This window comes from Homarus americanus, unplaced genomic scaffold (assembly GCF_018991925.1).
Source record: "Homarus americanus isolate GMGI-L3 unplaced genomic scaffold, GMGI_Hamer_2.0 scaffold20930, whole genome shotgun sequence".
Taxonomy (NCBI): Eukaryota; Metazoa; Arthropoda; class Malacostraca; order Decapoda; family Nephropidae; genus Homarus; species Homarus americanus.
This window is the reverse complement of record NW_024748502.1, coordinates 9,922,116-9,994,204: the sequence shown is the minus strand read 5'-3', so window position 1 is coordinate 9,994,204 and position 72,089 is coordinate 9,922,116. Positions and strand designations below refer to the sequence as shown.

Here is a 72,089-nt window from a genome sequence, read left to right as displayed (position 1 = left end):
GGCTGGGATATAGGGCATGTAGCTGAGAGGTTAGACAGGGTTTTGGCAGGGGAGGGTACCAATCCAGTAGTGTGTCTTAGTGTGGGAGGAAACGACATAGGAAATGATAAGAGTGAGGAACTTTTCAAGTGATAAATGGAAGTGAAGAAATAAGCAAAGCATTGAACAGCTACTTCTTATCAGTTTTCACAGAAGAAATTTGCGATGAAATTCCAGAGGTGGAACTGATATTAAGGAAAGGAAGAAGAGACATTAAAGAATATCACTATCAGAAAAGAGGATGTTCTTAAGAAGATAATTAAACTAAAGAAAACAAAATCCCCAGGGCCGGATGAAATTTTTCCTCGAGTCTTAAAAGAGTGTAGGGAACAGATTAGCGGACCCCTCGTAAATTTATTTACAAAATCATTAGACACTGGAGTTGTGCCAGAGTTGTGGAAACAGGCGAATGTAGTACCCATATTTAAAAAGGGAGACAGAGCATCAGCGTCAAATTACCGGCCGATCAGTTTGACGTCAGTAGTGGGGAAATTTCTTGAATCAATTATAGCAGATAGCATTCGATCGCATCTAGAGTAAAAAGTAAATTAATCTACGACTTCAAATATGTTTGCTAAAGGGAAAATCTTGCCCAACAAATCTGCTAACGCTTTTTAGAGTTCGAGGTAGTAGATAATGCATGAAAAATTATTGATGCTATTTATTTAGACTTCAGCAGCATTTATTAGAGTACCGCATCAGAGGCTTGAGATAAATTAAGGCTCATGGTATCGAGGGAAGTTTAAATTGACAAAATCATGGTTCACCGATAGAACGCAGAGGGTCAGCGTAGATGGTGTTAAATCTGAGTGGGGCCGTGTAACCAGTGGGGTTCCCCAGGGGTCAGTACTAGGCCCACTCTTGTTCATAATCTACATAAACGATCTAGATATTGGGATCAGCAGTGACATAAGCAAGTTTGCGGATGACACCAAAATAGGGCGGCAAATTGATTCAGGGCAGGATGCAAATGCATTACAGGAGGATCTAAATAAACTGCAGGGGTGGTCTGAAATGGCAAATGAAATTCAACAATTGTGCAAGGCAGCGTGATTAACATTGGAAGAAACAACACGATAATGTATGCTGTTTCAACATCAACCCAGAGAAGCTCACCCAGAAAGAGACCCAGCACTTTGTAAGCCCGACCCAAGGTCGAAACAGTGCATTAATGTTCAGTTGGCAAACAGAGTATTAATTTTAGGTAACAAGAGTGCAGGCCCGATGCAACTATATATATCTTGTTAGCTGCCGCACCCTTGATTATGCGGTTCAGTTCTGGTGCCCCTTTTATAGAATGGATATAAATTCACTAGAGTCGGTGCAGCGAAGAATGACAAAAATGATTCCGGGACTTAGAAACCTTCCATATCAGGATAGGTTAAAAAAACTTAACTTGCATTCCCTAGAAAGACGAAGAGTGCGGGGAGATATGATAGAAGTATTTAAGTGGGTGAAAGGAATCAATAAAGGGGAAATAGATAAAGTTCATATAATATCCGAGCAGGATAGGACTCGGAGCAACGGATTCAAATTGGATAAGTTTAGGTTTAGGAGGGAGATAGGAAGAAACTGGTTCACAAATAGGGTGGTGGACGAGTGGAACAAGCTTAGCAACTTTGTAGTAAGTGCGGGAGCTCTGGAAAGTTTCAAAAGGAGGCTAGATAGATTCATGGATGATAGAAAGTGGTAGTAACTCTCGACAGGAGCTGCCATGCACAGGCCAACCGGCCTATTGCAGACTCCTTATTTTCTTATGTTCTTATGAAAAGAAATCCATCTTCTATGTACATTCGCTTGAGCATGACTAGTAATAATTAAGCCTTTTTTTTCATTTGAGTGATTTTATTATGAATATGCTTCATTAACTTGATACCTCATTGAGTTTTATACTGAATTTATCCATCATTTTAGTTCTCATGATTTTGTGTGATTCATATTTGACGGTTTTATTGTGTTTGTTTTCATCAATTTCTAGCTTATTACTTTACCCCCTACGCCCCTGTTGACGTTCCAGAACGCCCATCTAGGGCACCCTGGTTGACGTTTCAGAACGAGCGCCTTTTCGCAATATTGTTTGAATGCCCGGCGTGGGTTATCAGGTTCCAGTGTGACAATTTGCGAGTCACGCCACACACTCAGCCACAGAGAAGCTTCCTGAATGTAAATACATACTTTTGTTTGTTTCATTTCCATTGTTTCTCCATTTTATTATGTCATATCAAAGTAATATTGCTAAAAGTAGTGTAGTTGTATTGTAGTGTAGTATAACTGGAAAATAATGCTATGATTATATTATAAATGTATTTATTTGTGGAATTATTATTCCAATGCTTATTTATATGCAGTACTTGCTCTACCAAACACAAAGACAGCCAGACAGCCTAGCACTTTTTATGAAAAATAACGTAAATAAAAAATTCTAAATGAACTTTTTATAAGAAATAAATATTATGATCAGTAAATATATGCATTACTGGCCATCCCGTACACAAAGGCAAACAAAAAATGTCCGCTAAGTGCATAGTGACCACGAGTGCTAGCCGAACAAAACAACACTGTCAGTGTTGCGGTAGCATTGTGGTGGGAATAGTGTGAAATATATGTAGTACACTTGTACACATTGTTGTCATTGGTCGATAATTCGGTTGGATTTATTCCGGGCCATAATGTGAGCTTTGAATTGTTCTGCTGTTGCAACGACTGATACAGTCGCTCCACACAGCGCAGGTGGCTAGTTTCTGACCTCACTAGGGGAAGGGTCACGGCAGGGTTAACTCCCGAGGGATAATTATCAGATATGGCCAGTTCTATGTGTGGTCTGGGGTCTGCGAGTTTGTTGGCCAAGCTGGAATGGACCATGGAAGAATTGGAGAGGGCCAAGAAAGAAATAGAGAGGGCCAAGGAAGAAATAGAGAGGGCCACGTTGCAGAACCTGAAATTAAAAGAAGAGTTGGAGAGGATGAAGGGGGAGGAGGGACAGGGAAAGCCAGTGTCTGACGAAAATTCAAGGGAGTGGAAGGTTGTAAGGGGAAGGAAGACCAAACTGGTGATGAAGAAACACACCAACGATACGTCAACAACAACATCAGCAGCTAAGTGTACCAACTCGTTCAGTCCCTTGATAGACGAATTGGACGTTAGTACAGTCAGGGACAAGGCTGACAAGGAAGGTATAAAAACTATAATTGTTGGTGACTCGCAGGTACGGTACTTGGACAGGGCTTTTTGTGGTAAAAACAAAAATAGGATGAGGGTGTGTTTGCCAGGAGCTGGGGTGGGGGATATAGTTGACAGGATGGACAATATCTTGTCTGGTAATGGGAACAAACCCATTATCTGCCTCAGTGCAGGAGGCAATGATATTGGCCGGTGTAGGAGCGAGGAGCTTCTTGATAAGCTCAAGGCAGCTATAGATCGTATTAGGACTAAGGGAGGGATCCCTATCATATGCCGTGTCCTGCCTAGAAGGAGAATTGGCAGTGAATGGTTGTCAAGGGCAGTTGGTGTCAACGACCGTCTTGACAGATATTGCAAGTCAATATCAGTCCCATTCATTGACAACTGGGACAACTTCTACGGCAGAAGGGACCTTTATGCTAGGGATGGGGTGCACCTGTCTAGGGATGGAGTAGCAACCCTGGCTGGGTCTCTAGAGGGGGCAGTTCAAAAGATATCGAAGTCTTTAAACTGCTAGGAGAACATATGAGCACGGGGGTGGAGGAGAATGCAGTGGGAGCGGGTAAACAAAGTGAAAGATTACAGGGAAATAGTGTTAGGAATGATGACAAAACTAAATTTGACAGGGAGTTTAAATCTAAACGCGGTAAGGGGAGGACTCGGAACACGTTTAACTTAAATGTATACTATGCGAACAGTAGAAGTATGAGAAACAAAATTAGGGCCTTGGTATGTACCGAAAAAATCGATATAATAGCATTCACTGAAACATGGATCAAACTAGACTCACGTGAGTTACCGGTCGAATACCAAATTGCAGGTTACAAATTGTTCCATACCGATAGGCAGACCAGGAAAGGAGGCGGAGTAGCAATCTATGTTTGGGATAATCTGAAGTGTGAAATAAATAAGGAAGTAAACACTGAGCGGAATACAGAAACAATTTGGATAGAATTAATCGACGGTACGGAAAAATTAATCACAGGAGTAATATATAGACCTCCCAATCTTGATAAGAGTCAATGAGCGACTTATCTAGGATGAAATGCGCAGGGCTTCCATGCACAACAAAGTCTGTATAGTAGGCGACTTTAACCTTGGCCAAATAGATTGGACTGACCTTACGGGTAACTCAGAATCAGAGGATTTTCTCGAGACGATCCAGGACTGTTTCCTAAGTCAACATATAACCGAACCCACCCGGGGTAATAATATACTCGTTTTAGTTCTGTCAAACAGAGAAAACCTCATTAGCAATGTCGAGGTAGGGAACGAACATGCAAACAGCGATCACAAAGAAATTAGATTCCAGTTAGATTTTCAGGGCAGATGTAAGGAAAATTCCACTAAAGTACTAGATTTCAGAAGGGCAAACGTTGACAGTTTAAAGAGGCAGCTGAGAGAGGAGGTGTCGCGCTTGGCCGTGAACCTGACAGATGACACTGACCTGATAACGAGATCTGAGATTGCCGAGTTCCACGACAATTTAAATAATGAATTACTTAATGCACAAAGGCAGAACATACCATACAAAAAACTCAGATCAGACAACAATGACCCTTAATGGATAAATAATTATTTAAAGAACATCATTGACCAAAGGAAGGCTATAGGTAGAAGGATTAATCGTGGCGAAATTCACCTCCGGGATTATTATAAGGTATTGGCGAGTAGGGTTAAAACCGAGATAAGGAAAGCCAAGAGGAATAATGAGGTAAGGATAGCAAGGGAGGCAAAGACAAACCCAAAAAAATTCTACCAAATGTATCAAACTAAAACACGAGAAAAGATTGGACCAATACGGTCAGATACCGGCGAGCTCACTGATAACGACAGAGAAATGAGCAATAATTGGAATAAATATTTTTCAACAGTTTTCACCACCGAAAATTTAAACATGATACCCGAGGCACCGACTCTATTCAGAGATAGTGAAGAAAACAAATTAAGCGAGATAGTTGTGACTAGTAACGATGTTAGTAAGCAAATAGACAAACTAAAGCCTAATAAGTCACCTGGTCCCGATGAGATATTTGCCAGAGTATTAAAGGAATGTAAGGAAGAGCTTAGTATGCCCTTAGCAAAGTTGTTTAACATGTCCTTAAAAACAGGTGTAGTACCAGAATCCTGGAGGATAGCGAATGTAATACCGAACTTCGAGAAGGGGGATAGATCACTATCCTCTAACTACCTCCCAATCAGTCTAACATCAATAGTACGCAAATTACTGGAAGCAATCATTTCAAAATCTATTCGAAATCACCTGGAGAAGCACGGATTGATCAATGATTCCCAGCATGGTTTCACAAGCGGACGTTCATGTCTAACTAATCTATTAACATTCTTTTCATTAGTTTTCGAATCGGTGGACGAGGGGCACAATTATGATGTGGTATATCTCGACTTTAGCAAAGCCTTCGAAAGAGTCCCCCACGAAAGACTAATTAGAAAGGCAGTAGCACATGGCATCAAAGGTAATATCCTTAAATGGATTAGGGCGTGGTTACAGGACACGAAACAGGGAGTGAGCATTAATGACACTAAGTCCCATTGGAGCAACGTCACAAGTGGAGTTCCCCAAGGCTCAGTACTTGTACCATTATTATTTATTATATACATAAACGACATAGATATCGACAGCAACATAAGCAAATTTGCTGATGACGCTGATATAGGACGTGTTATTAAATCTGACGAGGACTCCACAAAACTACAGGAAGATCTAAACAAATTTTTCGAATGGTCTGAAAAATGGCAGATGAAATTCAACGTGGACAAATGTAAGGTACTATGTATAGCAGATGTAAACAGGGAAACCAGATACCAGATGAACAACGATGCCATAGAGAAATCCGACTGAGAGAGAGATTTAGGAGTAATGATAAGTAGGAACCTTAAGCCAAGTAAACAATGTGTTTTTGGTCGTAACAAGGCTAATAAAGTACTTGGGTTCATACAAAGGAGTGTTAGTTACAAGAATAGCGAGGTCATCGTAAAACTGTATCTTGCTCTTGTAAGACCACACCTGGATTACACAGTTCAGTTCTGGTCACCGTATTACAGAATGGATATAGAATCCTTGGAAAGAATTCAGAGGAGAATGACAAGACTAATCCCGGGCATTAGGAACCTTGAGTATAGAGACAGGTTAAAGCATCTAAATTTGCACTCCCTCGAGAGATGTAGAGCAAGGGGCGACCTGATAGAGGTGTTTAAGTGGAAGGCAGGGCTAAACAAAGGGGACATTACAAAGGTACTCAAACTATCCAACCAGGAACAAACTCGTAACAATGGTTTTAAATTAGACAAATTTAGAGTTAGGGGTGAAATAGGTGAACACTGGTTTGGAAACAGTAGTGGATGAATGGAACAAGTTACCAAATATCATCATTAACTCGAATACGCTGAATAGCTTCAAACATAGGTTGGATGCTTATATGAGCAATAGGGGTTGGGTGTAAACGGGACTGCCCAGTATGGGCCAATAGGCCCGTTGCAGTTTCCTCCATTCTTATGTTCTTATCTCCCTCGCCGCTGCAGCCCCATGTAAGTTTCTTGAGGGTCAATATATAGTTTTCCTTGTTTTATCATTTAAAAGGGTTAAAAAAAATTGGGGGGGGGGGGAGTTTATTTTTCTCGATTTATCCTCCGTGGGGTATACGACCAACAGCACCCAAGCCTGGGGCGTTGGCGTAAAAGACTAGGAGCAGTTAAATATTTTTTTGACATTTACTAGAATTTATTTTCTTTGCACATGTGATATCTAGCGAATTACAGTTTGATGTGCAAATATTGAGAAACATGATTTCTATTGTGACTGATATGCTAATTAATTTTAGATATTCCCAACTAGGATTAGGAATTAAAATTTACGAAAAATTGTTTCAACATCTCACAAATTTTCATATAAGCAACAAGGGGGAACATTGTAACAATGTCATGAGTGTTTCCCTCCTGAGTATTTGAACCAATTGCAGTGACCTGTGAAGGTGAAAAAGGCAATCTGGTTTTGGGGAGAGTTAAGTGTTGGTGTGTGTGGGTGTCATCTCCTCTTTTGGCGGGATATAATGCGAGTACCTTTTAGTATTATCCATTTCACGAAATGTATTGTGATTCATGTGACCCCTGGTGAGCTAGCTAGGAAGAAAGGTTCATTTTGAGTAACGTCGGTATTAATGATGAACCATTATGATTAGTTCTCAATTCCCTTGTGTTGGTATTATGCATTGATGCAGTGACCTATTAAAAATAACAGTCCTATTCCCCAGCTATCAACCTTCCTCTACCTATCCACCTCCTCAGTCTCCCCTTGGTGTGAGGACCAACTGTAGGCCTCCACTGACCACAGCCTCCCCTCGCCCCCCCCCCACATTCCTTGACACCCCTCAGGCAGCCTCAAACATAAACAAGTCTTCCTCTCTTCCTCTCTCACTTCCCTTTCGCCCTCAGTCTCCCTCCACTCCATCTCCTCCATCTCACTAGTATACGAGTAAAACAAACAGATAAAGAACAAAGAAATACGTATTAAAAGTAAAAGTAAGAAATAAATATAAATAAATAATGAAAGGAATAATAAAACTCTTATTATTGTTATAAGTGCAACCCTGTCTCTACACCTCAACCCTGTCACTATAATATATTTTGTTCTACTTACTCTATATGCTCTTGTATCCATCCATCTGTTACTGGGGGCCCCCGTTTTTTTAGGTAATGTAATAGTTAAGAAGGGAAATGTTAAGTGTTACGCCGTCTCTTAATTTACTTAATTATCCAGGTTCTAGGCGTAACCAAACAAAAAAAAGTAAAGTAAATTAAAATGGAATAAAAATAAGTAAAGTAAACCTTTAAGAATTTAATTAATTAAATATTAACACAACAAAGAGCCTCGTAGGCTGTCACAACAAATTGATTCACCATCGAAACTTTTAAGACAAATGATACTAAACATCGAAACGTCAAAAGAATAAAAATAAAGCATTGAATTACGTTAACACTGCATAAACATAAAAACTAACACTGAAATTTACTATCGTGAAACACTGAATTACTTAAATGTAACTAAGCAAATACCGATGGACATAAATAGGTACTCACATAGATATACCACATTGGTGGCGACAGGAACAACACAAATAAATTAAGTATAAGTAACAGGTGACGAGTGTCACTCAAAGGATGTGAACTGTATGACAAGAGGACTGAACTGCCTCTGTCTACAGGTGGAGTACTATATATATGGTCGGTTCGCGCCAAGCGACCAGCCGGTGAACATGGGTCGTTTAACGATGCAGATGGTCGTTAGAGCAACACAGAATGCTTGTTACAATACTAAATGAAGAAATAAGATGGGCTTGAACAAATAATAACAGTTAAAACCTTAACAGCACAGGGTAAGGCGACAAGATAATATAATAGTAAATATAACACAACATTACAGGAATAATATGGAACCAGGTTATATAACAAAAAAAATAGAAAAATACTACACGGTCGTAACACTTCCCCCCATAAAATAATATTTTGCTTGCACAAATTTTGATACGACATCAGTGTTCATTCTGTGGGTCTAGATAACAGATCACTAGCATCACAGGCTAGCTTAAAGGCTTAGAAAAATTAGGGGTTCTCAAAATAGGATATGAGCATTGAGCATAATACATTTTCCAAGTTTTGAAAAGAATCCTGACACCTTGAAGCCCAACAAAAATATATTACCCTTCACCAAATCAGTAAGGGGTAGTGCCAACTCGGCAAAATTACAAATATATCTCCGGTAATAGCCAACACAACCCAAAAATCTACGGACTTGTCGTTTGTTACATGGAACAGGCATCTGAGAAATAGTGTCACACCTTGCTGTGGGAGGAGCAAGTTTCTAACCCAATTACATGTCCCAGATACAAAAGTTGAGCACAAACAAATTCTGACTTAGCAAAGTTTATAAAAAGTCATACATTTTCTAACTCAGTGAAGAGAGCATCTAGCTGACATAAATGGTCCGACCAAGTGTCAGAAAAAATTACGACATCATTTAAATATACTACACAACCAGGACAATGGGCCGTGACGTGTGACATTAGCCTTTAAAAGGTAGCAGGGGCATTGCAAAGCCCGAAAGGCATAACATTAAATTTATAGGTTTTACCTAATCAGATTCAGATTTGCCCCCGAGGGGGGTAGTTTACTGGGCACCCCCTTACATCCTGTGCAAGGTGAAGCGCAGAAGCGTTTACAGCGCCCAACAGGGAAGTATGAAAAGTTCATACTTGCCTTTATGACTCGTACATTAAGGGCGTAAAAGCCTGAAGGGTCATAGGTTTTGTCAAGTTACATAAAGTGAGAGAATGATGAGAGTGTGGGGGGAAAGTTCCCGGTACATTTTATCTGTTTATGGCAAAGAGTGGCAGGTCCCTAATAATGTCAAATGCCAGGCCTGTGACTAGGAGGAGGGATATCTGGTCTGGGAGGGAAGAGGTGTTGGTAACGGCTGGGGACCTATAGGAGGAGGTCATAGGGCAAGTGAGGATGTAGTGAGAGAGGGTGTGAGAGTCGGGTTGGCCACAAAGTTTACAAACAGTGCGGTGAGGCTCAGGGTTGCCAATGTACTCCCATAGGCACCTGTACCCTCGGCGCAGTCTCATGTATATAAGCTGTTGAGATCGAGTCAGGGACTAATATTCTTTGTAGTGGCGGTTGTCGTCGCCGGTTACAGCGTCATAGTGGCATAGTGTGACGCTGCCCCGTTGTTTCAGGTGTGTCCAATTTTCGTTGAATGCCTCTCGTTGTGTGGCGTGTATGCGAGATTTGAGATGATTCAGGGAGAGGGCGAGAGTGGCTTCAATATCTTCTTCTTGTGTAGCTTCTTTGGCAAGCCGATCAACAATGTCACAGGCAGTTATTCCTATATGTGACGGGATCCAAAGAAACTTGACACGGATGTCATCAGTTTGTTCTAGCCCGGCAACGGCGGCTAGGGTGTGTTGGGCGGCAGGGGAGGAGGGGGAGGGTAATTTGAGCCTCGCTAGCGCAGAAGTGCTGTCACTGATTATAAGGAGGTTCCGGCGTTCAGTGCGAGCATAGGTCGCCCCCTCATGAATGCCCGCGAGGATGGCTATGCTTTCAGCATCAGTGGAGGAGGCCCAGTCGTGGACCCTGATTTTCCTGCAGGCCTGGCGCTCAGGAATCCACACAGCTGCCCCAGCGCTGCCCAGCGTGGTAACAGACCCATCACAGTAGACGAGGATAGGAGGGTGGGAGGTCTTTAGAGAGGAAGCGACATCATTAATCTGCTCAAGGCAGTTAAGTTTGAGCATATACCTCAGTTGGGTGGATTTACGACCAGGGAAGGTGTGGACGACAACATCAACACACGGGGAGGTCCACGGCGGTAGAGGCGGATGAGTGTACTCGGGAGGGAGAGAGGTCGAGGGGGTGTAGAGGTGATAACGCAGGATGTCAGCAGCAGTGTGGACGGGCCAGTGTTGAGAGGGAGGAGGGGAAAGTAATGGGGACAGGCCGGCGCAGGAGGGTGTTAAGATGTGAGTTCAGTGAGCGCGACAGGGGAGTCGGTTGCTCACTGCGAAGAAGTTTAACACCAAGGATGGCATTGAGAGCAGTAATTCGATCGCAGACGGGAAGCAGGATTAGTTCGCGCTGCATGACTTCTATTCTGGTGGTCATAGGGCAGCCGAGGATGAGTCTCATCGCTCTGTTTTGGATTTTCTCTATGCTTTGTTTCTCGCGCTGGGAGGCAACTACAAGGACAGGAGAGGCATAATCTATGACAGCTCTGACGATGGCAATGTACATGAGACGTAGGACCCTGACAGAGGCTCCTTTGAGGCCGTGAGTGAGGGACTGGAGGGGCCTCGTTCGTTGGCGGCACTGGGAGATGACGTGGGCGGCGACAGCGGAGGTCGTGGCTCTGGTAGTGGCTCGCACAGGTAGACCAAGGTACCTGTAGGTGCGTACTTGATCGATGTCTTGTCCTTGCAGAATCAGTGGTGTCTGACGCCGGAAGCGTGAGATGAACTTGGTTTTAGTGTGTGAGATGACTAGCCCGAGTGTTTGACAGGTCCGGGCGAACGTGGAGAGTATAGGTTGTTCATGTTGCACTGTAGTAATTTGGAGGAGAATATCATCAGCGTAGCTTATGATGTGACCGTCTAGGGCGCGCTCAGCAAAGATGACGTTGAGACGGCAGATGGAGTTCATGAGAACATTGAAGAGTGTAGGGCTGAGTACACCTCCCTGAGGCGTGCCAAGATCAAGGTCCCTGATCTTAGAGTAGTGGCCCTGAAAACGGACACGGGCCTGTCGATGGGAGAGGTAGTCAGCAATCCACGTGAGGAGTTTGCCCTTCACATCCATGTGAGTGAGTCCCTCAAGGATCACTTCACTGTTGGCTTTATCAAAAGCACCCTTGAAGTCGACGAAGAGGGAGGTTTTGGCGGAGGTGTTTGCCATGTAGTGAGCGATGCAGTGAGCAGTACTCTTTCCGGGGCGAAAGCCATAGAGGTCAGGGTGCAGGTGGGCTTCAATTTTCCAGTGGAGGAGGTGGCGTATCATGCGCTCCATCATCTTTGAGAAGCAGGAGATGAGGGATATTGGACGATATTCATCTTGTCTGCCTGGTTTAGGGACTGGGATGATGGTGGCAGTCTTCCATAAGTGAGGCAGCTGACCAGTATCAAAAGAGAGGTTAAATAGACAGAGGAGGGGGTTACCAGGGGTGGCAATAAGGGCATTTCACACATCATATGTGACGCCGTCATCGCCTGGGGCGGTGGACCGACCACGCTTAACAGCATTTAGTAGTTCACACTGTGTGAAAGGCACGTCAGTGTCTGCAAATAGGTCTTCGTACTCAAAGATGCGCTGTCGGCGTTGTGGTTGCAGTGCGAGGGTGAGGTCTCGTACAGCGGGTGGTAGCGCATCAATGGAGGCGGCCTCCTGCCACGTCTGGGAGAGCGCCTCAGCTCGGGCAGCTGGTCTGGGGTGGAGCGCGGGTCTAGCGTTGGTGCCCCGGGCACGGTTAATGGTGCGCCATATATCACCTATAGATGTAGACTGGTCAATAGAAGAAGCAAAATCAAACCACTGCTTCTCTCGTGCGAGAGTGATGGCAGATTGGAGCTCTTTATTTGTGCGCATCAGGAAGCATAGAGAGTCAGGGGAGCTGGGAGATTTCTTCCACTGGTCGACTGCTATTCGGTGCCATACTCGGATAGACTTAACATGAGGGTCACGGTTAACGTTCCACTGACTTCTGGGCTGGCGGTTAGGGCGGCGGTGTTTTGGGACAGGGCGGAGGAGGTCAGTGCATTGTTTGGACAGATCAAGGTAGAGTTGGTCTGCGGTGGTGACAGTGTAACCCTGAAACCATTCAGCAATGGATGTGATGAAGGCAGTATGTTGGCAGGGGGTAGCCTGAGCCTAGGGCCCTTGGGTGGAACGGGTTTTCTCACATACTGGAGGGTAGTGTGGATAGGGAAATGGTCACTGTGGGGAGAGTGGAGGATGCGGGTGGAGTGTGGGCGGTGAGGGTCAGAGTAGAGAGCTATGTAGTCAAGTTTCCCTCCCCCGATGTGGGTGGATGATGGAGGGCAGAGAAGACGTACAGGGTCATCAGTGGTTTGTAGGTAGGAGAGCCAGGAGTTACCCCGGGAGTTTGAGTGGGGCCCCTGGGAGCCGAGACTAGGGTGACGGGCATTGAGGTCCCCCACAAGGAGGGTGGGGGTGGAGGTGATATGGTGTGGTAGGACAGATACAGTAGGGGTGGAGGGAGGCACATAGACATTGACAATATTGAGGGACATACCTTTTAGTGTGATTGTGATGGCATGTTCGTCGGTGGTGTCGTCATCAAGGGGGACGTCGAGAGGTTGGTAGGGGACATCCTTCTTGACGTAGATCCGAAGTCCACGTGCATGGCCTCGTGGTAGTCCGTCGATGCAAAGAACAGGAGTGGATGGGCTCTCAACACATGTGTAGCCACTGAGCACATAGGTACCAGCAGCACACCGCGTTTCTTGGAGGCACAGCACGTCGACGTCTTCAGTGTAGACGTAGGTTTTGAGGGCACCAAACTTGCTTTGCAAGCCGTTTATGTTCCAGGTGAGTACCTGCAGTCCTGTAGCGTTGCTATCCATAGTGGTGTATTAGACTGATTACCCCTGACGTGGACGGATGGGCCTTAGGTGCCGGCATGTCGGTGGAGTATGGGTAGCCGGGGTGGAGTCCTCAGGTCCAATAGGTAGCCCTGGTGGAGACAGCACAGACACAGGAGCAGGCGAGGCTTGAGGTGGGTAGACAGGTTGAGGCACCACGTGACGTAAAGATGAGGCAGGGCTTGGCTCGGGGGCCCCAGTACACACAACCTGTGAGCAGGGGGGGCTCACAGGGGGACTACCAGCTTGTGTCAAACCAAAAGAGGGGAGTGACTGGGTGGCAGCAAAGGGCAGGAGTTGGCGGTGTAGGTCGGAGATGGCAGTACAGAGTGTAACCAAGAGTTTCTCAACATGACTGGTAAATTCTTGGAAGAGGGACATGAGCTGCGTCATGTCACTGGAGAGGGTGTGGGGGGCACTGGTGGCAGCATATATATATATATATATATATATATATATATATATATATATATATATATATATATATATATATATATATATATATATATATATATATATATATATATATATATATATATATATATATATATATATATATATATATTTTTTTTTTTTCGGATTATTACAAGTCACTGACCCACATCGGGGCCTGGGGGAGAAAATGTAATAATTATTCACAGTAAATATAATTTATAATAAAAAGTAAAATAAAATAATAATGATAACAATAATAATAATAACACTGTAATAATAATAATAATAATTAAGAACTATAAAAAAATCAATAGTGAGAAACATTATTTGTCAAGTAAGAGAAACAATTGTGACCTGAAAATGTGTGTAAATGAGGCAGAAAGACAGATCAGCAACCTGGGACTTGGTCACAATATTAGTGATGCCACATAGCAGCAGGGTCTACCATTAGACAACACATTATGCTTCCAATATCTTCCCAGGCGGTAGTAGAGTTACTTATTGGGTGTGTTATTCATCTGAGTATCCTTGAATGTCTTTTCAGTTGTATGGATGTATGGAGTAAACAAGTGTATGAGGGTTGCCGCTTTACTTCTTGGCAATTGTAACAAAGTAACTTAAAGAGGCTATTAGTCCTGGCTATTAGTCCTGGTGCTATTACTAAGAATCCCGTTAATAAATAAGAGCTACAATTCTCAGGTAACCTGTATTGATGGTGCTCAATTATGCTATATGAAAGATTATGTTTTTTTTTGTTTTTTAAGCAAACCAATTAATGGTGGATTTTGAAAGGTGCACCTAGTTGAAGAGTATAATGACTGGAGTCATGGAGATGATCCTTGTAGTTGTGTGTTACTAAAATTAGTCATAAGTCTAACTTCATTTTAATATAACATTTTTATCGGATGTTGGGGGTATCATTATCCCTGCAGTTTCACCATTGTTCCCTCATATCTTGGTACCAGTATTACAGTAAAAACCCTGTGTCCTAGCCCTCAAGCCATGCTACCACAGGTCAGAGGTTAAAGGTATCTATGAGAAGTAAAGTAACAAAGAAATAGCTAAAATATGGAATTAATAAAGTTAGAAATTGAAAGAATGAAGGTTTGAAGAGAAAACCAATTAAGAAATAAAGTAAGGAAGAGAAGAATGTAGAAAGATAGGAGAAAATTAAAAATAATCACAACACCTTCCCTACAAATTGTTTAAAAGTAGTGGGATAGAGATAAAAGAAATTAAAGTAAAATATATAGAAAGAATCCCCTATACCTGCACCAAAAATGTTGTTGGGGCATGGCTGGGCGAAGGGTCAGGTGGGGTAAGATAGGCGCCCTGGATCAGCTCTGGTGATGATAGCTGGTTGGTACACTCGGAAACCATAATCTCTAGCCCACCTTGGTCGGAACTGGAGATTACAAGAAAGTCCTTTCTGGATGGGGGCCCACTCCAGTACGGCTGTATAGATGACATTATGTATAAATATTGTATATGGCATTTTATACTCTGCATTATCTTCATTATATATGAACACGTACAAAAAATACCATAGGTTGTAGTTACGAAATTATGAATGAAAATAAACACTTCCAAACCACCCAGTGCCTCCACACAACGTGTGTGTGTGTGTGTGTGTGTGTGTGTGTGTGTGTGCCAGACCACGATGCTTCCCATCATTCTCATAACTATATGAAAAATCGTGTTTAATTTAACTACATATTCCCAAAACCTTAAATTACATGTGGATCAGTCACTCCTCATTTGACACACTTATAGTGTAATACTTTGTCCATCCCACCTGGGTACATGGAGGCCCACGGTAACTCTCACGGGGCAACAAACGCACGAAAACACAAGTTATAATATGAACCCTTCCAGGCTTCACTATCATTATCATGTTATGTTTATCGTGCTCTGTATCTTGGTAACTAGTCATAGTATCAATACATGCCAGTGTTATTAGTATAATATTGTAACTTTTACCCTACAGTTACTGTTGTAAATCATGGACAGGAAGGATACATAAATTGTAATATCAAGTGTATGGTTCGCTCAAAGCCACCCCAAATCAGACAACGCGTCACACAAAGTTACACTGTGTGTGTGTGTGTGTGTGTGTTCTGTAATTTTAAGTTTCATCCTTAGTAGGTAAGATGTTTCATAAAGAGGTTTCTCCCATTCGTCATTGAGAGCATCGTCCCAGAGCACATTGTTTCCATCAAAACCATGGTTCATCCTTATTTCCCTTTTTCTGTGTAACTATATCCATATGGCTAAGTCCTTGCTTTTCATTTCTTTATTTACCAAAATAATGTGGATCAGTTACGCGTTATTTAACACATACATGCACTTAGAGCATCAAGGTTGTTTTTTAGGCATGACTATTGGTTAATTGAAATCCCAAAAATATTTTTCACATTTATTATGCATAAACATTGTAAACATATCTATGTGATTATTGTAGTATATAACATATATTTAATGTCAGGACAGATTCCCAAAAGTTATGCATATTATTGCATAGATTTTGTAAGCATTTTTATGCGAAGTGACGTAAAACCACATAGTAAAATACCTGGACAAATTCCCGAGAGTTAGGAAACGAAATCTATGTGGCCCCAACGAGGTTACACCAGAGAGCTAACTCCCCCGCCACCCACTACAAGGCACCGTCGTGGGCGGAGATTTAATTCTTGACCAGAGGTTAATACCGTGTCCAACCTCCATCTGCTGCTATAACTTCATGCAATCTGGTGGGCATGGAATCTACCAGATTGCTGCAGATGTTCGGCCTCCTCCTTATTCCCTCCCACACATTATGTGCGTGTCTCCTCACTGCCTCACTCGTTTTCTCCTCAACATCCCATTCAACAACCATATGCGCCCATAGATTATCTATTGGATTACAATCGGCTCCTTTAGGGGGCCAGTCCAATAGAATAATCTGCGGGTGCGCCTCAAACCAACGCTTGACTGCCTGACTTGTATGTATTGGACTGCGGTCTTGCACCATACATATAGGCTGTGGGTCTGGGATGGCATATGAGTTGCTGGGAGGATGGTTAGCAGTTCTGTTGAACTGGCAGGTAGACAAAATAGGAAACTCACAGCCAAACTGTAAGAAAACCCATGGACAATGAGAGAGTAGTAAAATATACTAGATCATTTTAGCGCGTGCACACATTATATACAGATCTATTGGTCCTTGTGAAGCTGTTTGGTTATGTTATGTTAACTAGTTTGCTAGGGTGAGGGAAAGTATATATATATATATATATATATATATATATATATTTCATGTAAATCCACAATGAAAACGGCTGTAAAGATGATATTATGTATAAATATTGTATATGGCATTTTATACTCTGCATTATCTTCATTATATATGAACACGAAGAAAAAATACCATAGGTTGTAGTTACGAAAGTATGAATGGAAATAAACACTTCCAAACCACCCAGTGAATCCACATGTCGTTTACAGCGCTTGTGGCCAGACCATGATGATTCCACCACACCCCATCTATATCTTATATATCCCATCATTCGCGTAACTATATGAAAAATCGTGTTTAATTTAACTACATATTTCAAAAACCTTAAATTACATGTGGATCAGTCACTCTCATTTGACACTTATAGTGTAATACCTTGACCATCCCACCTCGGCACATGGAGGCCCACGGTAACTCTCACGGGGAAACATCCTTGCATTTGTTGAGAAGAGTTATATATATATATATATATATATATATATATATATATATATATATATATATATATATATATATATATATATATATATATATATATATATATATATATATATATAGATGGGGTGTGGTGGAATCATCGTGGTCTGGCCACAAGCGCTGTAAACGACATGTGGATTCACTGGGTGGTTTGGAAGTGTTTATTTCCATTCATACTTTCGTAACTACAACCTATGGTATTTTTTCTTCGTGTTCATATATAATGAAGATAATGCAGAGTATAAAATGCCATATACAATATTTATACATAATATCATCTATACAGCCGTACTATGACTGTGTGTGTTCTTGCGTGTGTTGCCTCGTGATAGTTAGAGTGGGCCCCCGTCCAGAAAGGACACTGTACTAACCTCCAGCACCGACCCAGGTGGGCTAGAGAATGTGGTTTCCGAGTGTACCTCCATTCAGCAACGGTAGTGAAGTACCCTAAGGCTGTTACTATGATGTGCTCTCTCTCATTGCGTGTATAGTCCTCTGGACTATATGTGGTTCAGAGTCATCAAATACCTTTAAAATCTTATAATTAGCAGGTGCTTTCTTCTCAATGCTTCTAAAAGGTTTTCTACTTTGTCCCGGTTCACACAGGTCTTTCCAGAGCATCACCAATGTTCCCACTTTTACTTTCAAAAGTTATTCTCTCTGGTTATAATATTGAGCATAATATTTCTTGGTTCGATCAGAGGCCTGCTTGGTGCCACGCCATGAGGCCTTCATTTGGTTGATTTTCTCAGCAGGGTGTCCTGCCCATAGTGAACCGTTTGAGCATCGATAAGACCTGATTGGAACCGATCTGGTAACCCAGTTAGGAGGAATATAGGCTCAGTGCCCTGTGAATGATGGATGGCTGTATTTAATTAAGACACACTTCCTCCTATATACTTTCCTTGATCCCAAGCCTACCACTGTTTAGTGTGAAACTTAATTTGGTTAGTCCTCTACATGAGTCTAACTATTTTCAATGCATTTGTGCTAATTAATATATAACATTACATAGAGTATCATATAACAATAATATCAGAAACAATAACATTATATATTAATACTGTGCAATGAGAAACGTTTAGAAATGCTAACATTAAATCCAACCACCAAATCGAGCATGTATACCAATACACTCGTAGGTAACTAATTATCTAATTAGCCCCCCCCCCCGCAAATTCGCGGGGGTTAGGTTCTCAAATTGGCCGCGAATCGCCAAACCGGCGAATAACATTAGCGGACGGGGAGGGGGTTACAATTTTACTTGTGTACAAAGAAATGCATATTCCCTTTATGTGTTTGCCCTAAGGACAATTATTGCTTTTACTTTTAGTATTGTATATGTGCGTGTGTATGTAGACACGCACACAAAACACATACAAGGAAATAATAATGGAAAAATCCTCTAATAAAAAATCAGAAACAAATTTATTAAAAATGTGACAGTCTACCCTCAAGTACGTGCTCTCTTAATAAAGTAATAAAGTACGAACGTCAGGGTAGGCTGTTACATTTTAATAAATTTGTTTCTGATTATTTGTGAGAGGATTTTCCAATTATTATTTATTTGTATGTGTTTTGTGTGTGTGTGTGTGTGTGTGTGTGTGTGTGTGTGTGTGTCTACAAATATACACACACACACATATTTACAATACATGTAAAGGAAATTACTGTCTCTAGAACGAATGGCTCCCTGTCCCAGCCGCGAAAATGCCAGCAACTTTAAAACTACCCACAGACATTCATGGGTACATCCTGTCATGGGTACATCCTGTACATACTGTCAGTACTTGTAACAATATATATCAGGAATATACAAATTACCAGGGCCAGTATACATAACACTTTTCTGCTAATGACATAATAGTACTGCTAGCTAGCAGTAAAATTTAAAAGTTATACACAAAGCTTAACTTGCAAACTTTTACTGCTCAAATATTGTTTGTTAAGTACCGCTAAACAGCACTAAGGATAGCAGAAGTTCATCATATAAAATGGTCTTATGGCTGAATAACCTCAATAAAATTATGAAGATTAATTTCAATATTTACATTTATATACATTTTGATCATTAAAAAAAATCTAATATCTGCCGTTTGAAGGAGGATTTATTTTCCTTGCGAACATCAGTGGAGCATACAAGAAATCTGGGCCTCAACTGCCATCACATGACGACGAGACGCCGACTTCATGAAGCTGGGATCGACTGCCATGTTCCATCTCACAAAGGGTGCCTAACATCTACTCACGAAGAGTGTCGACTCGGCTTTGCATTGGAGCACCTTCCACATAGAGAAGAATACTAGAGAACCATTATATTTACCGATGAAACTGTGTTCAGGTCAGTGGGAGCCGAAGCAAGGCAGTGCTGGCGGCCCCCCCAACACACGCTACCATGAGAAACACAATTGCTACCATCATTGAAATGCTCATGATGTTCAGCGCACAGTATTAACGGTAACTGAGCACACTCCAAAATAAATGCAGCTTGCATATTGTGGTGGGGTGTTTAAACACTGGAACTTGGAAGAATTGGAACTAGATTAAGTCTGAATACTATTTTACAATACTAACAACATTTTCACTCCATTCCTTTTAACATAAGTATATAATTATATAATATTGCATATTATCACAAATATTTATTAAGCAAAGGATGGGTGGAATATAAATTAATTTTACCATAATCTCTTTGTCGGAATAACAACAAAATTGTGACATGGTCGCTGAGTAAAACTAGCTGATCCTTGCATATTTCACTTTTATCTTAAATATATTCCATTCTTTAAAGTATCATTGTGACCAGAGCGGCAATAAGCACCCAGGGCACTGCACCTGTTCCATGAATTCGTAACCATAAAGAAATAGCTGTAAGACAAGTAGATATAAGGGCAGCTTGAAATTATGGTGGTATAAATAATAAATAAACCTGCCTCTTATCCTGCCCCCACCTCCTCTATTCCCCCTCCCCCCCACACACACACACTACAGTGGGCGACATCTGTTGGCCGACCATAGCATTTCCCCACAGCTGTTTCAAAACTTCAGACTCAAGGCTATTCGAATCCTCACTGTGGATGGGTAGTGGACACGACTTTTGTGCACGATAGTACAACGGTGCTGCGATCATGGCGAAACTATTCACAAATCGAAAATAGTAGGTACGTAGTGTACAAAGGCCAAGGAAACTAAGCAGCTCCCTAATACAAGTTGGCAGTGGCCAGTTGTGAGTCCTCCGTCTTCACTTACTAAATGTCCCAGATATTGAACTTCCTTCTGGAACAAGTAGCATTTCTTTGGGCACAGTTTAAGGTGTGTAAGCCTGAAACTGGTCAAACACTTCCGAAAGCCTCCCCAGTTCTTGCTCGAAAACTTTGATGAAGACAATACGTCGTCCAGGAATAAGAGGACAGCCTTCCAGAACCCTTTCCTGAGGCATTCGAAGGTAGCTGGTGCGCTGCACAGGCCGAATGGCATAACTTTGAACTTCATTGCCTTTGCCCATATGAAAATGCTTTCTTTTTCTTATCTTCCTGGGCCATCTTTACCTGATGATACCCAGACTTCCTGTTGATTGTTGAGAATCACTTCGTGCCTCTCAGAGCATCTAGTGTGAAATCGATTCTTGGCAACGGGTAAGAGTCCTCACAGTCACGTCATCTAGGATGCGGTATTGCAGTAGTCCACACAGCACCGCATTGAGCCATCCTTCTTCCTCACTAGGACGACTCTTGACGACCACGGACCACTGGAATTTTCAACCCGACCTTGATGAATAAGGTCCCCTACCACCTTCTCCATTTCCTGGCGACGAGCTGGTGCTATCCTTCGAGACGGCTGCTTGATCGGGCGGTGATCACCATTGTCGATGTGATGCTGTACCAGGTCTGTACAACACAGGTCTAGGTCCCTGAAGGTTCCAAGTGTTCCCTGAAGAAGGCAGTGATGGGTAGGGAAACACCGGGTAACACTGAAATCCATTTATTAACGGATAGGAAAAATAAACGTGGTGACTAGCGTGTGACTTGCATGACCCACAGAGTCAGACTGAGACTGCTTTGCCATATGGTAGCCTCGGGGCAATGTTGCCACATAACACGTGCAGTGTTGCCACGTAATTACATATATAAATGCTACTCGGCACAGTAGCTTAGATACATAACCTACATCTCCCTCCCCCCCTCACGCTCATAGTCTTTGTCTTGAGTGAACTTCTTAGTCCTAAGTCGCTCCAAGCGTCGAGGTGCACTGTGGGGCAGATCCTCGTGAGGTGTAAGGGACTCGTCCTCGGTCTGGGGGCCAGCAGCAGGGGGTGGGACTGGCCGGAGGAAGAGGCGGTTCCTCCACCAGACACGGCCGCTCGGCATCCTGAGCCTTGTAGTCCCGCGACCGGCCGACGCCCATCACTATGCCCACCTTGTCCCAACGTGTCGTCGTCGGGTCCTGGACGCAGACAAGGGCACCAATCTCCAGTGGCTGAAGAGGGTGGGCACGGTCGTCATACCGAGCCTTGGCGTCCTGGGCACGTGTAGCGGCGCGGCGGTCGCAGCTCTCGGCTCTGGTCTGCCACTCCTTCGCAAAGGCCTTGGCGTGTGCAGGAACGCAAGAGCGGAGAGGGTGACCATACAGGATCTGGGCAGGGGAGCGCCCTGTGTGGGTGGGAGTATTACGTAACTCCAGGAGTCCTTTGTCAAACGCCTCACAGTCTATGTTGCCTGAAGGGGTCACCTTGACGATGAGGTGCTTGACTGTCTTGACCGCAGCCTCAGCGTGGCCGTTTGACTGTGGGTAGTGGGGTGTTGACACGATGTGGCGGACTCCCCAACGCTCCAGAAATCCTGTGAAGTCCCGGTTGGTGAACTGTGGCCCACCATCCGTCCGCAGACGTACGGGTTACGCTCAGGTCACGAAAGAGGTGCCGGAAGTGGCGAATGGTGGCCGCGGACGTCGTGTCCGAGCCACAGATTACCACCACAGGCCAGCCAGAGAGTCGGTCGGCGACAACTAGGAAATGTTTCCCAGCTGTGCTGAAGAAATCAGCCGACACGGACTCGAAGGGCCTGGTGGGTTCATCGTCGCACAAGAGGGGCTGCTGCTGTTGACTGGGTTGCATGATCTGGCTCGGCTCACAGGCACGGACCATATTAACGATATCCGCGTCAATGCCGGGCCAGTACACAGCCTGCTTTTCGCGGCGCTTGGTGGCCTCTGCTCCACGATGGCTGTTGTGTAAGCGGGCCAGAACGCGACGACGGAGAGCTGCAGGGACGACCACACAGGCACAGTACAGGACGAGGTCCCCATCTGCGTAGAGGTCCTCACGTATCTTCCAATACGGGCGTAGGGCATTGTGGGGGTCAAAACGGTCGCGAGGGAACCCAGTCCTCACACTCTCCAAGAGCTGAGTGTAGGAGGAGTCGTCGCGTGCCGCGGTCCGTAGTTCTTCAAGGGCCAGATCGCTGTCGGGTGACGACACTGAGGCCTGGGTGCTGGCGAGAGACTGTACGGCCTGGAAAGTGACGATGTTGCTGACGGAGAAACCGGCCTCGGTGCAGAGCATCTCGTCTTCAGGTGTCGGGCGGCTGACTGGGGAGCGGGAGAGGGCATTCAGGATGCACAACTCCTTACCTGCGCGCTAAGCCGCGGTGAAGACGAAGGCCAAAATCTTCTCCTTCAGGCGCTGGAGGTGGGGATTCTCGATGGCGTCCAGCGAATAGTGGTTAAGAATGGGGACCAAGGGCCTGTGGTCTGTGATGAGGTCGAAGTACTGTAGGCCAATCAAGTAAAACTTGCACTTTGATAAGGTCCATACCACTGCCAGCAGCTCCAGCTCGATGGTAGCGTAGCGAGACTCAGCATCGGTGAGAAAGTGAGAGCCACACTGTACGAGCCGGTACTTTCCTCCACCGTGATCCTGGAGAAGGGCGTAACCAACCCCGTACAGGCGCGAGGCGTCTGTCTGGGGGACGGTGGGGAGCGCTGGGTCGAAAGTAGCGAGGATAGGTGGACTTGACAGGGCCTCCTTCACCTTATGAAAGGCGAGGTCGTTATCAGGGGTCCACGTGAAAGTCCTCTTGGGGCTCATCAGGGGGCGAAGAGGCCCGGCAGCGGCAGAGACATCAAGAAAAATTCTGCCAGCTGGTTCACCAGGCCCATGAAAGACCTGAGATCCACAAGGTTGGCAGGTTTGGCAAAGTACGCTATAGCGCGAACTTTCTCCGGGTCTGCAGCAATGCCATCCCTTGAGAGTCGGTAGCCGCAGAAAGACACTGCAGGTGCGGCCAAGACGAACTTCTCGGCATTCAGAGTGATGCCGTGCGTCCTACATCTGGTCAGTACCTCGTCGATGTGGGGAAGATGCGTCAGGTAGTCCTCATCGTAGAGGAGGACGTCATCCACTACCTTCACGCAGTTGGTCACGCCTTGAAGTGCCATGTCACCACGGAGACAGATGGCGTCCCCCGTAGCAGCGAATCCCATAGGGCCACGGCAGTAGCGGAAGCGTCCGTAAGGCGTGATGAAAGTGGTCAGTGGCTGATCCTCCTTCTTCAGTGGGATCTGCCAGTAACCACAGAGGGCGTCGATTGTCGAAAAGTGCCGTACCTTCGGGTCCACACTCCGTATAGCTGCAAAAGGTGTGGGTGAAGGGTGGGCGGGACGGGACACCTGGCTGTTAAGCTTAGACAAGTCGGTAGTATTCCGCACTCTACCATTAGTCTTAACCACAGTGACTAGAGGGTGGCACTAAGGGGACGGGTCGTCACCAATGGGTACGATGACACCCTGGGCCACCATGGAATCCAGTTCCTTCTTGACTGAATACCTGAAGGCGAGAGGGATCAACCAGGGAGTATGTATGGCAAACGGCTGCGCATCTTCCCACAGGTGTATCCTCATAGGCGGACCCGCCATATCCTTCAGTGGCGCGGTCCGTAGGGCCTCCTTCGTCACCAGCACTTCCGAGTACTCCTTCAGGACGTAGGCCCTTGCGGCTGAAGGAGACGTCTCACTGTGAAGAGGAAGTAGCCGTGACTTGGGTGGAGGGGGGGAGGGAGTGGACGCGGGTTCTGAGCAGCTCTGTGCAGCAGCACCAGGCGCGTCGCTCGTTGACTCACGCACCCTGCTGGCCGTGTACCGAGCAACTGGGATCTACTCAGGAAAGTCTCTGGGCACCACTCCTAACTCCTTGCAGTGCTCCCACGACAACAAGGGTGTAGCGAGAATAGGCTGCACATCCATCCATCCGTGACACGACCTGTCGCCGTAGGTGATCTCCGCTTGAAAGGAGCCCACAGCGTCCGGCATCTGGGAACCGTCTGCACTGTAGTACAGCAGCTGCAACGGTGGTCCCAGGGCTGCCAATATTGCATCAAAGCGTGCCTTTTCTCCTCTCTTCATATCTCCTCCCTCTGAAGTTACATCTCTGTGCGTCTCTCGTCCTTGTCCTCCATCCACCTCAGAATTGTGGCAATGTCCTTCGCTGGAGGTGGAGGATGAGAGGCGGTGGGCGCAGAAACTCCATCTACACCCGGTAGAGGGGAAGGTGGGGAGTCGTGTCTCCAATATTGATGGTGTCCCTTCTTACCGCCCATCTTAGTATGCTTGAACTGCACTGTTTAGTATATAAAGTGGTGCCTCATCAGCTCGATCCACATATATATGACGTAAGCAGCGCAGAAATAACGCATAGAGTCCACTGTTCTGTCCGTGAGTGCGTGCGTGCGTGCGTGTGTGTGTGTGTGTGTGTGTGTCTGAGAGTGCAGATCGTTGTGGCCTTAATGCAGGTGGCTAGAGCCGCCGCGGAGGTAAGAACGTTAGTGTCTCCCCGGATGTCACTCGAGAAGGGTGTACACCTGCGTGCTCAGTGGGTACCACAAAAAACAGGCCAATGTCAACTCTCAGCTCTAGACACACTAATACACTGACACTAACACTGCCACCGTCACTAAAACGCACTGTGACGGAGCAACACTGCACGTCAAGGCGAAACACAACGCAACACAACACAACACACTAGACATCACCGGCAGATGTAACTGTCTCGGCATTGTTCACAACACTTGTAAGTCCACAGATCCTACTCACTGCGCCATGAAGGTTCCAAGTGTTCCCTGAAGATGGCAGTGATGGGTAGGGAAACACCGGGTAATACTGAAGTCCATTTATTAACGGATAGGAGAAATACAAGTAGTGACTAGCATGTGCCTTGCACGACCCACGGAGTCAGACTGAGGCTGCATTGCCATATGGTAGCCTCGGGGCAATGTTGCCACATAACACGTGCAGTGTTGCCATGTAATTACATACATAGATGCTACTCGGCACAGTAGCTTTATATACAAAGTTGCTACTCGGCACAGTAGCTTAGATACATAACCTACAGTCTACAAGCCCTCTTTTCCGTACTGGCTGCAAGCAAGCTGTCGGTGAACCTCGTCAAAAGTGAGTTCGGCCATGCACACATCACTTTCTTGGGGCACGTGGTCGGACGAGGGGAAGTCCAGCCTATAGCAGCCAAAATTGAGGCAATTCAACAGTATCCAGTGCCAGGCGATAAGAAGAGTGTGATGAGGTTGCTGGGTATGGCGGGGTACTACCGCCTTTTTTGCCTAAACTTCTCCTCCGTTGTCTCTCCCATGACTGACCTGCTGAGTGGCAAGAAAACCTTCAAGTGGACTACGGCTTGCCAGGAATCTTTTGAGAATCTAAAATCCCTGCTAGCAAATGCTCCTGTACTACTTGCCCCTGACCTCCAGAAACAGTTCACTCGATGCTGTGCTTCTGCAAGAGGGTGAGAGTGATCAAGTGCTTCATCCACTGTGTTATTTTTCTAGCAAATTTAACAAATATCAAAAAAACTATGCCACCAGTGAAAAGGAGGCTTTATCACTGATCATGGTACTAGAAAACTTCAAAGTATATGTTGGCAGCACTGCTTATCCGTTCTAGTGTTCACTGATCATAACCCACTTACTTTTGTTGACAGGATGAAACATACCAACCAAAGACTTTTGAGGTGGCCTCTATCACTTCAGCCCTATAACTTGAACATTTCCCATATCTGCGGAAAAGAGAACGTGTCGGCTGATGCACTTTCTCGAGTCTGATTATCTAGAAACTATGTCTGTATGTAAATTATTTCTTTGTTTTATTCTGTCATTGAGTACCTTGTGTTTATATTATGAATTATTTTGCTTCATATTGATTTAAACTGATTGTGTTAGTTATTACTTTCACTTTGTAGCTGTATATCCATTTTCGCTTCCAGTTAGTTGTAAGCTCACTTTTTGGAGGGAGGTGTCACGTGCCTGTAACTCTTAGGAACATGCATGTCGTGTGGTATCTGTTTACGCCTCCACTCCACACAAGCTATTAATAACTTGTTATTTTTACTATTATCTTATTGTTGTTCTTAGTTACTTAGGTTAATTGTATATCTATCTATGTCATTAATATGCATCATTTGTGTTACTCTGTTAAGTCAAACCAAGAGTAGTATTAATTAGCTATAGACTATTTGGCAACTGTCCTGGGTCACGTGAGCTAAGACGCTTCTCACTCATGTTCTGTGTGGCCAGAGACTCTCTCTTTAGTAAACCATGGTATAGGCAGGACATGTCCACACCGAATCTAGCCTCGACACTTGCCCAGTACAGACGTGCCTTGTTCAGTCATCTACAATACCCTAGTGGTATCTGGTAATTAGTGGCGTGTTAAGTTAGGCCTAGGAAGGGATCCGGGTGTTAGGGAATCTCCTATTTGGTAGGAAATAACCAGTTGGTTGTGATTGCTGTATATATATTGTAATGTCTGTGTTTAATATAGTTAATGTTAAGTAGTATTCATTTAATCTAACTCCTTAACGGTATATTTTCACCCTTCCGGCATCACTCTTATTTTAATATACAATCACTTATTCCCTTAAATTCCATGGTTCCTTTAAGAACATAAATTGAATTATTTATTTATCTTCCCATTTGTGACTCACTTACTCCAACTTATTCTTATTTATTCAAGTACATTCAGTTGAGTCGGTTTTTGTGGGGATAATTATTGCCATGTTCCCTGTTTGTTCCTTTATTTGATGATAACTTGGGGTAGGTTTCACTCCCCAGGTATAAAGGATATTGGGATCACGACTAACCTGTAAGGTTTCTTCCTCCTTTCCTAGCTTACTACTGATATTCACTGGTCTCTTTTGCACTGTGCAGTGTTCAGTTATCCCACACAGCTGTCTCTATGTCTCAGGTAGTTTTCGATGACTAATCGCGTCCAGCCTCACAAAAGTCTGCTCCGAGGCTGTCGATCACCAATGGATACCTTACGCCATCGATCTTGCCTTCAACCTGGACACTGCTTATAGTGGCTCGGATGCATTTTGTCAATAGTGAGGGTCTGGTGAGACAGGCTGGTCGTAGCCCCTCAGCACCAGCCGACTCTAGTTTTCTGTCTTAGTGGGCTGCTCTTCTTTCCCTCTTGTAATTCTGTGGGCACTTAGTCTTGAGGTATTCATCTTCTCCACACACCCAACATCCTTTCTTCTCCACGTTATATCTGTATTGCCCTTCATTCGCTCTCTTTTCCGCTTGTAGCAGTACTCCAGTTTGTGCCCATATTTTTCACACTACCAGTAGGTTGATTTAAATCTCTCAGTCTCTTGTACTTGATCCTTTCGTGCTTTAAACCCAGCGCTAGACTCCGTCGTGAAGCTTGGTAACCTTGACCTCACGTAAGATTCAAACTCCATGTGCTCTAGCCAAAGTTTCCTGTAGAGTTACCAGTTGGGACAGCTTCACCAGAATCTTGGGCTGCGTGATGTCCAATGCGTCCACACACTGGTCCTACAACATGGCTAACAGATCAGGTGATGATCCAGGGTATTCCCTTTGAGCCATACTTTCCTGATGTTGAGCAAGCTGTTGCAGCGTTTCACCTCGATTACGCATACAAGTACGGAATCTGGCCATGTAAACCTCATTTTGGTGCTTGGTTCCATACTTTCGTTCTAGTACCCCCACCAGTAACGTGTAATTGATTTGCTCTTCTCCTGCCAACTGGCTAAGAACCTCCATAGCCTTAAGACTCCTGGCTAATTGTACTGCACACTGCTTGTCGTCCCACCTGTTTTGTTCGGCTAGTAACTCTACCTGAGCTTGCTATACTTCCCATGAGACCTTGCCATCGAATTCCTATGGTTTCTTCTTCACTGGCACTCTTGGATTGGTCACCACTTCACTTGACGCAGCATAGGGTCTGAACTCAGGTGCTGTGTAATTAAGCTCAGCACTTCCCATTTTCTACACTCTCATCATATTTTCCAGCATTTTCAACACTCTTCACTCAACCCTGAGCGTGCAGAAACGACGTTTCACGCACACCACAATTATAGAGGTCACTAGATCTTGGCTAAAACCCTGCTGTTAGACAATTCTCCAGAACTTCCATCCTGCTACTGACTTTCTGTAGCTCACTGTTCACCACTGTTAACTCCTCTCGTACCTCTGTGATCTCACTCACTTTTTGTTTGTGCTGTTTCAATTTTTCGCCCAGTTACAACTTGTACCTCGTGAAACGCATCATCCCATCTGTTAGAGATCACTTGCAGAGCCTCATCCCATTCATGAATTTTCTTGTCGATCTCTTCCTGTAACCGCAGTAGCTGTTGCTTCTGCTCTTCTCTCTGTTCCTGCAATAGTTCTTTGTGTTCTTCTCGTTTTTCTTGCGGTAGATGTTTCTGTTCTCTTCGATGTGATTGTAGGAATTACATCAGATCAGCCATGGAAATCTCCCTGACCTGGCTTCTGGTCCTGATATCTTCACCATCCATCTTGCCTAATATCTCACTGCTAGGCTATCCCTACTCCTGACGCCAGTGTTACGACCCTCCTTTCACCACTTACCCAGCTTCCACCACTAGTTACAAGCGGCCAGGGTCGTATGTACAGATGCAGTAGATATATCACAAGTGTCGTCGAATTACCACTGGCTTTCCCGCCAATCTCCGGTAATTTCCCGACGATTGGTATCAGTGTACAGACGAGCAACGAGGCTGGCGGATTTCCACCAGGTCACAGATACACACTTGTGCACTGTAGGCTACTTTAATAATTACTAATTCTTCACAACACTGTTCACAGGGTAATGTCTTCACAGCTGGACTTCCCACTTCGAATATATAGTCGGTACACTACCGGTGTAAAATTCCTTAGTCTTTTCTCTTTATATTGCTCACAAAAATTCCACATTACTTGCACAACAAAATACTTCAGTTGTCTTACTAGGCTTGTTGTACTGTACAATCTAAGCAGAAACGGCGATTGACTGAGTCTTGACTTAACTTGACGTCAGTAGTTAAGGTAGAGGGTCAATTGCTTGCAATGATGGGTGAGAGGGCAGGGATTAGGATTGGAAGTACATTGGTGACAATTAAGGGGAGGGAGGGGATTGGTTTAGGAGTAACGTAAAAGAGGGAAGAAAATTGAAGGACAGCAAGAGATAAACAGTATCCTGGTTCAACCAGATACGCTGAGGTTATAATAAATATATTTGAACTTACATATTGCGTATTTAGGTTCTACCTCTCAAGCCTTTTTCATTTTGTTATAAGTATGTTTATTTTTGCAGTAGCCATTGTTCCAAGGAAGGGGTGACGACCTCTAGTCAGGCTCTTGTGGAGCTGGCTGAGCAACGTATCTTTTGTTTTAATAAGAGTGGAGGGAAGGGGCAAGAAGACAAGTGTTGGAAAGGCCAAGGATAGTGTCCTTTGGTCACTCTCATCTTTTTAATGAAACATTGTTCTGTTTTAGAGAATCGAAGCTTTTTGTTTATAGTAGTGAGGTTTAATTTCTAAGAAGAGGTGCAGGATCCAACTTGCTACTTTTGTTCACAAGGAGGTGGTCCTATCTTTTTGGTTTAATTGAAAGATTGAAGCTTGACTTGAAGGTACAGTATTTATTGGCTATACAGCTCTTTTTGTTTTTGTATTAAATTTGATAATTTTTAGATGTATTTTGATATTGGTGGTGGATTGTTCACTCTTATTCTGCTTAATCTGAACCAAGCGTGTTCTTCTCTTGCTCTTCTTACTGGTTCGTTGTATTAACTACAGTTTCTGAGTCTAACTTTCGAACTTGTTCCCATGTTTTTTTTTTACTTGGTTGTAGACGTCTACGTTTACTGCGTTGATGTTGGTTCTTCTATGGAGTTCTTCGTTTGTTACTCTTTCTTCGTAACTGATATTATATATGAATCTTAGGCTTTTATTTTGTACCGTTTGAAGTTTCTTGATTCTCGTTGCGCTGAATGAGTTGGTTGGTACAGACGGGTAGTACAATACTGCTTTTATTAGTGTTTGGTATGTTCAGGTTTCTTAATCTTCTTATTTTCGAGGGTTTGCTACGTAGTTTGTGGACTTTTTCGTTGATAAAGCTCTGGTAACCATTTTTTTTTGTGATTTTCAGTAACAGGATGCTGCCTTCAGGCCCGTCCTTTAAGGGGGGCTAACAGGGGCGACCGCCCGGGGCCCCGCGCGTGTGGGGGCCCCGCGGGGCCCAGCACTAGACCCAGTGACCTCAGACACATTACCTGTTGACTGGTTAATCTGACCTGACGGCTTACGCCACCATCGCAACCGTGACCTTTTCATCTATAGCGACAGTCCCATGGGGGTTGGTGGGGGTGGGTTCCTCTGACCGCATAATCTGGGGCCCCGCAGTGGCTGAGTTGCCCCGGGCCCCGCACCCTCCTAGGGACGACCCTGGCTGCCTTTGTTGGTGTATGGGTAAATTTCTCCATCTACTATTACTGGTTCGACCTTTTTCTTGGCAATTGGTATGATTTTAAATTTGTCGATGTTTGTCCGTATTTTCCATTTCTTTTCGTAGTCATTTATGATATTTATTGCTAAGGCCATATGGAGTGCCACCAGTCCTTCTGATTTTCCGGGATATGATATGATTTGTGTGATGTCATCGGCAAAGATAATGTGTTCGCTATGTTGCGTTGGTTCAGGTAAGTTGCTCGTATACATGGAGAATAGTGTTGGGGATAGGACGCATCCCTGGGGCACTCCGTTTTCGAGGTCGAAAGGTAGACCTAAATGGTTGCCAATTTGTGGCTGTTCTGTCCTGTTTTGGAGGTAGTCACATAGGATTCTTTCTTTTTCCGCAGGTAGGTCTAGTTTTATATCTTATTTGTTAGTCCGTTGTGCCACACTTTATCAAATGCCTTTGCTACATCTCTTAAGACTATGTTTACTCGGTGTCCTTGCTGTTTTTCTTTTGTTATGATTTCTGTTATTACTGCAATTGCCGTTTGGGTTTCTCTACCTCTTCTAAGGCCGTGTTGTCTTGGGTTGAGTTTGTTGTAGTTAGCCAGGAACTTTTCTTGTCTGTTATTTAGTAAGCGTTCCAAGAGTTTCCCCTGTTATTTCCAGTAAGGATATAGGTCTGTAGTTTATTATACGTTTTGAATTCTTACCTTATTTGGGAATGAAGATCTTTGCCCACTTGAGGGCGTCGGGAAAGTAACCAGCGGATAAGGTTGAGTTGTAAATATTTGTCAGCGCTTCCATTGCTCTGTTGGGCAGGTTTAATACCATGTTTCGGGTTATGCTGCTCATTCCAGGGGATTTTTCTTTAAATTTGCATAGGCAGTGTAATAGTTCGTCGTGATTTATGAATTTATTAGGTCTTAGTCCTTCTGGGTTTCCTGTGTGGTAGGGATATTGCTTTGTTGTCTTAGTCAGATTTTAATTAATTCCTCGTGTTCTACGTCAATACTTTAATTTTCTTCTTCTGATATTCTGAAGATCTTCTTCCATTTTCTTCTGAAGGCCTCTTCTTTTTCGTGGTCTGTATAGAGTTTTTGTCCGTTTTGGTTTTTAATGTAGTTTATTGTCTTTTTTTTCGTGCCAAGTATTTTGATGATGTTTTGCCAGAAGTTTTTTGAGTCCATTGTGGTGTCTATGTTATTTTTATTAGATTGTTCCATTTTTCGTTATTATTATTATTTTTTTTTTTGGCACCCCCTTACATCCTTGTGTAAGGTGAAGCGCAGAAGCGTTTACAGCGCCCAACAGGGAAGCATGCTAAGTTCATGCTTGCCTTTATGTCTCATGAGTTTAGGGAGTAGAAGCCTGAAGAGTCAAGGGCGTAGAAGCCTGAAGAGTCAATGAGTCAATGGTTTTATGTCATCAAGTTATTGGAAGCTCCAACAACTCCCTGAATACGAATTCGCAACTTTCGATTTACAACAGGTACCTACTTTACTGCTAGGTGAACAGGGACCAATAAGGGCTAGGAAGTATGTCCAAACAACTTTTCCGCCGGCCCGGGAATCAAACCCGTGACATCTCGCTTGCGAGGCAAGAGCGGTACCGTTCTACCATAGGCGCCCCCGTTATTAATTTGTCTGCACTTTTCTTGTAGGCCTTGTTAGATTTATCTTATATTACGGAGTAGTTCTCTAGTGGGCCCTGTTTGATCTATAAATGTCCTTATGTTATTATATTGTAGTTGTAGTCTATTTAATTCTTCGTTGGGTTTGTTACTCGGGAGGGTTCTGTATGACGTTATTGGGGTTGTCTGGTTGATTGCTTGTTTTATTGTGTTGTGTAGCTTGTCTACCTGTTCGTAAATTTCCTCGAGTGTTGTAACTCTTAGATTTATTTGTGGGTAGTTTTCCAATAAATCCTTATATTTCATCCAGTCTGTTTTGCTCATCTGGAGTCTTGGGGTGATGGGGTCTTGACGTATGTGGTAGTTAAGGAATGCTTTGTTGTTGCAGAAGATTTTGTCTGGTTTTGAAACGCCTTTTGGTCCCATCCAGGTGGTGAAGTGCGGGCCAAGGTAAATTAGTCTGCCAGTGTTGATTATACGTTCCAATGCTGTGCCTATCTGGTTATTGTTGCCGTTGCTAAAAATACGGTATGTTGCATTGAAATCTCTCAGGATGTACAGTCACGTTCAAGATACTTCGAACACTGCTGGAGACAGCTGGCAACTCAAGGCCGTTTGTTTACTATACTACGTAGTAAAAATTATGAATGAATGTAAAAGTGATCGGTGATTGGTTACTTAGTTCCCCGTTGCTTAATTAATGGTTGGGCTTTGTTGTTTCGCATTATATTATGCCTTTCTGCTAGTATATACTGTTAATTTGATTTTAAAATGGATAGAGCAATGAGCCAACCTATATGAATTTATATTTAGATAAATAAACATAAGTAAAAATCGGTAAGTATGTTAAAGAACATCATGCATCGGGCACAGCTGTGTGCAGGCTGTTTATGAGGTTGCCTGTTTATCATTAATTTATACTAATATTATCTTCAAACGTTTAATCCCTTTATGGTAATTAATCCAATTGTATCTAACCGATACTAAACAAAACTTCTTTCTAAAGACGCTGATTTCTTGCAACACAAACTGCTGTTTTGCTTTCCTGTGTGTGTGTGTGCGCATGTGGAGTGTGTGATTGATTTTGATTTTGATTTTGCCGCTTACAGCGGCTACTTTATTGTGCACCCCACACTCATCCTGTAAGCGGTAGCGCAAAAGGATTACAGAGTAGGGTTTACAAAGGGTCATAATAATCAACCCCCGTTGTCAGGATATTATGGCACTGAATGTTACACAGTATTTCATTTACATTATTTGTTTAGTTCTATACATAAAGGGTAACTTATTCACAAATGCGTGAGTACAGGCGTGTGAGGCAGTATGTCTGGCCTCACACTTTGTTATTCACATTTGCGTGAGTGGTATTCAAGCACATTGCGTATTTGGTTCTGTACATGAGAATTGATATAGTTACTAAGTGCAAAAAAGTGGATACAATCTTAATATGTCGGCTATCTTGCCATTAGAGATGAAGTGTTGTGCCATTTCACACACAGTGTGCTTGGACCTGTCCCTAAAAGGTTCTATCTTCACACAGTCGAGGACGTAGTGTTCAAGTGTATGGCCATATGTATGGCCACACACTTTACATTTAGCTTTGTTTACATCTGCTTGAGGAACATACTGCCAAAGGTACTTATATCCTAACCTTAATCTAGCGGTTACAACATCTTGTAATCTAGTGATCTTGTTACTTGCCCCATATACATGTTTCACTTGATACATCTCATCATGGTAACCTATGGATCGACTAGTGCCTGTTTGCACTTGTCTACTTGCGTCAAACTCATCAATAAGTTCTTTCCTAATTACAGTTTTAAGGGTTCTTTTGACAGACCCAAATTGCATTCAACGGTGTCTTTGTTAGACTCGAGTTTGGCGAGGGTATCAACTCTGTCATGTTTTATGAGGCCTATGTGAGAGGGGATCCACATCAGTTTGACCTTGACACCCCGGTCAACAAGGCACGCATATTTGTGTCTGGCTTCAGAGACAAGAGCGTGACAACCTGAATCGAGGGTGCCAAGGGCAAGTAGTGAGGATAGAGAGTCAGTGATGATGAGACTGTCAGTAACAGTGGTTTCAATGAACTTAATAGCTGTGAGTATGGCAACTAATTCAGTTTGTAGAGTGGATGCCCAGTTGTTAATTCTAACTCCTTTCTCAATTATATTACCGTCAGGTTGAGTCACAACAACAGCACTTCCAGCCCTCCCACAGGCGGTGTTAAGAGATCCATCAGTGTAGATGGTCTGTGTGATATTATCATCAGTCTGTAGAGTGTGTATGTGTTCAAGAGCTCTCAATTTGGCAGTGTGTTGGAGATAAATGCTTTGTATAATTAATTTTTTAGGCGGATACGTCGGTATTGTGATATCGAAGGGAACTGTCCGCCAGGGTGGCAGGAAGTGCTGTTGTGTCTCGACTTTGTACAGGTGGTCTAGTCCAAACATCTTCATATGTGTAGCTGTAGTTTGGATCCATTTAGACTCAGTAGTCCCATGGTTCAAACATTCTTGCAATTTGTGTGTGTGTGTGTGTGTGTGTGTGTGTGTGGCAGTCTGTGTCTGTATTTAATAATGACTTTGTTCAATTGAAGGTGATGGTAATTAATCTTACGAACCTTCCGTCTGATGGTGTGAATTAGTACTGTAGCATATGCCTAATACTTTTACAAGCCATTATCTAGCAACATCATTGTCATTCCAAGACTATGAATATTGTAAGCAGCAAATGGCATTTCTTTCGTTGAGTGACTCTTTGCGCCCCCCCCCCCCTAAATCCTTGTTTCTAACGTTGATTACGTCACGTTTTGTCTGGTGTCTTTAAAAAAAATATTAAATTTTTTCCAAAAATGTGTATGATGTATTATAAATTTGTATCTTATTAATTTATTTATTTATTCGTTTATTTTTTATAAATGCATAATAAATATAAATATAACGCTGACGGTATTGGCGGGAAGGTGGGAGAGACAGAGGTGTTGTCAGTGCTGACTACCCTTCCACTCCCTCAATTGTAGAAGGACCCTGCCAACATGGAATACCACACGCAGAAAATCACTGAACGTGGAAGATTAATCGCCATGAAAGAGGCTGGGTTTTCACTCACTGAAATTGCACGAGAATTGGGTTTTTCTCGGTCAACTGTATATTATTGGATTAAGCGATGGTAAGAGGAGGGAAGTTTAAAGGACCACCACAGGACGGGAATGCCGCGCAGAACAACACTTGCACAAGTTGAAGCCATCCGGAATTTCGCTGAGGCCAACCCCTTCAAGACTTAATTTTCAATAAGAGAGGATCTACAATTAAATATTTCCCCTTTAACAATCAGGCGAAGACTTCACGAAGGAGGCATTCACCATAGAACTCCCGCCACCAAGGAGAAGTTAAATGAGCGACATCGCGAGGGCAGGTTTCAGTTTGCTCGACGGTATGCTGAAGAAGTCTTAGATATCTGGGGAAGAATAATATTCACTGACGAAAAAACTTTCTCATCTACCTCTCACGGAAGGTTGCACTGCTGGAGGAGGAACAACACCCGATATGCTGGACAGCATATTTATGAGGAAGCAAGGAGTGGCCATGTGACGAGCAATGTTTGGGGATGGATATATTTGCACGGAGTTGAAGAGCTGACTGACATAGAAGGAAGATTCACAGCTGAACAGTATTTAGAAATACTCGAAGAAGTTATGCTTCCCTCGGTGCGTGCATATGCTTTCCCGTTTCCCGAAAACATCATTTTCATGCACGATAGGTGTCCTATCCATACCGCACGGATTGTAACGCGGTGGTTTGCAGAACAAAGAAATGTGCACGTTTTAGACTGGCCAAGTAAAGGTTGTGACATGAACCCTATAGAGAACGTTTGGGGCAATATTGTGAACGTGTGGGAGCCAGCTGAAGAGAGAACCAGGGTGCAGCTACAGGAGCATACACACCGTGAGTGGGAGGTCCTGAGGCAGACACCGCAACTGATACGCAATCACGTCGCCTCCGTTCCCAACAGGCTGCTGCAAGTAATAGAGAATGAAGGTGGATGGACTAAATATTAATGTGTCAGGAATAATTTTCCTATGTAATCAAAGTCACATACTGAATGCATCTGAATATCTGTCAAATTGTATAATAAATGTAAAGAAAACAATCTTCTTCTAATATCCCCACTTGTGCAGTTTGTACTCAGGATGATTTAAGTCAAACAAATCGTAACATTATACTTATAATTATGACGAAAGAGTACAGTATCATATATGATAAATATATTGCATGTGAAATAATTACTATATCGACCACGTTAGTTCTTAGTTTAACAAATTTATTGACAAAGCTTGTAGTACAGTTTGCCTATTCTGAGTAATTCAGTGAGGTTTTGACACCCAGGGTGGTCTCACTTCTCACTGCCACTCAGGACAGAGGCTCATACACAAAGAAATACAACATATTCATTAACAGCTATATATATATATATATATATATATATATATATATATATATATATATATATATATATATATATATATATATATATATATATATATATATATATATATATATATATATATATATAGGTCAGATTCATGCCGGTAATATCACTGTTCACTGCCATGCAGGACAGAGGTTCGTACACAAAGAAAGAAATACATCATATTCATTAGCAGTATATATAGGTCAGTGGTTCACATACATTGGACGTCATATTCTAATTGAAGACAAATCAGTGTGGGCTAGCAAATTTGGGATAAACAGCAAGAATGTCCTCAAGCACTGCAGTTGAATCTCCACCAACATGTGGACTCGGAGTCCACATGCACACACACACAAACACTCCACATGCGCACACGCACACACAAGGAAGTAAAACAGCAGTTTGTGTTGCAAGAAATCAGCATCTTTAGAAAGAAGTTTTGTTTAGCATCGGTTAGATACAATTGGATTAACTACCATAAAGGGCTTAAACGTTTGAAGATAATATTAGTATAAATTAATGATAAACAGGCAACCTCATAAACAACCTGCACACAGCTGTGCCCGATGCATGATGTTCTTTAACATACTTACCGATTTTTACTTATGTTTATTTATCTAAATATAAATTCATATAGGTTGGCTCATTGCTCTATCCATTTTAAAATCAAATTAACGGTATATACTAGCACAAAGGCATAATATAATGCGAAACAACAAAGCCCAACCATTAATTAAGCAACGGGGAACTAAGTAAGCCAATCACCGATCACTTTGACATTCATTCATAATTTTTACTACGTAGTATAGTAAGCAAACGGCCTTGAGTTGCCAGCTGTCTCCAGCAGTGTTCGAAGAATCTTGAACGTGACTGTACATTGGGATATTATAATTTGTTAGTTTCAGTAGGTCTTCTATAGGGAGGGATGGTCTTCTTGAGGGTAGGTATGTTGCTGCGATTAATATTTCACCCTGTGTTGTCTGTACTTTAATGGCAAGGAATTCGCTGTTAAAGTTGTCTATTAATATGTGTTTGATACCTTTTTTCACCGCTACGGCAACTCCGTCACGTTTTCTCCATTGTGTTGTAGAATTTTAAGTGTTTTCAGTTGTAGATGGTCCATTATTTCTTTTTCTTTGGGGGGTTAGAATTGAGGGGGGATCACATTTCGTTGAGACCCTATGACTCCCTTTTGAGGTCAGCTTCCGTGATTACAAAAAATTCTTTTGTGCCGAATTTTATTTGTCTTTTTTAATCATGTTTAATACAGTTTCTTTGTCATGCCGTTCGTCTGTGTATTGCTAAACTATTTCGTTAGCTGTTACTAAGTCTTCAATGACTTTTCCAGCGGGTTTTCTGTGTGGTGGTTATGGTATTCTTGTGGTTTGATAAAACCTTTGTCCTATATCTGCTGCTTCCTCAGGCATTGGGGAGCTTTTGTTGTTAGGAAATCGATTTCCATTTCATTTTCATTCTTCTTGGCCGCTGATTTCCTTTTTGTTCCCGTTCCTTGTGTCAGTCTTGGGCCTCTCGCCTTCTCAGTCAAGTCTCCAGGTCGTTCAGCATTTTCCCGTATGTTATCCTGGTCTGTCGGTGGTATTGTGTCCTTGGGCGTGGTTAATCGTTGTCTGAAGTGTTCATTAAGCTCTGGGGTGCTGGTGGCGTGTAACAAGTTTGCTGAGTTTGGGTTTGCACGAAAATTCATTGGCGGCATGTTTTTATTTTAAGCATCCTATTGAACTCGTCGGCATATGATCCTGGGGCTATGATGTTATGAAGTTGAGCATGTAGCATGATCAACATTACCTTGTAATGATCAGTGTTACTTAATTTGATTCTGGTATCAGTAGTTGGTTTTGTTGCCTCTTTCACGGCCCTCTTTGCTATTTCAGCATATGTGCTCTGGTCTTTCATCCTTTCTCGTTGGTCTTCCTGCTCTTGCTTGTACTTGATGAGGGTCTTTTTGATGGGGCAGGACATGGCCATGGTTGGGCGGGTGTGGTGCACGTCCCCGTTCCTTTTACAGTTTACGTAGCCTTTGTTGGTGTTGTTGCACTACATGTAAACATGTCCTTCCTCTACACACTTGGAGCAGAATTTCTTTTCCTTTTCAGGGCAGTCCCTTGTGGTATGCTCTTCATATTCATACCATGTGAAACATGTCAGGAGACTGATGTATTTTTCTCTTTTTACTTGGTGAGGGGATATCGACATGTTGCATGCTAAGAAGCCGCACTGGAGGACCTTGTCTGCCATAGCCGTTTCTTCGAAACAAATCTTCATTACGTGCGTGTAGTCTTTTATCTTGATTATCTCTTCTACTTTAAGTCCTTCATTGTTATTCTCAATGTCTGCATTCAGAAAGTCTGCCGTTTGCCCTCCTATTTGAAAATCTAGTTTCCTTACGAAAACTGATCTCCTGGCTCTTAGCTCGTGAGGCATGACCACATTTAATCCTTTCTTGGCAAGGATTTGTTTTGCCTTGGTGGGTAACAGTTTGTCTGCATCATTTTCATTTTGGTAAATGACTTTGAACCCTTCGTTCAGGTTGAATACTGTTATGACCCTAGGGTAGGTCGTTACATAAACACAAATTATTCAAGCCTTTCAAATATATCAGTATTTATTATTATATTCTTAATCCCAAGTTCCCCCAACAAAGGAGAAGTTAACAGGTCAAAACCTAAACAAGTCAATAAACATATAAACATTTATTAACTTATTCCCACCACCACATAATATACATAGAATAAAATCACTTACAATAATAATACGACAAGATGTTTGAAAGTGGCTGAGTAAGGACTGAAGGTCCAACAAGATCACACAAAATCAATATCAAGCAAAACAATTCTCAATAATTAAATGCCAACTCCCAAAACACCAGAGAGAGGGTATACAGCTTAACTTAAGACAGCTGTGCCTAGACTGACTAGAGTGTACCATTAGGTCACCGACGTCACCTCTCTACTACCAAATACTGACATACTATATCCTGATTGGCCAAAACATAAACTTTATCTAAATTACCTATTGACATAAGTTCCACTTATCTAACCTATATACAAACCTAATACAATAAAATATAATATACTCAAACATAATATAGTAACTACACAAAGTAATAAGCAAAGTTAATACTTAAATCATGAATCATTCAATGTGGATGAGTAATGAGCAAAACTGCTCGAGCTAAACACACACACACCATCCGAACCAACGTATTTCATACTAAGAAATTAAACTTCTGGAGGACAGTCGGAACATCTCCCTCCTTATGTAAAAAGTTTACTAACAAAAGAAGAAAACTTTTATATGTCACGAGACAGGGTGTCTGCTAAAAGATTGTGTTTCCCTTTAATATGTTTTACTTAAAAATTGGAGGGCTGTAGTGCTAAAGCCCACCTCAGTAACCTTAGATTTTTATTTTTTTATCCTCTGTACAAATTGTAAGGGATTGTGAATTGTGTACACCTCTACGGTATATGGTCAACCCTCAATATACACTGCAAATTTTTCTAATGCCAACAAAAGCCCCAAAGCTTCCCTTTCTATTGTGGCATAACCACGCTGATGTGGTTTTAGTTTCACACTGTGGAAGCAAACTGGGTGTAGTATATCGTTTTCAAACTGTAGCAACACAGCACCCACACCTACATTACAGGCATCAACTTGAACCACAAAAGGCTTGTCAAAATCTGTCACTTTCAACATTGGACTTGAGGTTAACAGGCGTTTAAGGGTTTCAAATGCAACCTGGCATGCCTTTGTCCACAAATCCCTTCTTTTGGGGCTGACTAAGTCTGTCAAAGGATCAGACACTTGTGCAAAGTTCTTACAAAATCTTTGGTAGAATCCTGCCATATCTACGCAGAGCTTTTCGATCAGCACGAGGCGGGATTCGCTGTAGAGCTTCTATCTTTGCATTGACTCAAGTCACCCTCCTTTGGCCCACCACATGGCCAAGGTAGGTGAGGGTTGCATGGCCAAACTCACTTTTAGCCAGGTTGACATTAAATTTGTACTCCGACAGGCGGGCGAAAAGGGCACTAAGTCGCCCCGTGTGCTCCTCCCAAGTAGCTGCTGTCACTAGCAGGTCATCCAAGTAAGCACAGACACCAGGAAGCCCAGACTTCACCACATTCATAGCCCTCTCGAATGTCCCAGGGGCATTGCGAAGCCCAAAGGGGAGGATTTTGTACTGCCAAAGCCCATCAGGAGTGACGAAGGCAGTAATTCTTTCGGATTCCTTCGTCAGCCTCACTTGATAATTAAAGCTGCCAGCTGGGGTAGCGAATTAAAGCTACCAGTTGGGAGGCCCGCAGTCCCGTTGCAAGTGCTGTGAAGAACAGTATTCTGTCAGCTACTGTGGAATCACGCCGAGACTTTGCCCCTTAAAGGAGAGGACTTTTTGGACCGACCAGAAGGGACATTCCGGGTGTGGTGGAGAGCGTTGAATAAAGAAGCTCCTCTTGAGAAGTTGAACCGATCGCTGGCGCACTGTTACGAGTGAAGAGATGGTAAGTGCCATCCGTCTTTTCTCGTTCAAGAGGGAGATATGAACTGCAAGACAATTAACCCCTTCAGATCCTACAACATTTTCTCCCTGAGAAGGTTCTGGGATGCCTTCCAGCACGACTGGTACTGTGGTTGAGGGCCTTAGCCCTATGAGGACGTCTTCCACCACGCGCAGAGATGCGGTCCTTCAGGCAGGAATGGAGAAATGCCACTCGTGTAAGAGTAAGGATTTCCCCATTTGTCCAAGATTTTGTCCTACCAGACAGTGTGACTCAAAAAAAAAGGAGGTTGGGGAACCTCCAGAGAGGCTTCATGCACCACGGTCGCAGGGGAGCTTTTAGTCAGACCCGCCCTGTAGCACACTTTGAGAAGGAGCTTGCTGCTGGGTGGAGGGAACAGGTGGATGAAGGTCCATCTCTTCCAGTTTTGAGTAAAAGCGTTGGGATCCTCGAATAGAGTGGGGAGTGGAACGTCTGCAGGGGGCGCTTCCGATTTAAATTTCTGAGGCAGAGAACGTAACCAATGTGGAACGACAGCACCTAGGAGGAAGGAGGTTGCTTGGTGACACCAGTAGCAATGTACCGTACACTACTGTACCTGAAACCCAAGCCTCTAAAATAAACATATTAAATGTCAAACACAATGTAAAGTTGTGCTTATGATGTTTGGATATTATTATTCATTGTGAAGTTTTATTTACAAGGATTAAGATATATTTTCTTATGTACATAAGAACGCTTCACCTATAAATCCATAACTACAGAAAATCTCTTTGACTATACCGGCATCCCTGTCCTGATTACTAATCGATTTGAATCTATTTCGGGAGTGATGATGTGGGTTATCTGGCTTTTCTCTCCCTTGGTATCATTAGGGATTACGAGGGGAGCAAGTCTTCTCGGTGGGTTTCCCTGGGGTGCAAGAGACGACACAGTCTCCGGTGTTTCTTTTTTATGCATCTCAGAATTTTCAACTCTTTGTTGGCTCTGAACAAGCAGCCTGAGGGAGCGTGCTGGTTTGGGAGGGTTTGGAACGACATACCCCTCAGGCACCTCTATAAGGGTCCCGCCGGTGAGCACCACCTCACCCAAGCTGGACAGCCCTCTCGTATGACTCGGATGCGTGCTGGTCCATGTGCTGTACACGTCGCCATCCTTTTTGGATCTTGCATTTCGTTGTTGACTAGGGTCACCATCAGACGGATGGAGGTTTGTATAGCCATTCATCTCATTGGGCTTAGTTGGTGTCTTAGATTTAGATAGACTTTTTGGTGGCAATGGGTGTATGGGCGGCAGGGATTTTACCTCATTTGACTCCTCTTTGGAGAGTCGCGGAAGAGAATTGTTTTTTTCATTACTGATATGGTAGCTGAGCCGTGCTGAAGCTGTTTTTTCTGATACCTGGGCATCTTGAAGGGATGTGGGAATTTCTTCAACGTTAGCTAAATCAGGGGCTGAGTTGCTGAGCAGTCTAGGTACCGATAAGGGATGGTGACTATATTCTTGGCTTTGTGAACTCGACGAAGTATCTGATGACAACTGTTCAATGGTTACTTGTTGTGGAAAGCTAAACTTGCGATGGCGAAAATTTGTTGGTGCGTTTTTGATGTAAGTACGAGGCTTGTTGCCCAAATCCTTAGGGGATACATAATTATGGTCAAGGCTGTTGTTGGACTCTAGGCTCTTGTTCAAGTCAATGCTCTTGCTTAAATCAGAGCTCTTGTTATGATCAAAAGGAATATTCAAGTTCATTTCTGGATGCATTGTTCTTGATTCTCGGTAATTGTAATTGGCGACACTGTTTTCCTGTGAGGAAATTTTTAATTCATTAAGAGTTTCTGGTTTGTCACATTGGCTGTTGTGAGTCCCTATTGGATTAACAGGAGTCGGATGAGGATAATCATATCCATAGAGCGACTTGTGATATGACGTTGGTGGAATGTCATAGCCCGGATGAAAGTCCTGTAAGTCCTTGTGTTGATGGGGGAGACGATCATTCATAGAAGCCAAATATTTTATCTGATCGTTCCTGAGCATTTGCCCAGGGTCATTAGCAACTCCATTGGGTATCTGTAGAGGCGTCAGATAACCGGAGCTTGAAGTTATCGACACTGAGCGCACCGTCTTCCCCGGGTTGCTATTGCCTCCACAATCTAGGTACATCGTCCTGGAAGACGAAGTGGATTTTAGATCTCCATCACTTTTGCCGATGACAGATCCTGTGATGATGGAGTTGTGACCAGAATAAAGGCTAACAGGTGTTGGGGCAGAGATGGTGTTGATCTTTTGGGTGTTGTCGCCCCTCTCACTTTTCCTGTGACGGCACTTCTTCGGGCAGCACCAACAAAAGATTATCACCAGCAACATAGTGCTCAAGCTGGACGCAACAGAAGCGATAGCGACTGGTGCTATTATGTCATTTTCATTAGCGGTGACAATTTCTTGACAGTACTGAATGATCTCAGACTCTAAAGTCTTTTCGTATCGAGTATCGAAGTCTTCTGTAATTGATCTCTTACTTTTTATTTCGTACGTATGCAATTGGCGCCTTTGAGTCGTGGTGCTAGGAGCTTCTGTCGTCAAATCATATGGAAAAGTTTGTTGAAAGAGATTTTCATTTTTTTTTTCATCAAATTCATATATGAATCTCTGTCTCGAGTTAATGGGCAATGGTGAAGAGATCGGTGGACTTCTGGATCCAATGTTTACACTCGGCCCAACAATAGATGGCAAGCTGAAGGGGGAAACAGACCCAGAAGACGTCGCTGGAAGAGCAATCCTTTCTCCAGTGCTGGTGTAAACAAAGTTTCCTCCAGACCGGGTTCGAAGTGGATTGGGAGAAGTTTGCAGGCGCGGCGCTGGTGTGATGTTCGATGAGATTGGTACAAATGATCCTGAGGATGGAAAATTTGGAATTTGTGGTATGTTCCGAGGAGGTGATCGACCTGCATCCTCTGATAAAAAAGTTAGGTTGCTTCCTTGTGATGAAAATGTTGGATTGTTTCCTTGTGATGAGAATGTTAGGTTGTTTTCTTGTGATGAGAATGTTGTATTGTTTCCTTGTGATGAGAATGTTAGGTTGTTTCCTTGTGATGAGAATGTTGTATTGTTTCCTTGTGATGAGAATGTTGAGTTGTTTCCTTGTGACTGAAGCGTTGATGATTTTGACTGAAAGTTTTTCTTGGAAGGTTTTCGTGTATGAATTTCGGAGTTGTCCGGCAGCGATGACGGTAGACCCTTGTTAACGTAAGTGTCGACAAATTGGTATTCAATATGTGATTGTATACTGCGGCCTCTTGTAGTCTCGATGAAAAACTCGGAGTTCCTGGAGACTTGAGATTGTGCTTGAGGAATCACATCACCTAACCCGCTTGTGTTACTGGCCAATGACTCACTCACTTCCTGGTTAGACATGGGACGGAAACAAACAGTGTAACCAGTGCCAGGTTCAAGACCCTCGATGAAATAATGGTTGGTGAAGTTCTGAACTGGTTCACCACCTCGGCTAACCAGGATAACCTCCATATCATTCTCCTCACCGAAGCGACGATACGAAATCTTCCAACCCAGAGGATGAAGTAATATAACTGGCGTGTTGGACTTGCGATGGTAAGAGACGGTGACATTCCATGACAAGTTTACGCGCCGAGACTCTTGTACTAAACTCACTCTCTCAGTCTTAACAGAGTAGTTCTCTGTGGTTACAAAGGGCACCATCCTCGGGGCTTCAGTCGTAGTTGCAGTTGTAGTGGTAAAGAATATTTTGGCGAGGGTTGTAGCTTGACGGCAATTATCTGGGCGAGTAAAGAGGTGTTGCCCTTGAACAGGCGTTAGGCAAAGTGTGTACTGTGTTTCAGGCTCAAGACCATGCAACATGTCCGTGAAAAGTGAGTCGCTTGGCCTCCTACCATGTCGCTCTTCCTTGTACTTTTCTAACTTAATCCTGGTGGCTGCGGCCATTCTAGGGTCCTCTCGTGTTTCTCGCAGGGTGACGGCCCATGACAGAGGCTCAAAAGAAGGTTTAGAGAGGGAGTAGAACTCAGCATCAACCCTCCAGGAGATGATGAGTGTCTGATGATTGAGGGCAGTCACATTCAGTAGGTGGAGGGAAGCGAAAGATTCTTTCAGCAAACCATCCACGTCATCGCCAACATACACGACTTGACTGTCTGTTGCCGACACTTTAGACAGACAAATTTCGGACTCTAGAAATTGAAATTGGAAAATTTGGTTAGTGTGACAGCTTAAAATGACGGTGATATAGTAAAAAAAATCAATCTTAAATAATATGCATATTTACAGTACACATCACTTTTACAACGCCAAGAGGTTGTAGGTCAAATGAGCCACAATCTTGACAGGCCCCCCTACTAGCCCCAACCTAACTTAACCATGAGAATTGGGATCCAATAGGAATGAGTTTCATGAGGATTGGAACTATGTAGGACTGGGACTCTTAAGGACAGGCCTCTTAGGACTTGGCCGGAATCCTGATGGATAAGTTGGTTTGAGGATTTTTGTATCTGACTCCTGAAGCAAAAAATAAATGAAGAGAAAGATAATAACATAATTACACACCTGTTAAGGAAATCAATTCTCGATGTCGCAGGTGAAGCGGAGAGGAACATGTGGGAGTGTTTATAGTGATGGTGCCGGATGTAGCTGTGATGGAGGCATTATGGTGAACAATCTTCAGTATCCATTGGGAATCACAAGTACAGTTCCAAGGGTTACCTGAGGGCATAGCAATGTGCTACCTGATTGGGAGATGACTGAGTTTGAAAGACGGGCAAGGAAGGCTAAGATAAAAATGATCTTCTCTTATCAAAGTTGATCTTACGGATAAAACGTAAATATTATATTATATGGGGCTGGTAGAAAGCCAAGGTTGGTAATACGGCACCCCTTGCTGAGCATTATGGGTTAATTGTAAGCGCGGCAATTGTAAACAAAACATTCACGAATGGAAACAACAAGCGAGAGTAAGACGATCTTCTATTTCTCCCAATGATCGTGATCAATGGTACTCTCGATCAAAGAAGAAAAGAAATCATAGCGCAAAGTTTAAACATTAACAGATCACAAATGCTACTGCTGCTGTGGAGACAATGTTGCAAGGCCGTGACCATTTTTTTTTTTGGGGGGGGCCCAGAGTCAGCAAAAGCTAGTACATATGGAGCGCTGATATTGATATTGAAACAGTTTATTTAGCCAGAAACAAACATGTAAAAAAAAATCGCTATTGACATGGCTGAGTCAAGTGAGAATAAGGACCATCTAGGTGGGTTACAACACTGCGACATGGTGTTAGAATATTATTTACCACATTTATCACATTATTTTTATGTATTAAAATTAATTCAAATTTAAATTGAAAAGGACAAAAGAAGATATGTGTAATGTCCATTAAGTCGTGCAATTGTATCTATTGTATTTTTTTTATTTCATTATTACTTTTTTGCAGTAAATAAAGATTGTTTCCTATTGTTTATATTTGTCATGTCTTTTTTTTCTCTCCTGTTTTCATAGTACAGAATTTCTACAGTTCAAATTCGAATTTTCTATTTGTTAGCTATATTTCTCATAGCAGAATGTGACATAAATCTATAGTAATTTATATGTGCTGATTTGTAAGTCTTTGGAGCTTTTTTTTTTTTTAGAATTGTAATAAATTTCATACGATACATTTTACTCTTTTCATTAATCTTAATCCTGATTTCAGTTAAAAGATCTATGCCTTTTATTGGTGATGTATAACTGTGTTGTAATGCGCGCGCCGCCAATCTGATTTTGAAATGGTGCCGTGAAACTGTCTTGTGTCCAATACAGTATACAGGTATGTGGACATAAAATTTGCTCACGTTTTGTTAATGAAATTACTTAAGAGAAAACTGAAACATGTACTCGAGTTACATTCTATGTATACATATGGTATCTTATATCAAGCCGGAGCAGGTAAATTCTTCTATAGTTAGTATCTGAATCTTTAGTCTTTTTTGTGTCCAACATTAAATGCGTCTCCATACTCAGTCTAATCATATACTCATTTTTTCTAAATACAAACATTTCCCTTGTAGTCTATGGTATTTCTATAAAAGTCATGTGTCCCTTCAGGGCTCCACAAATTTTGTTGTAACAACCTCAGCACACAAAAAAATACTACTACTACTACTACTAATAATAATATTAGTAATAATGATAATAATAATAATAATAATAATAATAATAATAATAATAATAATAATAATAATAATAATAATAATAATAATAATAATAATAATAATAATAATAATAATAATAATAATAATAATAATAATAATAATAATAATAATTGACTTGGGCGAATTGTAACAGGCATTGGAGGCAGATATCTGGTAACCTGAGCATCATGACTAATTCCTAAAGGTTTTTTTTCAAATATATCAAACTAAAGCTCGAGACGAGATTGGACCAATACAGTCGGATACCGGCAAATTAATTGATAACGGTGGATAAATGATCATTAATCTGAATAGATATTTTTCAACAGTTTTCATCACCGAAAATATAAACATGATTCCCAAGGCACCAACTATATACGAAGATAGTGAAGAAATAGATTAAGTGAGATAGTAGTGACTAGTAACGATGTTAGTAAACAAATAGATAAACTAAAACCTAATAAGTCACCAGGTCCCGACGAGATATTCATCATGTCCTTAGAAACCTGTGTAGTACCAGAATCCTGGAGGATAGTGAATGTGATACTAATTTTCAAGAAGGGAGATAGATCACTATCCTCTAACTACCGTCCAATTAGTTTAACATTAATTGCAGGGAAATTACTGGAAGCAATAATTTCAAACTCAATTCGAAATCACAACCGAGAAACACAAATTAATCAACAAATCCCAACATGGCTTCACAAATGGGCGTTCAAGTCTGACAATATAATTCTTTTCAGCTGTTTTCGAATCAGTGAATGACGGACACTATTATTGTATGATGTGGTTTACCTCTACTTTAGCAAAGCCTTCAACAGGGTCCCCCACGAAAGACTAATACGTAAAGTGGAGGCACATGGAATTGGAGATGTTCTAAACTGGATTAGGGCGTGGATACAGAACAGGAAACAGTGATTAAGCATTAATGGCACTAAATCAGATTGGGGTGACGTCACTATTGGAGTACCCCAAGGACCATTACTATCTATTATATACAAAAACGACATAGATATAGGTGTAGACAGCAACATAAGTAAATTTGCTGACGACACTAAAATAGGGCGTGCAATTAAATCTGACGAGGACTCCGCAAAACTACGGGAAGATCTAATCAAATTTTCGTATAGTCTGAAAAATGGTAGTTAAAATTTGATGTGGACAAATGTAAATTATTTCGCCTACGAAATGTAAACCAGATATCAGCTGAGCAACGTTGATATAGAGAAATCCAACTGTGAGAAAGATTTAGGTGTAATGATAAGTAGGAATCGTAAACCAAGACAGCAATGCGTATTTACTCGAAACAAAGCTGACAAAGTACTTGGGTTCATAAAAAGGAGTGTTAGTTACAAGACTAGCGAGGTTATCCTAAAACTATATCTTGAATTTGTGAGACCTCACTTGGATTATGTAGTTCAAGTTTTTTCACCGTACTACAGAATCGATATCGAATCCCTAGAAAGCATACAGAGTAGGATGACAAGAATAATACCTGGTATTAGGAACCATGACTACAGAGACAGATTAGAGCATCTGAAATTGCACTCCCTCGAAAAAGGTAGAGTGAGGGGCGATATGATCGTAGCAATGGTTTGAAATTAGACAAATTTAGATTTAGGTTTGGAAATACTGTACAGTAGTGGATGGGTGGAACAAGTTACCAAACATTATCATTAACTCGAACACTCTGGATAGCTTCAAATATAGGTTGGACGGATATATGAGCTATAGGAATAGGTGTAAACGGGACTGCCTAGTATGGGCCAATAGGCCCACTGAAGTTCCCTCCATTCTTATGTTCTTCTTTTCCTCCGACCGCTAAGAAAGTGGTGGAACAGGAGCGGATCCAGAAATGTCAAAAAAAAGGGGGGGGGAGGGTCCAAGAAGTTATGGGTGGGTTGGGGAACAAGGCAAGCACAGCGATTCCAATATCATGTGCTTTATGAGACTATTTTGAAGTCATGTGCACTTGATATTAGAAGATATTCTCAGGTCAATAACAATTACTTTTTACTATACAAAACCGCCTGAGTACAATACTGCATTTAAGATAATGTACTGGAATTTTCTGATGAAAACGGGGGTCCGGATCCCCAGGACGCCCTCTTGGATCCATCTCTGTGGAACTGACCTGCGAGGTTGAGGTAGAGGAGCGGGGTGGTGAATGTCCTCGGAGTGAAGGAATGAAGAAGGTTGTTGCTTAAGTCCAGATGTTGTAGACGCGGCATGTCTCTGAACCCACCAACTAGCACATCTGTAGAGATTAATTCTCTTATTCAATGCTATTTACTTAAGCGATACATTCTGTTACATTATATCATATTTTCAAAAAAATTATAAAATATTGAGATTATTATTCCAATAATAAAAGGAATGAAAAATTCCTACCTCTGTGCGTAGATTAGAATCTTATCAATATACTTAAGTTCAAGATATGTCAACTGAGCAGGCAGAATTTCGTAATCAATGTAAAAATTTCAGTCATTCTTCCACGGGTCCACAATAATTGATTTTACTGCATAAAAAAATTTAGAGCAAAATCTACGATTTCCCAGATGGCGTGTGGGGTTGTTATTTCCTGATCGGTCTAAGCAACAGGTAGGCACTTGTAAATCTAAGTCAAAATTGGTCGAAGATTAAGGTTAAGGTCACTGAAAGTGGTCACTACATTCTAACTTTTACAATCATAAACTAATGTACGCATAATAATCTCACAGAAAGTCATCACAGTACTACAATTATATATTAACCGATTTTATGACATTCTCTCAGCTAAAAATTAGGCATTTTACCTGTTTATATCTGTATCTTCATCCCTCATCTCTACTTCTATTATCAAATTAACTCGTATTTTCTGTATTTTCTCGTTATACTAGTATACTCAATCTTAGTACGTCTTCATTTTTCCTATCTTTGTAACATATCTCTGACCTTTTCCTACAGCACCACATTTCGAAGGTCTCTAACCTCCCTCTGATGTCTGCTGACCAGTGCAAGAGTACTGACCATACAAAATATTTCAGGAGCCTTTTTCTTGTGCTAATATAAAGGCGGTTATTGTAAGGCGTTTTCGATGCACGAAATAGTTAACACGTTAGCTATTCAGTATGCGCAGACGCCGATTTTGATTTGTGCTCATGACACTTTAGCTAACACCTCGATGAGGCATTAGCCTTTTCTCAGGGCCCAAGAGGCACAAATAGCTAACAACCAATCAGCGGTTTCTCCTGGTGAAAATAACGCGGATCGTGGCCACTTATGGAGAATTTTTTTTTTAATATTGAAGAGTTGGAGGTATTTAAGACAATAAAAAACTGTGATACAATAATAAAAAATAATTCTATATATGGAAGTATATTGGATAGGACCTAAAACAAAGCGTAAGGCATGAAAGAATTGAAAAGAATTGCGCCTAGTTGAAACCTGTTTAGGCTCCTCCCATTTTACTTCAGTTCTGTCCGATTTCATAAACCGCTGGTGACCTTGGTGTAACAATATTGATAATTACTCAAAAATGACTAAAACTTTAATATCATTACTCATAAGATACTGTAAATAAGAATTAACAAGTTGATTACAGTTCTGTAAATGAAAGAATTAATACTTAAAACGAACCTTAAATTAGTTGTATTGTGTGTTTATGTATGCGAACAGCTGCAGGAAGACAACAGCATGTTAGTGTGGTTTAAAGCTCCCACCGGGGCGCCGGTGGTAGAGCGGTACCGCTCTTGCCTCGCAAGCGAGATGTCACTGGTTTGATTCCCGGGCCGGTGAAAAGTTGTTTGGACACACTTCCTAGCCCCCCTTGGTCCCTGTTCACCTAGTAGCAAAGTAGGTACCTGTTTTAAATCGAAAAGTTGCGAATTCGCATTCAGGGAAAGTTGTTGGAGCTTCCAATAACTTGCTGACAAAAACCTATGACTCTTCAGGCTTCTACGCCCTTGACAAAAAACCTACGACCCTTAGGCTTCTATGCCCTTAACTCATGAGACATAAAAGCAAGCATGAACTTAGCATGCTTCCCAGGTGGGCGCTGTAAGCGCCTCTGCGCTTCACCTTGCACAGGATGTAGGGGGGTGGGGGGTGCCCAATAAACTAAAAAAAAAAAAAAAAGAGAAGCTCCCACCCCTGACTCCCGGAGTCCGGGACCACCCACCTTTACAATGGGCCCGATTTTTTGTGTTATTCTTATTTATTGTTGACTGACTTTTTTTCCTTTTTTGTCTTTCTTTCCATAATTTTCAATATATTTTCTTCATTATTTCTTTCTGTATTGTGTCCAAATAATAGTTCTCCTAATTTTATTGTTTACTGAAGTCTGTGTTGTACAACAGTTATTCCCAAGACGCAGTACAATGTCGTATTTTTTAATGGCAGTCCGGGAAAGCTAAAGCGTTAGCTATTCCGTGCTTCTTTATGATTAGTAAATGCTAATTTTGCTTGATCTCTTCTCATTTTTCATTTATATTTTACATTTACACCACAACTTACGTTTCTCGGTTACACATAATTTTTAACTATTTAAGTTCCCAACCGTATTTCTAATTTTAGAAGAAAAAGATTACTTTTCAAGCATCTCTTTTCTTCTGTAGTGGATACTCTCCCTTCGAACTGCCGATTTGATGCTTACCAGCCGACCTCGCGGCAAGTTTCTCAGACCAAGCCTTCCTTTCTGACTGCGTGGTGATTGGCCAGTTACCGCCTTTCACCTCAGCCAATCAGCAGACTTGTATAAATACCACCAGCCTCGCACAAGAATTTCTCCTCGATTGCGAAGTCACACAAAGCCTCCGAAACAGAACTCAAATCTCCCAAGAAACACACACAACACCAGCGGCCACTCTAACCCGAAAGGCCCATACAGACCACATTCACCACCTACTCCGGGTCATCACACGATACCCACCACCCAGATAGCTTAGAAAGCATCCTCTCCCAGCAAGTGCGGACCCTAGTTCGGGGGGCGCGCCACTCAGAAACTGACCACGTCCAAGAGTGGGGGTTGGTGGTAAGCGTCCACTGATCGGGGGTCCGCTCACACTTGCAACCTGCAGTATCCCTCCAATCTGCAGGTGGGACCACCTCCAATCCCAATCCGGTCTGGCTGCTCCTAGAGCTCCAGCCGGAACCACCAAACGGGCCGCCTATAGGGAAAGGCCCGTGTCGGACTACGGTCCGACAATCTCAACAACAACAACAACACAAGAATTCCACTTGAGAACTGAACCTCGGCGAGGTAGGTTCTCTCTGCTCCCGAGGTACCGTGAGACCATGTTCACCTTCGACCAGGCGAAGGTCGCTAGACTGGTTCCGGTCGAGCACCCTTCGCGCAAAGAACTAAACCTCCTTGTCCTGAGGAAGTTTTTTGACTCCTCGGGAATCACGGGGGTGACAAGGGTCGTCCGCAGTGACAGCGGTGAACTTATCGTCACCTTCGCGGAGTGGGGAGGGGCCAAGCAATTAAGACCTATTAAAGAAATCAATGGAATCAAGATCAAACCTGTATGCTCCTTTGTGGACAACTCGGTTTTGGGAGTCATCTCCCACACAGAAATCGAACATCTCGAAGGAGAAGAAATTTTTGAGCTGATCGGAGATGAGATCTCAATAGTTAGGAAGCTGACCAGCACAGCTGCCCTGGTTGGCTTCCCAAAGGAACTTCCTAGCTCCGTTTTACTGGGTTGGGAGAAAATCCCAGTAAAACCGTACCAGCAAAGACCTACTCGTTGCTACAATTGCCAGAAGTACGGCCATCCGGCGCGGAAGTGTCGTGCTCGGGAGGTGTGTTCAAGCTGCGGGACACCCGGGCACATTGACGCTGACTGCTTGGCGGCCGTGAAGAAGTGCGCAGCTTGTGGTGGCCCTCACTCCTCCTCCGACCGGGAGTGTCCCAAGTGGAGGGAGGAGTGCAGGGTGGCCAAGCTGCGGGCTAAAGAAAAACTGAGCTACAAGGAGGCCCTCCTTGTAGTGAAAAATCAAGAAAAGAAAAAGCAAGACAAGAACAACCAAGACAAGAACAACCAAGACAAGAACAAGATCAAGGAACCCGATAACATTACACTATCTTTAACATCGCTTATTGACGTGTATGAGAATATCCTAGAAGAAGACCAGAATGAAGAAGACCAGAAAGAAGAAGACCAGGAAGAAGAAGAATGGAAAGTGAAAAGCAAAAGAAGAAACAAGAAAAGAAAGAAGTCCAACCAATCAGCTTCGGCCGAAATAGCCTAACGGCGAAGAGGCCAGTAATCCCCAACTTTGACTTTGACAAGAATTCTCAAATCAAACATACCCAACGTCTGTGACATCCAATTCTCAATAAAATCGACCTAACTCAAGACTGAAACCATTCAACCTATATCTCATTCTCGTCTCCGTTCATAATTTGACAAAAAAGCTCAAATCTGTCTGCTGCTATTACTAAAAACTCTCCTACGATACGCTCATCCTTCCTTACTATGAATACTTTGATATTTCAAGCTCAAAGATTCAAAACCCTTCCTCCAACTCGCTCTATTCCTCTTTGACATAGTTCAAAGACTTTACCTTCTTCTTTCTCCAAACAACCCTACGACTAGCAAAATTTCCATGTTTTCACCTTCTCTGTTAATTTGTTCGTGTGTGGCCTGTGCGTCCGTCCACCTGCGCTTCTCGGCTTGCGCCGCCGCCGTGGCGGGGCGGTTCTTCCTCAGCTTTGCCAACACTGCCTAGGCTAAGAAGACAACCAGAGCACCCGCGTTGGACCTTTGCTTGCCCGGACCTGCTCCCGCCCTCCCTCTGCCTCGTCCTGATTGTGATTGCTGCACCCTCAGGGTATATTGCCTACCCCCTCACGCAAGCGGTGTTTAGCCACTGCACCTGTTCTTTCCTTCTAAAATTCACTTCTATCCTCCCTTTATCCTTCCTCTGAACCTCCTTCCCCCCTGTCACTAGCATTTTTCTATTCTATTCTCAAGAATTCTACAGACACAGTTCAGTAATTTATTCAAATTAATCCTAGAACAAGGATGGACGCCAGAATACAGAATACAATATTACACCATACACGAACAACTAAGAAACATGTCCAAAGAAGCATACGTGAATAACTGGGAGAAATTAATAGCAGACACAGAAGCAATCTACCACAACCCGAAAGAATTCTGGCGAAAAATTAAAAACCTAATAGGAATCGCCAGCAACGAGTCAAACTGCATTTTAAATAGCAACCAAATCAAATTAACTGAACCCAAAGAACAAGAACCTGAATTCAGGAAATACTGGAGCAAAATTTTTCAAATAAGCCAGGAAGGCAACCTGAACTTCTGTATGGACACCAAGCAAAAAGTAACCAGTCACATGACACACACAACCCACATCTGGCAACCAAGTCCCAGCATAGACATAAACGCTCTGGACGATCTTTCCACACTGATCCAACCAATCACCGCAGAGGATATTCAGAAAACAATAATCAGTTTCAAGAACAAGGCCCCGGGCATCAGTAAAATAAACAAACCCATACTCCAGCATCTACCAATCAACATGATGCTCCAACTCAGAAACATTTTTAATGCATCACTTGCCTCTGGCTACTTCCCAAGGAAATTTAAAACAGCAAGCATCAGACTTATATCAAAACCAGGTAAATCCCCAATCCAAGTATCAAATTACAGACCAATCTCTCTTCTAGAAATACCGGGAAAAGTCCTAGAAAAAATAATTAACCACCGACTGAGAACACACCTCGAATTTGAAGAGAAGTACAACCCCAGACAGCACGGATTTAGAAAACATAGAGGAACCCATACAGCCTTAGCCCTAATTTACGAAAACATAGCAAACGCGATGCACAACAAGGAGCAATGTAACGTAGTATTAAGGGACGTAGCCAAAGCATTCGACAAGGTCTGGCACCTAGGACTCAAATACAAAATTACCACCCAAGAACTTCCCAACAACTTTACTTCCTTTCTTTGCAACTTCCTCGACAATAGAGAGGCCAAAATTATCATAGGTAACCACATAGGCCCAAGCTTCAAATTATACAGCGGAGTACCACAGGGAAGTAACCTCTCGCCCACACTCTACACAATATATACGGCGGACATGCCACCTCCTATACACGGAGAATACGTAGCTTATGCTGATGACGTCACCCAAATCATCCGACATCCAGGCAAGGGCAAACAGATGATGGCACGGAAAACAGCCCACGTCATCGAGCAAATCAACGAATATGGAAAAAAGTGGAAAATTCAAACCAATACACAGAAACTAATGATAATACACATTGCCAAAATAAACCCAGCACCAATCACAGTCAACAACGTACCTATACAATACTCCAACGAAGGCAAAATTTTGGGACTCACAATAACAAGAACAGGCATAGCTAAACACGTAAAACAACGCAAACAGACTGCCCAATCACAACTCACGAAACTACGACGATTCAGCAAAATGGACACCAAAATTCAACTACATCTATACAAAGCACTTGTCCGCCCTCACCTAGAATATCAACCAATACCACTCAACACGATCAGCAAATCCAGCCAACTTAAACTTCAAGCAGTACAAAACAAAGCTATCCGTAGAGCATCAAAGCAACTCCCACCATACACCACCAAAATACAGGAACTTCACGAATTATACAATATCGAACCACTGAACATACGTACACACAGCCAAGCACAGAGAATATGGATCAAACTTGAAGAGATGGAGGACCCATTATTCTCCCAGTTAAAAGAAGGAACTACTAAAACACACAGCTGGTGGCCTAAGAGCCTCCATGCTGACATAGCAGAACAAGACCCACTTTACACATATATGTGAACAAATAACACCACCATCGGACAAACAAAAATTAACACCCATTACAATAATGAATACCTAGCTAGCATAGCTTCCATCCCCCCTCCCCCGTCAACCTCCCTCCCTGAGCGGTCGGGCGTGTGCTGCGCGCGGCCACCACCCAATCATTTCAACTCGTCTCCGCTAGGTGGACAGCCCACCTGCTATCTACCCCTCCCACTCTTCTTCCCGTTTCCACGCTTTACTTCTCTCTCTCTCTCCTCTCCTTTCCCAGTGCAAAGTCATTTGCCACTTTACTTCATTATCATCATCATCATCATCGGGCTGGTGGTGCTTTTTAGGGAAACGAATGCCGTCAAGCAGCCCAAAAGGCACCCATCACCACCACCAGCTCACCTCCAACGACACTGCCAAAATTCCGGATCACGAAAACGGACACAAAAACGACATATGCCGCCATTACAGAGATGGAAAAGCTAAATCCACTGGCCAAGTTCTCAGTGCCGCCCAACCTAAAGGGGGAGATGATCATTCACCCCAAAGACAAGGACTCCGCCACCACCCTCGACACTTACCTGCAAAACACCACCACCGTTGCATCAACCAAGCTGGACCCCGCCCAGAAACTGATGAAGTCGGTAGTCCTCCGGTACCCAAAGGAACTACCCCTCGAACCCCTGGAGAACCACCCGAAGATCCTAAAAGCCGAGAGATGCTCTCCCCCGTCCGACAAGACGGCCACAACAAAACAAGTGCTCATAACGCTTTACGGTTCACCCCCCAGCACCATAGACCTCAAAACCTGGGGGATCTACGAAGTGGGGCCCTTCGTCCCAGAGCCCCTGCGGTGCTTCAGATGCCAGAAATACGGGCACCATCAGACAAGGTGCACGTACAAGGAAATCTGCGCAGTCCGCGCACAGAAGCACGGCACACACTCCTGCCTCACAAAGTTGAAAAATGGAGAAAAAATTGCCCCCAAGTGTGCCAAGTGCGGGGGCAAACACCACGCCTGGAACCCTGGATGCTCCGAGAGGACAAAGAGGGTCCAGGCAAACCGACCAGCAGCAAGACCGGCCCCCACCGCATGCACACCAGCCCCACCAAGTACCTTCGTGTGGGGAACCCAAAGGCCAAAACAACAAAGCCAACCTCCTCAGCCGGTCAACACCCAAAGTGCAGCCCAGTTTCCTGGCCCCACTACGGCCACACCTCAGCCACCCAAGCAGCAGACAACGACAACCACGAAAAAGACAAAAGAAGCACACACCAAGGCACCAGAAGGAATGATACACGTATGAGACCTAGCCAAGGTAATGACAACCTTCGCGGAAGGCCTAGCCGGACTACTGGGCCACAAGATCCAAGCCACACAGCTCCAAATACTCATGGGGAACGTCCTCGGGCAACTCGCCACAGCTCCAGCCATTTCAGTGGAGGAAGCCACGCCGGTCCTCACACGAGTGACAGCCGAGGTACACTCTACACCGAAGAAGGCCACCAGAGAACCCAAGATACCAACAGCTCCCAGAAAGAAATTGGACGTTTCAACTCCCCTGAACCGAACCACGGCCCAGAAGGCAAAAACCACAGAACAAGAAGATATGAACCTGATCCAGTTGGAATCGGACTTGGACATTTCCATCGAGGACCACCAGAAGTCCGCGATGAAACAGTGGTGGAAAACATCAGCACCCTGAACATCCTAACATGGAATGCTCAGGGCATCAAAAACAAGAAACACCTCCTACAAGAAGCAGCAGCCAAGGACAAGCTTGACATCATACTGCTACAAGAAACACTTCTACAAGAACACCACTGTTTCAAATTCAGTGGTTACAGGACATACAGGAGGCATTTCACGCAGGCGTCAACAAGAGGATGTATGATCTTGGTCAAGTCAAGCATACCCTCCTCCGAGGTCACGCAGCAATTTCCATGTGGGGAAAACATCGAGACACAGGCCGTCAAAGTAACCCTCCAAGAACGGGAATTAACTGTTCACAACATCTACAAGAACCCAAGGGGCTCACTGGAGGTGACTCAATTATTTGCTTCGGCCGCTGACCACGCCACACTCATAGGAGGGGATTTCAACGCACATCATCCCTTCCTAAGCTCGGTAAGCCCCACAAATGAAGACGGCCTACACCTATACACCACCTTTCAAGATACACCCGAGATCTGCCTCCTGAACACCGGAGAGCCCACCCACACTAGGGGAGGAAGGCTAGATCTAACCTTCGTCTCCAGTGCACTACAGCCTTCGGCCTCCTGGCAGCTACACCCCACGCTGACCAGCGACCACTTCGCCACCCTAACAACGCTGAAGGTGAACAAACTCCCCACTCCACCCCCCCCCGAGATGGAGATACAATACCCAAAAGGCAGACTGGGGACTCTTTAAGAAACACCTGGCTAAGTGGCGCGAAAAATCACAGCCGGCCGGCGCAGCACCCGTGGACGAGACAACCCTCCACCAACAATTGGTCGAGGCGTTTCACCAAGCGGCAGAAGAGGCTATCCCAAAAACAAAACCCACATCAAGACAGTACAATGATTACTGGTACTACTGTCCCAGGGTGAAAGAACTCAACCACAGAGTGAACATGGCCCGAAGAAACTACAGGAGACATCCCACGGAAACAAACAGACATCTCCTGCAAGTCATAGTTAAGGATACCAGGGAAGAGAAGGAAGAAATAAAAAACGTAAGCTGGCTCAAGTGGTGCTCCGAACTGAACGAGCACACCTCCCTTGGCAAGATGTGGGCCCAGATCCGAAGGGCATCTGGGAAGGCAACACCACCACCACCAACCCATCCCAACCCAGAAGAGGAAGCCGAGAGACTTGCAAAACTGTTCTCTGACCGAGCAGCAACGAAAAACCTCCCGAGACAGGCGGAGGAGACACAACGGCGTCTGCGACAGGTCAGACTCCAGATGATCGAAGAGGCCTGCAACAGTGAAGATGACACCGACAGACCATTCAACCAGCAAGAACTCCAGAAGTCGCTAAAACGAAGCAAGGACACAGCTCCAGGGGCCGACAGGATAACCTACTCCATGCTTTCCCATGCCGGTACAGCCGGACACGAGGCTCTGCTACAAGTCATCAATGCTTCGTGGACAGCACAAAGACTCCCACCGGAATGGAAGAAGGCAGATATACAGCCCATTCCGAAGCCCAGAGAACCAGACAAACCGAGGCCCATCTCCCTTCTCAGCTGCATAGCGAAGACGGTAGAAAGAATGGCTCTCAACCGACTCAAGTGGAAAGTAGGCAGCCCACACCCTCACATCTTTGCTGACACCGAGAACACCGGCACAGGCAACAACATCGACGAGATACTCAGCACAGTGGACTACAAACCAGCTCTGGTGGTCTTCCTCGACCTGGAGAAGGCCTTCGAACTAGCAAATCCACTGGCCATTACAACGACGCTCGCTGAAAAAGGCGTCAAAGGAAGGTGCTGGGGTGGATCCAGAACTACCTCACACAGAGAGAAGCAAGAGTACGCTTTCAGGGAGCAACCTCAAGCTACAGGGTCCATGAAAACGGAATCCCACAAGGAGGCATCCTCAGTCCAATGCTCTTCAATGTCCTGATGGAAAATCTTGTCAAACTTCCTTTCAGACAAACAGCCAAGCTCCTATGCTATGCACACGACTTACAGCTTATAGTAAGAGGATGAAACAGACTAGCCAACACGCAACACGCACTCCAACTTATAGAAGAGGAGTGCAACAGACTTGGACTCAAGATAAATCCAGCCAAGTCGAAAGCGATGGCCATCTGCACAGACACACCAGACAAGATGCTCTCCATACAAAACACGCCGGTAGTCTGGACCAACGCCCACCAGTGTCTTGGAATCTGGTTTGACCAGAAACTCACTTTCAAGCCGCAACTCGAGTATCTCAGGCACAGGACGAAGAGCAGACACAATATAATGAGGTCGCTCACCAGCACAACCGCAGGAGCAAACTTTCATGTGCTCAAAGTCTACTACACGGCCACCATCAGATCGCTGGTAGATTACAGTGCTCCAGCACTCATTGGACTGAGAGAAGACCAGATAGCTAAGCAAGAAGTTATCCAAAATAATGCTCTCAGGACCATGCTCGGAGCACCCATGTGGACCAGAATTTGCAATTTGCAAATGGAAACCGAACTACCACCCCTGGCAGTACGAGTCAAGCAGGTGACAGCCGGTCTCCTCGCCAAAATCTGTAGATCAGATAAGCCCACAGCTGCCAAAATTCGAATCAGTGCCTCCCTCCACCTCGACCACAGAGTGCGAGGGGCCACCTGGTCGCACGAGGCAAGCGAGGTCATCCGACACCTGCAAGCAGATACACTCGCCAAGAACAACCAAGACACACGAGACAATGGTTACGTAGTTCCTCCACCATGGAGCCCTCCACCAGCCACGTTCAAAATTACCGACCTAGGCGATAGTAAAGCCAACCTCCAGAAGGAGGACCTCAAAAAAATAACTCTGGAAGCCATAGCCACCGAGACACCGGCTGATGCAGCATCATACTTCACAGACGGCTCGGTGGATCCAAAACATCATACATCCGGAGCGGCCTTCTACACCCAAGGTCAGACCATCCGATGGAGACTTTCTAATTACTGCTCCACCCTACAAACAGAGCTGGTAGCAATCTCAAAGGCCCTACAACACGCTGCAACACAACACAACAAGTCCATCATAATTCACACGGACTCGAAATCGGCCATGCAGGCGCTGCAACACAGTCAACCAAGAGACAACGTCCACATCATAACCTCGATCCTCGCACAGCTACAGGAATTCCAAAGACAAAACCGCCCAGTCGTCTTACACTGGATTCCCAGTCATGTAGGGATCGGAGGAAACGACGTGGCAGACGAAGCAGCCAAGGCAGCTACACGTTCTAGTAGCGTACACATCCAAGTTCCAGCAAGCGTGCAACAGATCAAGAATCACCTCAGAAAGACTAGCAAGCTCCACATCAAAAAGAGCTTCCTTCACGCATTCAACGCTGGTTCCCAATCAGCCACATGGTACCTGGCGGCTACAAAAGGGGAACCACCTTTCGCTGACAAGAAAACACCAAGACAAACCCAAGTCAGCCTTCATCGACTACGACTAGGGTACAAGTGCTCCTGGCAGATGATCGGAAATAACGTCATGGAATGCACCTACTGTCAGGAGCCAGCAGCCAACCCACTTGAACACTATCTCCTCGACTGCGAAGTCACACAAAGCCTCCGAAACAGAACTCAAATCTCCCAAGAAGCACACACAACACCAGCGGCCACTCTTACCCGAAAGGCCCAAACAGACCACATTCACGACCTTCTCCGGATCATCACACGATACCCACTACCCAGATAGCTTAGAAAGTATCCTCTCCCAGCAAGTGCGGACCCCAGTTCGGGGGGCGCGCCACTCCGAAACTGACCACGTCCAAGAGTGGGGGTTGGTGGTAAGCGTCCACTGATCGGGGGTCCGCTCACACTTGCAACCTGCAGTATCCTTCCAAATTTGCAGGTAGGACCACCTCCAATCCCAATCCGGTCTGGCTGCTCCAGGAGCTCCAGCCAGAACCAGCAAAGGCCGGTGTCGGACTAGGTCCGACAATCTCAACAACAACAACAACAGAGAAACCACAACCTGCAAAAGCTGACCCAACCAAAGCGAAATCAAGAAAAGAATCCCACTCTGGCCATCGTGCCCCCCATCTTCACCAAGCGATGTGCAGCCAGCAGACCTAGGCAATGAGATCGGCATCCGCTTCTACTCAGTCAACACACCACCTACAATAACAAATGATAGACTTCTGCAGGAAATCAAGGAAGGCACAGTCAAATTCACCTACGAAGATGATAGGGTAGAAGAATCCTACATAGACCAGTTGATAAATGCAGGACTTATAAACACCAAATACAATAAAATTGAAAGAGTAGATATAACTAAGTTTAAGAAAATCAGAACGGGATTGAAGGAGGAAAGGAGTAGACACTCGCCAGGAGATACACGAGCCAGCAAACACCCTACACCAAGCTCTCGGGATCCACGACTACTCAAAACAAATTATTAAAGATAATTCAGCACAACGTCCTTGCCTGAAATCTGACGAGGAAATCAGAACTTACCAACATATACAGCACAATAGACCCAGACATCATCCTTATACGCACATGGTCGGAAAAAAAGTGACAAAATTAAGATCTTTAACTACCATGTACATCAAATGAACATACACGACGAACCACATGACGGAATAGCAATAGCTATAAAACGCAACATACAATACAAAATCATTGACAACTTTCAAAGTAACTTTCTTGCAGCCGAAATAAATACAACAAGAGGCCCAATAACTATCGGAACTTCATATTTAACATTCAGAAGGCCAATATTCCCTACAGGGGACATCTTAAAACTAATGAGGCAAAACAATCCAGCATACTTCATAGGAGACCCCAATGCTAAACACACAACCTTAGGAAACAATATTAGAAACCCGGGAGGAAAAATCCTCCATGCTCTCATCGAACACGGGACAATAACACACCTCGGGCCCGACTTCGCAACTTATGTATCAGCCGGTAACTCTGGGAAACCAGACATTGTTTTAACCAATAGGCATCACCATCTAAACGTACATCTAAAAGCTGGACCCACAACAACCAGTGATCATCTACCCATAATAGCAACTCTATCCACATCCCGATACAAATTCCATCAATCCCAAGATTTTCACTCAATAGAGCAAATTGGGAAAAATTTAAATCGGATCTTAGCAACAACGAACCAACACTCCTACACAACAAAGACACAACAGAGATTGACAAAATACTGGATACATGGTACAATGAAGTAATAACAGCAATGAAAAACAACATCCCAAAAACAACATACCGTACATTACCACATGCACAATTAACATATGAAGAGAAAATGATCCAAACTAGATTCACCAATCTATATGAATACACAAAAACACACGGGTGGAGCAATGACAACAGAATATTATACAGGAATCTAAAAGAGGAACTAAAAGACATTAGCAAGAACAAACACAATGAAACATGGAACAAACTGATCCATGATACACAAGCAGATTACAGAAATCCAAAAGCATTCTGGAAAAAAATAAAAAACCTAATGGGAACTAATTCGGAAGAAACTAGCTACATAAAGGACAAAAACGGTAGAAAGGCAACAGAACCACACGATAAAGAACCAATATTTAGAGAATACTGGAAAGACATATTCAGAATCAACGACGAAGACAATAGAAGCTTCTGCCAAGAAACAGAACAGGCAACTAGAACATATTTGAGCCAGAACACAGAAAAATGGAAACCTACCAGGAAAATCAACCTCAATTCATTAAACATCAATAACCCAATAATTGTTCCATTAACTCAAAATGATATTGAAAAAACAATAGCAAGCTTCAAGAACAAAGCACCTGGCATAAGCCAAATTAATAAAATCGTACTACAAAACATTCCTCAGTCTATGATCGAACAGCTTAAAAATATATACAATGCCTCACTTGCAACTGGCTTCTTCCCTACCAAATTTAAAATAGCCAAAATCAGACTCATCCCGAAAGCGGGAAAGAACCATACCCAAGCAGAGAACTACAGACCTATCTCACTACTGGAAACACCCGGTAAAATATTGGAAAAAATAGCCAACCACAGACTTAGAAATTTTCTAGACCAAGAAAACAAATATAACCCGAGACAGCACGGCTTTCGGAAAAATCGAGGAACCAACACAGCAATAGCACTAATATACGAATCAATTGCAAATGCTGCAAGCAACAGAGACCAATGTAATATAATTCTAAGAGATGTGTCAAAAGCATTTGATAAAGTCTGGCATGAAGGACTGAAGTTGAAAATAATCAAATTGGACATGCCTACCAATATCACAACACTACTATGCAATTTCTTAGACAACAGAAAGGCCAAATTAATCATCGACAACCATCTAGGACAAACTTTTAACCTTCATAGTGGAGTTCCCCAAGGCAGTAATATATCGCCGACATTATACACTGTATACACAGCAGACATGCCGCAACCACGGCAATCAGAATATATAGCATACGCAGATGATGTCACACAGATAGTCAGGTACCCGGAAAATCCAAACAAATGATGGCCATTAGAACAAGCAGAGAAATAGAGATAATAAACAACTATGAACGAAAATGGAAGATAAAAACCAATGTCCAAAAACTCAAAATAATTCACATCGCAAAAACAAACCCCTACCCTATTATTGTCAACAACCAACAAATACCATATGCTGCCAACGGAAAAATATTAGGACTCAAGATAACCAGAAACGGAATAATCCCCCACATCAACGAAAGAATAGCTATGGCAAAATCACAACTTACAAAGCTCAGAAGATTCCGCCAATTAAACACCAACACGCAATTGCACCTATACAAAGCACTGATCAGACCACACTTAGAATACCCTCCGATACCTCTGAACACAATCGCAAGAACAAATCAACTTAAATTTCAAGCAGTGCAAAATATAGCCCTCAGAAGAGCGGCAAAACACCAACCACCATACACACAAACAGCACAAGACATACACACAGAACACGGCATAGACCCACTCAACACCAGAATACACACCCAAGCAAATGCAATATGGGAAAAAATCCAGCAAGAACAGGATCCCATACTAAACCAACTAATTGAGGAAAACAACAACACATCGCACAGATGGTGGCCTAGAAGCAGGAAAAATGATAACGAAGAACCAGAGCCTCTATATACACAATAAAAAAGAACCAAAAGATGGGCACAACTCTCCAGTCACACAAGGACCCGGAGGGACCCCACAAATAAACAAAGAACTAAATAGTTCACAAACACCCAAAAAAAAAAAAATAAATAAATAAATTCATAAATAAATAAATAAATAAAAACGAAAAAGATGGAGATCATCCCTCCAGTGCCACAAGGACCTGGAGGGACCCCCCCCTAACACAATATGCCCCAAGGAAACATCAAATAGAACAACTTAGCTTAGCTTGGCTGAGACCGGCCTTCCCTAACCGCATGAACCACTAAGGCAGCACTGTTGACGGAAGACAAAAAAAACCCTTCTCCGCAAGGTGGATAGCCCACCTGCTGTTAACTTCCTCCTCTATTTCCCACTTCTTAACTTTACCTTGTACTGTACCCTTCTTGCACTCTCAGAGCTAGTGCTCTCTTCTCTCCGTATAACCAACCAACCTAAGATGATGTGCGTTGAAATCCCCTCCTATGAGTGTGGCGTGGTCAGCGGCCGAAGCGAATAATTGAGTCACCTCCAGTGAGCCCCTTGGGTTCTTGTAGATGTTGTGAACAGTTAATTCCCGTTCTTGGAGGGTTACTTTGACGGCCTGTGTCTCGATGTTTTCCTCACATGGAAATTGCTGCATGACCTCGGAGGAGGGTATGCTTGACTTGACCAAGATCATACATCCTCTTGTTAACGCCTGCGTGAAATGCCTCCTGTATGTCTTGTAACCACTGAATTTGAAACAGTGGTGTTCTTGTAGAAATGTTTCTTGTAGCAGTATAATGTCAAGCTTGTCCTTGGCTGCTGCTTCTTGCAGGAGGTGTTTCTTGTTTTTGATGCCCTGAGCATTCCATGTAAGGATGTTCAGGGTGCTGATGTTTTCCACCACTGTTTCATCGGGGACTTCTGGTGGTCCTCGATGGAAATGTTCAGGTCCGATTCCGACTGGATCAGGTTCATATCTTCTTGTTCTGTGTTTTTTGCCTTCTGGGCCGTGGTTCGGTTCAGGGGAGTTGAAACGTCCAATTTCTTTCTGGGAGCTGTCGGTATCTTGGGTTCTCTGGTGGCCTTTTTCGGTGTAGAATGTACCTCGGCTGTCACTCGTGTGAGGACCGGCGTGGCTTCCTCCACTGAGGTGGCTGGAGCTGTGGCGACTTGCCCGAGGACGCTCCCCACGAGTATTTGGAGCTGTGTGGGTTGGATCTTGTGGCCCAGTAGTCCGGCTAGGCCCTCCACGAAGGTTGTTAGTACCTTGGCTAGGTCTGATACGTGTATCATTCCTTCTGGTGCCTTGGTGTGTGCTTCTTTTGTCTTTTTCGTGGTTGTCGTTGTCTGCTGCTTGGGTGGCTGAGGTGTGGCCGTAGTGAGGCCAGGAAACTGGGCTGCACTTTGGGTGTTGACCGGCTGAGGAGGTTGGCTTTGTTGTTTTGGCCTTTGGGTTCCCCACACGAAGGTACTTGGTGGGGCTGGTGTGCAGGCGGTGGGGGCCGGTCTTGCTGCTGGTCGGTTTGCCTGGACCCTCTTTGTCCTCTCGGAGCATCCAGGGATCCAGGCGTGGTGTTTGCCCCCGCAGTTGGCACACTTGGGGGCAATTTTTTCTCCATTTTTCAACTTTGTGAGGCAGGAGTGTGTGCCGTGCTTCTGTGCGCAGACTGCGCAGATTTCCTTGTACGTGCACCTTGTCTGATGGTGCCCGTATTTCTGGCATCTGAAGCACCGCAGGGGCTCTGGGACGAAGGGCCTCACTTCGTAGATCCCCCAGGTTTTGAGGTCTATGGTGCTGGGGGGTGAACCGTAAAGCGTTATGAGCACTTGTTTTGTTGTGGCCGTCTTGTCGGACGGGGGAGAGCATCTCTCGGCTTTTAGGATCTTCGGGTGGTTCTCCAGGGGTTCGAGGGGTAGTTCCTTTGGGTACCGGAGGACTACCGACTTCATCAGTTTCTGGGCTGGGTCCAGCTTGGTTGATGCAACGGTGGTGGTGTTTTGCAGGTAAGTGTCGAGGGTGGTGGCGGAGTCCTTGTCTTTGTGGTGAATAATCATCTCCCCCTTTAGGTTGGGCCGCACTGAGAACTTGGCCAGTGGATTTAGTTTTCCATCTCTGTGATGGCGGCATATGTCGTTTTTGTGTCCGTTTTCCGTTTCCGATATCTATGTCGTTTATGTATATAATAAATAATAGTGGTCCAAGTACTGAGCCTTTGGGAACTCCACTTGTGACGTTGCTCCAATGGGGTGTAGGAACATTTCCTCAACTGTGTGTCGTATTGCTAAACGACTATTTTAGAGCTTTATAGTTTCGAATACTATAAGTCACACAGAATCGTACCTTCTATATATTTTGAAGATCTGTTGGTGAATGTTTTGCAAAGCTGTCGGAGCAGACTGGTGGAAAGTAGTTATTTACTGATTTGATGTTAAAGATTACGACGCAATTGTATAAAGCAAGATATTGTCTATGTGCTATGGAATTCTGTTAGTATAATGCAAAAATGGGTATTTATATTACGCATAATGTAAATCAAGGTGAACTTATCAATAGTTAGTTCCTTGAGTTAAAAAACGGATTTATAATTGTAATGCTAGACTGATAAATTATGCATTTTAAGTCACAGTCTAGAGTCTATACTGTTAGATTCTCCGACTGGATAATGGAGCCTGACAGGTCACACGAGGTGAAGTTGCAGTAGCAGGATCAAGTAGATCCACGCTAGAGAGGAGTACCGTAACTTGTACAGGAGGTAATCCGCTATACTTAGGTGCATACTTAATTGACTCAACTCAAGATGCCTGTAACCACAAGGTAGTAGAATGGTGAAATTTCACATTTTGTTAGAATACTTATGGGGATGATCAATTTCACAAAAACCCAAAATGTCATAACAAATACAAAAAACAACAGCTAAACGAAAACGTGTATACACAGCTGGGTGATACACCGTGAATATTATGGAAACTTTAATGGTGGCAATGGTGGCAAAGTAAGCTTACAATGGCCATACGTTGTTGTGTAAGAATAAATTAAACATATTAAATCATTTTGAAGCTATAATCAAACTTTAACGATTGTTTTCATGTATCAAAGTAGGTAAATGTATTCAGAAAATGAGATCACAACTTTTAATTCAGCTTATAATTTTAATACAGCTATTGAGAAATGTTTGACTTAAGATATTCAATAAAGATATTCACTATGCCAGTTCTAGTAATAAAGAATTTTATTGCGTTATTACTGGGGATTCATTTACATCTCTAAGAAGTGACTGAGCGAGAATACAGCTATCCTTTAAAATCCCGAGAAAAGACACGAGTTTGTTAGTCTACTGAACGGTCGAAGGTGCCCTACGCATCATAAGACAACAGAATCAGCTCTAACCTGAGATATTATTGAAGGACAGGTCAAGGATGGCAAGCCTTGTGAAGGATCTGGAGAATTGCTCAGGGAAGGCGGAGATGGCATTGTGAGAGAGGGAAAAGTGGACGAGGGAGTCTCTCAGAGGTTCCAAGTTGAACAGGGAGAGACTCAGCCCAGAAGAACCCTGGTCAAATCGAGCCTGGTTGCTGATGATCTGATGAAGAGAAAGGACATTCTGGTGTGATAAATGTAAATATACCTTGAGTATGGTTGTCCAGTAAAACAGCATATTCTCTACTAACTTCTGTGTCCTCTTTTGCCATCCACATTTCAAAATCAGATTATTAATGAAAAATATTATGTAGATTAAAGATCGTGAGTGGAATAAACAATGAAGTTGTTCAAAATATGTAAAGAAAGAAATCTTTAGAAACAAATGGTCAAAATACTTGTCAACACAGTGCCATGCTCCTACCTTGATACAAAACATTTGCAGCGGCCCATTTGATGATCGGTTGGTTAATGGAATTAGGGGCTAGGTAGAAGTGAATAGGTAGATTGGTGGCATAAGAAGATAAGTAGATTGATGGCATAAGGGGATAAAGGAATATGTAGAGCGAAGGTATAAGGGGATAAGGGGATATGTAGATTGGTGGTATAAAGGGATAAGGGGATATGGAGATTGATGGTATAAGGGGATACATAGATCGACAGTATAAGGGAATAGGTAGATTGATGATATAAGGGGATAGGCAGATTGATGGTATAATGGAATATGTGGACTGATGGTATAAGGGGATATGTAGACGGATGGTATAATGAGATTTATAAACTGATGGTATAAGGGGATATGTAGACTGATGGTATATGGGGATAAGGGTATGAGTAGAGTGATGGTATAAGGGGATAAAGGGATATGAAGATTGATGGCATAAAGGAAAAAGTAAACTGATGGTATTAAGGGATAAGCAGATTGGTGGTATAAGGGGATAAGGGGATATGTAGACTGATGGTATAAGAGATATGTAGACTGATGGTATAAGGGGATATGTAGACTGATGGTATAAGGGGATAAGGGGATATGTAGACTGATGGTATAAGGGGATAAGGGGATATGTAGACTGATGGTATAAGAGATATGTAGACTGATGGTATAAGGGGATATGTAGACTGATGGTATAAGAGATATGTAGACTGATGGTATAAGGGGATATGTAGACTGATGGTATAAGGGGATATGTAGACTGATGGTATAAGGGGATATGTAGACTGATGGTATAAGAGATATGTAGACTGATGGTATAAGGGGATATGTAGACTAATGGTATAAGGGGATATGTAGACTGATGGTATAAGGGGATAAGGGGATATGTGGATTGATGGTATAAGGGGATATGTAGACTGATGGTATAAGAGATATGTAGACTGATGGTATAAGAGATATGTAGACTGATGGTATAAGGGGATATGTAGACTGATGGTATAAGGGGATATGTAGACTGATGGTATAAGAGATATGTAGACTGATGGTATAAGGGGATATGTAGACTGATGGTATAAGGGGATAAGGGGATATGTGGATTGATGGTATAAGAGACATGTAGACTGATGGTATAAGGATATGTAGACTGATGGTATAAGAGACATGTAGACTGATGGTATATGATATGTAGACTAAATGGTATAAGGGATATGTAGACTGATGGCATATGATAAGGATATGTGGATTGGATGGTATAAGCGATGTGGCACTGATGTATAAGAGATATGTAGACTGATGTAAGGACATGTAGACTAATGGCATAAGGACATGTAGACTGATGGTATAAGGGACATGTAGACTGATGGTATAAGAGACATGTGAGACTGGATGGTATAAAGGATACAGACTGATGGTATAAGGGATATGTAGACTGATGGTGAATAAGAGATATGCAGACTGATGGTATAAGGGATATGTAGACTGATGGTATATGACAAGGGATATGGATTGATGGTATAAGGGATATGCAGATTGATGGCATATATGATATGTAGACTGATGGTATATGGATATGTGACTGATGGTATAAGAGACATGTAGACTGATGGTATAAGGGATATGTAGACTGATGGTATAAGGGATAAGGGACAGGGATTGATGGCATAAGGAAGTGTGGGATTGATGGTATAAGGGGATATGTGGATTGATGGTATAAGGGGATATGTAGACTGATGGTATAAGAGATATGTAGACTGATGGTATAAGAGATATGTAGACTGATGGTATAAGGGGATATGTAGACTGATGGTATAAGGGGATATGTAGACTGATGGTATAAGAGATATGTAGACTGATGGTATAAGGGGATATGTAGACTGATGGTATAAGGGGATAAGGGGATATGTGGATTGATGGTATAAGGGGATATGTAGACTGATGGAATAAGGGGATAAGGGGATATGTAGATTGAGGGTATAAGGGGATCAGGGTATATGTACAGTAGATTGACGATATTAGGGAATATGTAGAATGATGGTATAAGGGGATAAGGGAATATGTAGATTGATGGTATAAGGAAATATGTAGACTGATGGTATAAGGGGATAAGGGGATATGTTGATTGATGGTATAAGGGGATAAGGGGGATATGTAGATTGTTGGTATAAGGGGATCAGGGGATATGTAGAGTGATGGTATAAGGGGATAGGTATATTGATAGTATAAGGGGATATGTAGATTGAGTGCATCAGGGGATATGTAGACTGATGGTATATGGGAATATGTAGACTGATAGTATAAGGGATAGGTAGATTGATTGTATAAGGGGATATGTAGACTGATGGTATATGGGAATATGTAGACTGATGGTATAAAGGATAGGTAGATTGATGGTATAAGGGGATATGTTTGACTGATGATATAAGGGAATGTGTAGACTGATGGTATAAGGGCATCGGTAGATTAATG

General features: G+C 43.3%; 1 protein-coding gene across 1 annotated transcript; it reads right to left on the bottom strand.

Moving 5' to 3' along the window:
- Positions 1 to 38,919: 38,919 nt before the first annotated feature.
- On the bottom strand, positions 38,920 to 69,468 carry LOC121880298. Its single transcript, XM_042387455.1, has 5 exons — positions 69,442 to 69,468; positions 69,161 to 69,353; positions 50,300 to 50,422; positions 46,544 to 46,699; positions 38,920 to 46,170 (listed from the first exon to the last, which is right to left on the bottom strand). Exons 1-5 carry the CDS (start codon positions 69,466 to 69,468, stop codon positions 42,743 to 42,745), a joined length of 3,927 nt encoding a protein of 1,308 aa, XP_042243389.1. The 3' UTR covers positions 38,920 to 42,742.
- Between the last annotated feature and the right edge of the window lie 2,621 nt (positions 69,469 to 72,089).

What these genes read in the sequence shown, in the direction of transcription:
- LOC121880298 (XM_042387455.1), bottom strand. Translation starts at nt 69,468, where the DNA reads ATGTGGATGGCAAAAGAGGACACAGAA. An exon ending in GTCCTTCAATAATATCTCAG is followed by an intron (nt 50,423 to 69,160) that starts GTTAGAGCTGAT and finishes TAATCTCTACAG; the next exon opens with ATGTGCTAGTTGGTGGGTTC. An exon ending in CCTCTACCTCAACCTCGCAG is followed by an intron (nt 46,700 to 50,299) that starts GTCAGTTCCACA and finishes CTATGCCCTCAG; the next exon opens with GTAACCCTTGGAACTGTACT.